This window comes from Camellia sinensis, chromosome 15 (genome assembly GCF_055761805.1).
Source record: "Camellia sinensis isolate YWXY chromosome 15, ASM5576180v1, whole genome shotgun sequence".
Lineage (NCBI taxonomy): Eukaryota > Viridiplantae > Streptophyta > Magnoliopsida > Ericales > Theaceae > Camellia > Camellia sinensis.
Window position 1 is genome coordinate 20,618,348 of NC_138975.1, and position 69,415 is coordinate 20,687,762.

General features: G+C 36.8%; 1 protein-coding gene and 1 pseudogene across 7 annotated transcripts; both read right to left on the minus strand.

The window, feature by feature from the left end:
• Positions 1–26,679: 26,679 nt before the first annotated feature.
• Positions 26,680–53,270, minus strand: LOC114305664 (aquaporin TIP2-1-like; annotated as a pseudogene).
• A 1,720-nt stretch (positions 53,271–54,990) lies between these two features.
• Positions 54,991–59,571, minus strand: LOC114301388 (kinesin-like protein KIN-7E). Of its 7 annotated transcripts, none has more exons than XR_014357268.1 (6): positions 59,071–59,571; positions 57,465–57,745; positions 57,228–57,341; positions 56,962–57,094; positions 56,312–56,503; positions 54,991–55,236 (listed from the first exon to the last, which is right to left on the minus strand). XR_014357268.1 is itself a non-coding variant. In XM_082910112.1 (2 exons), exons 1-2 carry the CDS (start codon positions 58,303–58,305, stop codon positions 57,624–57,626), a joined length of 348 nt encoding a protein of 115 aa, XP_082766238.1. In that variant the 5' UTR covers positions 58,306–59,060; the 3' UTR covers positions 57,489–57,623. The 7 variants fall into 7 exon arrangements, 1 of the variants encoding a protein (XP_082766238.1); XR_014357271.1 differs by lacking the exon at positions 59,071–59,571 and adding an exon at positions 58,080–59,055 and having other exon boundaries at positions 56,356–56,503; XR_014357269.1 differs by lacking the exon at positions 59,071–59,571 and adding an exon at positions 58,080–59,058 and having other exon boundaries at positions 57,228–57,745.
• Positions 59,572–69,415: the final 9,844 nt, after the last annotated feature.

Genomic DNA, 69,415 nt, shown 5'->3' on the forward strand with positions numbered 1-69,415 from the left:
ATGGAGGATATGCACTCTTGTTAGCTTCCTCAAGAAGCTTTGCACTTGGTTTTGGCTCTATAAAGGAAGCCCTCTTCTTCCTTATGCTAGGTTAGAGGAAAAACCAGCTGAGGCACCATTATACATACAAACCTATATCTATACATTCAACCCTCCTCTTCCAAGCTCAAAAAAGTCCATTATCCTTGGCCATTTACACACCAACTCATAGCACAAGGCTTCCATCATCCATTCCAGAAGCTTGAGGCTGATTTTCAGAGCTAGGAGTGCTGCAACTCAAGCCAAGAGGCTGTCAAGACTTGGTCTACAAGGGTGAGCTCCTTTTTTTTCTCTTTTCTAGCCTTTTCTTGATCAATACATAAGCCATAGTTTCTTGCATCTTTGGGCTCCGACCCAAACTTCAAACCATCATATTTTGAGGTCCTCTTCATGTTTGATTGAGGACCTCTTGCTGTTTGAGGACAGTAGCTTGCACTTGCTTCAATATCCTCCTTGAATGCCATAATCTTGCATAGAATTTTTGGCTTGTGTGTGATCTGTTTTAGAGCCTAATGTAAACTGAAAATAGGCTTATTTTGAGCCCTTCTTCAACATTGAAGAAGGGCTCAACACTGTTTGAGACTTCCATGTTATACTTCCCTTTATATCCTCCTTTTGGTCCCATTTTTGTATGTCTTGGCAGCCCCTGATGTTGCTGTTTTTGGACCTTGCTCCGAACTAAAAGTGGCTTTATTTTGACCTCCTGAACATGTTTTATTTAGGGTCTTTGGCTGTTTGATGAATATTTTGTGTACTTCATGTTATAGCCCTTTTGTGGCCTTAATCTTGCATAAATTGTTTGCCATGCTTGTATCTGTTTTTGAGCCTTGCCATGAACTGTAAATGTGCATATTTTGGGCCCCTCTTCAATGTTGTTGAAGGGCCCTAACCCATTTGGGGTTAGTAGCTGTGAGTTGCTTCATAATCGCATGTTTAGGGCCGTTTTTGTATGCCATTTTAGCCCCATCTTTGCTTGCTGATTGGCCATGTCATAAACTGTAAAAATGCTTGTCTCAGAGCTGTCTTGCTTCTGTCTTCATGCTCCATGTCCATATTATGCATGCTTTGTATAGCTGTAAGCCATTTCGGGTGCCTAATTTCGCATTTCGGGAGGAATTCCATGCATCTGGCGTACTTTCGCCTCATTTCGGGGCTGTTTTGCCCCTCATTTTGCTGCTGAAATCCCATTGGCATGTTTGCATATCATTTCCATGCCATTGCATTGCGTATGCCATTGCCTCGGTTTGCGTGCCCGTGTGCACGCATTTCGAGGCACTCCATTTTCATTCATCGGCCTCTTATGTGAGTGTGGCTGAGGTTCTCTCATGTTAGTATAAGCCCATGTTGCATTCTATATGCCGTTTTAGCCATTGCATTGCGTATGCCATTGCCTCGGTTTGCGTGCCCGTGTGCACGCGTTTCGAGGCACTTCATTTTCATATTATGGCCACTGTTTTAGGCCTATTTGGGGCTGCCTAATTCATGTTTAAGTCCATCTTCTATTTGGTTTGCATGCTTACCTTGCATGTTTGCTTGTAAGCTTTGCATGATTACATTGCATTGTTCATGTTGCATGATAGCTAACATGCTTAGGTTGCATTGCATCTTGCATGCATTCCTTGTCCCTTGACTTGGGTGATAGGGATTGGGAGTTTTGTTTGATTGGTTTGCATACATTTGAAATCAAAGTTGCATACTTGGTTCTTTGGGCCATCATGCATGGAAATGCGTGATTGGTGGTCCGAGAATCGAGGCACATGTCCCTTTGAGTCATTACAATGATAAGAGACATGGTTGGTGCATATATGCCTTGAAATGTGCTGCCATGCTTTGCCTTGTCCTCTGTTGCTGTGGGTTGCAGGTTCTGCAGGAATATTCTGCCGACCGGCAGTGTAAGGTGCCGGCCGGCAATCTTTTCTCTGCCGACAGCTTCAATTTTGTGCCGGTGGCAACATCTCAGTGCCGGTGGCAATTTCACCCAGCCGGTGGTGTCTCCCAGCATCCAAGGAAGCAGTCCTGAAATTTTGGCAGCCTCCAGAGGAGCACAGGAAAGAAAACAGAGGCAGCCTACGCATGGCGGCGCGCTTCCCGAGGCGGTTTACTGTTTTCTTAGAATAATTAATTTGTTAATTAATTTGTAATATTTAATTAGCTTGCGTAGTTAATTAATTTGTAATATTTATTTGGTCCCTCCGAGCGAGGGCAAACTTGTAATAAGTGTGGGTGTGTGTGTGCATGTCTTCCAACCCCCACTTCTTTCTCCCTTTTATTTACCTGCTTATGATGGTAGATTAGGGCACATTTATTTTAGCATACCTGATGCTATGCATGCGTGCATTCATGCATTTGTTGACATGCATCAAGCTCGGAACATCACGCTAACTGCATTTGTATTTCAAATTCTAAACCGAATATGTGATAATTGTGCATTTTCACATGCCATGTTTAGGGTTAGCCGAGCCCGCCTAGATTGCATTTTTGCATGTGATGCATTAGCCATTTTTAACATGAACTAGGGCATGCATGTTTGCTAACTAGTTTATTATTTTGGCACGGAGTACGATGTAAGTGTTTATGCTTTAGCATCTCGCATGCGTGTGAGTGTTGCCATGACAGTATGATTACCATGAGGCTAGCTGCTTATGTGATATAACTGCTTGAATGCCTGTGGGTGGAGGTCAAATTGCTTAAATTGGAATAATGCATTAAAACTGTGAGTTTTAAGCCCACTAGATAGTGGCAAAACCATCTTTTCCAAAAGCCCACTTGAAGGTGGCAAAACCTGCATTTTAGCCTACTTACGAGTAGCAAACCATTTTCAAAACAAACATGAAATGTTTTGTTCTAATTTGGGCGATTTGGTCTATACTTGTTTGCTGCGCGCATAACATAGTAATTCTAGGCTAATAACCGGTTTAAGAACACATAAAGTTTTCAAAAACGGATATCACGGTTAGTAGAGGCCGGTCTTCGGACCGGGCGAAAGGGGGTGCTCATAGCTGACCTTCCCCGATCGTACCCAAGCTCCCGAGCCGAGACAACTCCGGTGATGACGGACATGTGGCCTTCGGCACCGAGTCAGGGTTTCCTAAATTTCCCCATTTTAAAAATATTTAGGTGGCGACTCTGTATCTGGCAAAGCAGTCCATGTTTGGCACTACTTTTTCAAAAATCTGTTTCTCAAAACGATTTGCCAGATTTGGACTCTTTGGTTCAGATTAAGAACCGTGACACAAATCGAGTCCGAACTGTAGCACGAGGTCCCACGCGGGCGCGTCTACAGCGTGTCTCCCCAGTCGCCAACCCTACACAGTTAACAGATTGAACACACACTAAGCTACCTAATTGGGAACGGTAATAACTTAATTCCTAATGCCTCGGTGTGTTCTACATCTATATCCTCAACAAGATGCCTTAAACTAGGCCTAAGAATGCCTAGAATGGGATGAGGATGCAAAGATGTACATTAAAAGCATTTTCAGAAAAACAGAGTCCCGCTCGAGCGCAAGTTTCCCCGCTCGAGCGGTCATGCAACAAAGGTACACGCTCGAGCGTAAACTTACCCGCTCGAGCGTACTGTAAAAGTACTGGATGGGTGAAATCTCCGCTCGACGCCCGCTCGAGCTTGAGACAAGACTCCGCTCGAGTGCCCAATCCTCCGCTCGAGCGGACTGTAAAACAGTGCAAAGAGATGCTGGATGCTCGGATTCCACGCTCGAGCGGCATTTCCCCCGCTCGAGCGGAAGTGCGAAATCTGGAAAACCCAGATTGCACCTCCAAGCTCAAAACCAAGTTCAAAAGCATCAAAACTCGACCTCTTGGGCTAAATTTCCAGAAAACACATGTAAACTCATAGTTAAACATGATTCAAAACTCAATTTGAGAAATCAAAGCCCAAGGGTGTTTTATTCAAACCCAATTTCAAGAACAATATGAACATGCAACATGCATGATCTCAAATCATTTTCAAAGCTTTAATGCTGTTTCAAAAGAGCTCAAACCTTCAAAAACAAGATGAACTCATGGAGTATGACAAAATTATGAACATGCATGCACCATTATACCGTGAATTCAACTCAAAACTCATTAATTCAAACATGCATGCATGAAATGAGCTTCAATTCACCATTAATGAACCAATTCATGACTTAGCTCTACAACTAGACATGAACCATGCAAGAACCAGTTCAAACACAAGAATGAGAAGATAAAATCCTCACCTAGAGCTTGTATTCAAGGTTTAGGAGTCCAATTAGGCAAATCTCCTATGATCTCTTCAAGCCTTTCAAGCCAATTCTCTAGAACAATTCCACTCTCTCACTTCCTCTCTCTCTAGTTCGGTGGTGTGCTCAAAATATGGCTGAAGAAATGTTTTGATAAAGCATACACAAGGCTCAAATATGAGTAAACAAAGGCCCCACTAGATGGCAAATGTGTAATCACGTCAAACTCTTTAATTGGATTATTTTAATCTAATTTAATCATACCTAATCGGTTTTTCAGATAATTATACCATAAAATTACATTAATTATGAGGATCATAAAACACTGACCAATTCCGGATTCGGTCGCCGATAAGGCCTTCAATTAGCAGTTTAAACATATAAGCATGAACAGATAATCATACAGTCAAACAGATAGAATGCAATTCAAACAGATGTATTCATTTAATTCAGTTTAAATTTCGGTCAGTCAGTTCAGTACTTTAATCAGTTCAATTATCAGTCAGTTATCAGTCATTATCAGTTCCGTTTAGCAGTAATCGGTGATTATCGGTAATCAATCAGTCATTAATCAGTAAACAGCATGAGGGTTGTTACAGTCTCCCTTCCTTATAAAGAGTTTAGTCCTCTAAACTCGAGTTACCTTCATTCTGGAAGAAAACAGGATTCAGTGGAAACAGTTCAGGATATCTTTTGGCCATGTCATCTTCCCTTTCCCAAGTGGCATACACGCCACCGTGGTTCTGCCAGTCAACTTTTACTAGCGGGATCTCTTTGTTCCTCAGTTTCTTGATCCGTCAGTTTACAATCTGTATAGGCCGTTCCTCGTAAGTGTAGTCATCACTCAACACTATCCGAGTAGGCTCAATCACATGGAAGGGATCCCGGAGGTAGTCTCTCAACATGGAAATGTGGAAGACGTTATGCATATGCTCCATTTCAGGAGGGAGCGCAACTTGATAATCCACCGGATTAATTTTCTCAATAATCTCATACGGTCCGACGTATCTTGGTGCTAACTTGCCTTTGACTCCAAAACGAGTCTGGCCTTTCGTTGGTGTCACTTTCACAAACACGTGATCACCCACTTCATACTCTTTGTCTCGTCTTCTAACATCTGCATAGCTTTTCTGTCTACTCTGTGCAGTTTTCAGTCTCTGTTGTATCAGTTTCACTTTTTCAGTTGTTTCATACACAATCTCAGGCCCAAGCAAAGGCCCATCTCCGACTTCTGCCCAGCAAATCGGAGATCTACATTTTCTGCCATACAATGCCTCGAAAGGCGCCATACCAATACTCGAATGGTAGCTATTGTTGTAGGCGAATTCAACTAATGGCAGATGACTTTCCCAATCTCCCTGAAAATCAAGGACACACATTCTCAGTAAATCCTCCAGAGTTTGGATGGTCCTTTCTGATTGGCCATCTGTCTGAGGATGATAGGCACTACTCAGTCTCAGTTCAGTACCCAGTGCCGTCTGTAGGCTTTGCCAAAACCTCGATGTAAACTTCGAATCCCTGTCAGAAACAATAGACACAGGCACTCCATGCAGTCTAACAATTTCATCAATATAGATGACAGCCAATTTGTCCGCATTATAAATCGTCTTGACAGGTAAGAAGTGAGCAGATTTGGTTAGTCTATCAACAATAACCCAAATTGAATCCATACCTTTTCTGGAGCGAGGTAATCCCACAATAAAATCCATGGTGATATGCTCCCATTTCCACTCTGGTATGGATAAAGGCTGCAATAAGCCTGCGGGTCGTTGATGTTCAGCTTTGACTTGTTGGCAATGAAGACATTTGGACACAAAGTCAGCAATTTCTTTCTTCATTCCCGGCCACCAGAAATTCGGTTTCAGATCTTGGTACATTTTCGTATTTCCCGGGTGAATAGAAAATCTTGAGTTGTGGCCCTCTTGCAGAACTCTTCTTTTCAGTTCAGTATCATTCGGTACACACAGTCTTTCATGAAATTTCAGTACATTGTTCTCAAATTTGAATCCCGGTCTCGGTTTAGATTCTCTTTCTTCGATGATCTTCTTCAAGAAGTCATCCAGTTGCTGTTTCTCTTTAATTTCTTCAATCAGTGCCGGTTGAGCAGAAATAGCAGCTAAGGTTCCACATTGTTCTCGTAAAACAATTTCAATTTCAGATTTTTCAAGGTCACAAAGCAACTCTTTCTGTCCGGTGAGCAAACATGCTAGATTTCCAATCGATTTCCGGCTCAATGCATCGGCAACGGTATTGGCTTTTCCCGGATGGTACAGTATCTGTAGGTCATAATCTTTAATCAGTTCTAGCCATCTCCGCTGTCTCATGTTCAGTTCTTTCTGTGTGAAGAAATACTTTAAACTCTTATGGTCGATGTATAGTTCACATGTCACCCTGTACAGATAGTGACGCCAGATTTTCAGTGCAAATACTACTGCAGCAAGTTCCAGATCATGGGTCGGGTAGTTCTTTTCGTGCGGTCTCAGTTGTCGGGAAGCATAAGCAATAACCTTCTCATTCTGCATTAAAACACATCCCAAACCCTTATGAGAAGCATCACTAAATACAGTATAACCATCCGTACCTGAGGGTAAAGTCAAAACTGGTGCAGTCACAAGTCGAGTTTTCAACTCCTGGAAAACAGATTCGCTTTGGTCAGTCCAGTCAAATGGTATCCCCTTCTGAGTCAGTTGAGTCAACGGTAAAGCAATTTTGGAGAAATCTTTGACAAATCTTCTGTAATATCCAGCCAATCCCAAAAAGCTTCGGACCTCAGTCACATTTGTTGGTCTAGGCCAGTTCACTACAGCTTCAATTTTCTGCGGATCAACAGAAATCCCATCTTTGCTAACAACATGCCCCAAAAACATAACATGGTCAAGCCAAAATTCACATTTAGACAGTTTAGCATACAGTTTCTGTTCTCTTAAGGTTTGTAGGGCAAGTCTCAGATGATGTTCATGTTCTTCTTTACTCTTGGAGTAAATCAATATGTCATCAATAAACACTACAATGAAGTCATCAAGGTACGGTTTAAAGATTCTGTTCATAAGGTCCATAAATGCAGCAGGGGCATTCGTGACTCCAAAAGGCATAACTAAAAATTCATAATGGCCATACCTCGTTCTAAAAGCAGTTTTATCAATGTCTTCAGTTGATGATACCCTGATCTGAGATCAATCTTAGAAAACACTTGTGCACCCTGTAACTGATCAAATAAATCATCAATGCGCGGTAATGGGTATTTATTCTTTACAGTTACCTTATTCAGTTCACGATAGTCTATACACAGTCTCAGTGAGCCGTCTTTCTTCTTTACGAACAAGACAGGTGCACCCCATGGTGAAGTACTGGGCCTGATAAACTTCTTATCCAGCAGTTCCTGCAGTTGTACTTTCAGTTCTTTCAGTTCAGTTGGAGCCATTCGGTAAGGAGCTTTAGAAACCGGCTGTGTTCCGGGAATCACATCAACAGTAAATTCAATCTCCCTGTCAGTCAAATCCCCTGGCAGATCATCTGGAAAAACATCTGGGAATTCTCTGACTATAGGAATACAGTTCACATTAACATTATCATCAGTAGATACAGTCAGTACAGAACACAAATATCCCTTACAGCCCTTTCTAATCAGTTTAACAGCCTTCACAGATGAAATCAGATACGGGGGAGGTACTACTCCAACCCCATTAAACACAAATTCAGGCAGACCAGGTGGACGGAAAACAACTTGCTTGGTCACACAGTCAATAGTGGCATGATATTTTGTTAACCAGTCCATTCCCAATATAACATCAAAATGATCAATGTTCAATGGCAGTAAATCAATAAACAGATGCATATCCCCAACAATAATTTCACATGCGGGGTACATATAAGCACATGTCATGGATCCCCCTACGGGTGATGATACGGCTAGCAGATAGTTCATGGGTTCTAAGGGTCTATTCAATTTCCGTGAGAAAGCATGCGATACATAAGAATGCGTAGACCCCGAATCAATCAATACATATGTATTTTGTGTACAAATAGAGAGAATACCTGACACAACGGTCTCGGTATTCTGCACATCTCCCGGTACTAGTGCGAACACTCGGCCTTGCCTCACAGGCTCTTTCCCGGTAGCCTTAGGGTTCGGTTTTGGTGGAGCGTTTGATGCTGCGCCGCTGGCTGCAGCTTTGCTATTGCCTTGAGGAGCAGAAGGACAATCTTTAACCATGTGGCCCACCTTGCCACACCTGTAACAGGCTCCAGATAATTTGTGACAAACCCCCTTGTGCTTGTTGCCACATACAGAGCAGGGCGGTATGAATCCACTCCTTTGGCTGGGGCTAATCGTTGATCCCGTGTTTTGTTTCTTGTTAGCCGGGTTGTGCTTGCCTTTCTTGAATTTGAAACCCTGCCTTTTACCATGCCATTCAGTTGTTGGTGTTTCAGATTGTTTCACTGCTGCAATGTTCGACTCGGCCATCAATGCCCGGTCGAGAACACCCACAAAAGTCGGTAGTTTCAAAACATTTATCCGGTCAAGTATTGCCACATTAAGGCCACCTTCAAATTTTCTGGCCTTCTTATATTCAGTATCCACCATGTGCGGTGCATAACGGGCAAGTTCAGTAAATTTGGTTTCATACTCTGCAACGGACATTGTGCCCTGCTTCAGCTGTTCAAATTCAGTCACTTTTCTATCCCTGACACACTGAGGGAAGTACTTTTCAAAGAAGGACTCCTTGAACTGAGCCCAAGTCATAACAGTGCTTGTATCGCGGATCAACATCCACCACCTTCTAGCTTCTTCTTGTAGGGTGAAGGTAGCTAGCAATACCTTATTCGCTTCCGAGCACGGGAACACTTCAAATAATTTTTCTGTTTCAAGCACCCAAGCTTCAGCCTTTAACGGTTCGAGGCCTCCCTGAAAGGATGGCGGTTTCATCTTGCTGAATTTATGGGTGAGAGCAATAATATCCCCATCATACACATTCACATTAGGTTCCGGTTGTACCGGAGGAGGAGGAGGTGGGGGCTGTTGGTTCTGTTGATCAAGTCTAGCAGTTATCAGTTCCATCATTCTTTCCATTCTTTCCATTCTTGCCTCAGTAGATGAGGATTCAGGTTCATTTGCAGTGTTTGCGTTATCCATTTTCACTATAAGCAGTTATAACAGTTTTAAACACAAGCAGTCATTGTTTCACAGTTTAACACATTAGCATGTATTCAGTCAAAACTCAGTCACAACATAACCACACACTTATCATGCTCGTGAGATGCCCTAATTACGTTTCTAGGACACCCTATAGCTCATCTGGACACGTGTGTGCGGTATAACTCGTGGTAAGTATCGCTCTGATACCACTCTGTCACGACCCAAACCCGGCCCTATGGGTTTAGCACCGTAACCGGCCAGTAATCCGAGATTACCGAAGGCCTGCTTAACAGTAATACAGTAAAACAGAGTACAGGGCCTGGCGGAAGCCAATACAGTAATTAAACAATGTCCAATGAGCTGTGACAGTCTGTATGCCAAAAAGATTTTTCATGCATTCATACATACACAAACAGTACAGTCTATACAGAATTTACAATCACACAGTACAGGGACCTAATCCCTTGATAACAGTACGGTAAACATTCAGTCTATACAGAACAGTTAGACAGTATGAAGACAGGCGGGGGAAAACAAAACAAAACACCCCCAAGCCATAGCATGGCAACTCGAAACCTCGCAGTGAGGCACAAAGGCTGGCTTGACAAAACTGGAGTTACCCTGACGCTCCTAGCTCCGATCTGGTGCCTGTACACCTACATATATATATGAGCAGTGAGCTAAAGCCCAGTGAATAACATAAAGCGTAAAGGGGTTTAGAATGAATGTCCTTACAGTAATGAAAACAGTTCAATTCAATAAGTATTTCAGTTGTTCAGTACAGCAAACAGTCATATGTGGTACATCCATTAGCATAACAGTAACAGTAGGTCTTGAAAGACCGAACAGTAATGATGGCCATCAGTCAGTAAACAGTAGTGGTTTCACGAGGGAACCGACAGAGATCTCAGTAACAGTAAACAGTAGGTACTAAGGATGCCACAGTACAGTTCAGAAATAAAGGACATACATTCATTCAGTAATACCAGTTCAGTAAACAGTTCAGTTCAGTATTCAAAAGATATCAGTTGAACATATCTTTACACAATTGTTACTCACAGAGTTTGGGCTACAGTATGCTAGAGCGTGTCTCCCCAGTCGCCAACCCTACACAGTTAACAGATTGAACACACACTAAGCTACCTAATTGGGAACGGTAATAACTTAATTCCTAATGCCTCGGTGTGTTCTACATCTATATCCTCAACAAGATGCCTTAAACTAGGCCTAAGAATGCCTAGAATGGGATGAGGATGCAAAGATGTACATTAAAAGCATTTTCAGAAAAACAGAGTCCCGCTCGAGCGCAAGTTTCCCCGCTCGAGCGGTCATGCAACAAAGGTACACGCTCGAGCGTAAACTTACCCGCTCGAGCGTACTGTAAAAGTACTGGATGGGTGAAATCTCCGCTCGACGCCCGCTCGAGCTTGAGACAAGACTCCGCTCGAGCGCCCAATCCTCCGCTCGAGCGGACTGTAAAACAGTGCAAAGAGATGCTGGATGCTCGGATTCCACGCTCGAGCGGCATTTCCCCCGCTCGAGCGGAAGTGCGAAATCTGGAAAACCCAGATTGCACCTCCAAGCTCAAAACCAAGTTCAAAAGCATCAAAACTCGACCTCTTGGGCTAAATTTCCAGAAAACACATGTAAACTCATAGTTAAACATGATTCAAAACTCAATTTGAGAAATCAAAGCCCAAAGGTGTTTTATTCAAACCCAATTTCAAGAACAATATGAACATGCAACATGCATGATCTCAAATCATTTTCAAAGCTTTAATGCTGTTTCAAAAGAGCTCAAACCTTCAAAAACAAGATGAACTCATGGAGTATGACAAAATTATGAACATGCATGCACCATTATACCGTGAATTCAACTCAAAACTCATTAATTCAAACATGCATGCATGAAATGAGCTTCAATTCACCATTAATGAACCAATTCATGACTTAGCTCTACAACTAGACATGAACCATGCAAGAACCAGTTCAAACACAAGAATGAGAAGATAAAATCCTCACCTAGAGCTTGTATTCAAGGTTTAGGAGTCCAATTAGGCAAATCTCCTATGATCTCTTCAAGCCTTTCAAGCCAATTCTCTAGAACAATTCCACTCTCTCACTTCCTCTCTCTCTAGTTCGGTGGTGTGCTCAAAATATGGCTGAAGAAATGTTTTGATGAAGCATACACAAGGCTCAAATATGAGTAAACAAAGGCCCCACTAGATGGCAAATGTGTAATCACGTCAAACTCTTTAATTGGCTTATTTTAATCTAATTTAATCATACCTAATCGGTTTTTCAGATAATTATACCATAAAATTACATTAATTATGAGGATCATAAAACACTGACCAATTCCGGATTCGGTCGCCGATAAGGCCTTCAATTAGCAGTTTAAACATATAAGCATGAACAGATAATCATACAGTCAAACAGATAGAATGCAATTCAAACAGATGTATTCATTTAATTCAGTTTAAATTTCGGTCAGTCAGTTCAGTACTTTAATCAGTTCAATTATCAGTCAGTTATCAGTCATTATCAGTTCCGTTTAGCAGTAATCGGTGATTATCGGTAATCAATCAGTCATTAATCAGTAAACAGCATGAGGGTTGTTACAGTCTCCCTTCCTTATAAAGAGTTTAGTCCTCTAAACTCGAGTTACCTTCATTCTGGAAGAAAACAGGATTCAGTGGAAACAGTTCAGGATATCTTTTGGCCATGTCATCTTCCCTTTCCCAAGTGGCATACACGCCACCGTGGTTCTGCCAGTCAACTTTTACTAGCGGGATCTCTTTGTTCCTCAGTTTCTTGATCCGTCAGTTTACAATCTGTATAGGCCGTTCCTCGTAAGTGTAGTCATCACTCAACACTATCCGAGTAGGCTCAATCACATGGAAGGGATCCCGGAGGTAGTCTCTCAACATGGAAATGTGGAAGACGTTATGCATATGCTCCATTTCAGGAGGGAGCGCAACTTGATAATCCACCGGATTAATTTTCTCAATAATCTCATACGGTCCGACGTATCTTGGTGCTAACTTGCCTTTGACTCCAAAACGAGTCTGGCCTTTCGTTGGTGTCACTTTCACAAACACGTGATCACCCACTTCATACTCTTTGTCTCGTCTTCTAACATCTGCATAGCTTTTCTGTCTACTCTGTGCAGTTTTCAGTCTCTGTTGTATCAGTTTCACTTTTTCAGTTGTTTCATACACAATCTCAGGCCCAAGCAAAGGCCCATCTCCGACTTCTGCCCAGCAAATCGGAGATCTACATTTTCTGCCATACAATGCCTCGAAAGGCGCCATACCAATACTCGAATGGTAGCTATTGTTGTAGGCGAATTCAACTAATGGCAGATGACTTTCCCAATCTCCCTGAAAATCAAGGACACACATTCTCAGTAAATCCTCCAGAGTTTGGATGGTCCTTTCTGATTGGCCATCTGTCTGAGGATGATAGGCACTACTCAGTCTCAGTTCAGTACCCAGTGCCGTCTGTAGGCTTTGCCAAAACCTCGATGTAAACTTCGAATCCCTGTCAGAAACAATAGACACAGGCACTCCATGCAGTCTAACAATTTCATCAATATAGATGACAGCCAATTTGTCCGCATTATAAATCGTCTTGACAGGTAAGAAGTGAGCAGATTTGGTTAGTCTATCAACAATAACCCAAATTGAATCCATACCTTTTCTGGAGCGAGGTAATCCCACAATAAAATCCATGGTGATATGCTCCCATTTCCACTCTGGTATGGATAAAGGCTGCAATAAGCCTGCGGGTCGTTGATGTTCAGCTTTGACTTGTTGGCAATGAAGACATTTGGACACAAAGTCAGCAATTTCTTTCTTCATTCCCGGCCACCAGAAATTCGGTTTCAGATCTTGGTACATTTTCGTATTTCCCGGGTGAATAGAAAATCTTGAGTTGTGGCCCTCTTGCAGAACTCTTCTTTTCAGTTCAGTATCATTCGGTACACACAGTCTTTCATGAAATTTCAGTACATTGTTCTCAAATTTGAATCCCGGTCTCGGTTTAGATTCTCTTTCTTCGATGATCTTCTTCAAGAAGTCATCCAGTTGCTGTTTCTCTTTAATTTCTTCAATCAGTGCCGGTTGAGCAGAAATAGCAGCTAAGGTTCCACATTGTTCTCGTAAAACAATTTCAATTTCAGATTTTTCAAGGTCACAAAGCAACTCTTTCTGTCCGGTGAGCAAACATGCTAGATTTCCAATCGATTTCCGGCTCAATGCATCGGCAACGGTATTGGCTTTTCCCGGATGGTACAGTATCTGTAGGTCATAATCTTTAATCAGTTCTAGCCATCTCCGCTGTCTCATGTTCAGTTCTTTCTGTGTGAAGAAATACTTTAAACTCTTATGGTCGATGTATAGTTCACATGTCACCCTGTACAGATAGTGACGCCAGATTTTCAGTGCAAATACTACTGCAGCAAGTTCCAGATCATGGGTCGGGTAGTTCTTTTCGTGCGGTCTCAGTTGTCGGGAAGCATAAGCAATAACCTTCTCATTCTGCATTAAAACACATCCCAAACCCTTATGAGAAGCATCACTAAATACAGTATAACCATCCGTACCTGAGGGTAAAGTCAAAACTGGTGCAGTCACAAGTCGAGTTTTCAACTCCTGGAAAACAGATTCGCTTTGGTCAGTCCAGTCAAATGGTATCCCCTTCTGAGTCAGTTGAGTCAACGGTAAAGCAATTTTGGAGAAATCTTTGACAAATCTTCTGTAATATCCAGCCAATCCCAAAAAGCTTCGGACCTCAGTCACATTTGTTGGTCTAGGCCAGTTCACTACAGCTTCAATTTTCTGCGGATCAACAGAAATCCCATCTTTGCTAACAACATGCCCCAAAAACATAACATGGTCAAGCCAAAATTCACATTTAGACAGTTTAGCATACAGTTTCTGTTCTCTTAAGGTTTGTAGGGCAAGTCTCAGATGATGTTCATGTTCTTCTTTACTCTTGGAGTAAATCAATATGTCATCAATAAACACTACAATGAAGTCATCAAGGTACGGTTTAAAGATTCTGTTCATAAGGTCCATAAATGCAGCAGGGGCATTCGTGACTCCAAAAGGCATAACTAAAAATTCATAATGGCCATACCTCGTTCTAAAAGCAGTTTTATCAATGTCTTCAGTTGATGATACCCTGATCTGAGATCAATCTTAGAAAACACTTGTGCACCCTGTAACTGATCAAATAAATCATCAATGCGCGGTAATGGGTATTTATTCTTTACAGTTACCTTATTCAGTTCACGATAGTCTATACACAGTCTCAGTGAGCCGTCTTTCTTCTTTACGAACAAGACAGGTGCACCCCATGGTGAAGTACTGGGCCTGATAAACTTCTTATCCAGCAGTTCCTGCAGTTGTACTTTCAGTTCTTTCAGTTCAGTTGGAGCCATTCGGTAAGGAGCTTTAGAAACCGGCTGTGTTCCGGGAATCACATCAACAGTAAATTCAATCTCCCTGTCAGTCAAATCCCCTGGCAGATCATCTGGAAAAACATCTGGGAATTCTCTGACTATAGGAATACAGTTCACATTAACATTATCATCAGTAGATACAGTCAGTACAGAACACAAATATCCCTTACAGCCCTTTCTAATCAGTTTAACAGCCTTCACAGATGAAATCAGATACGGGGGAGGTACTACTCCAACCCCATTAAACACAAATTCAGGCAGACCAGGTGGACGGAAAACAACTTGCTTGGTCACACAGTCAATAGTGGCATGATATTTTGTTAACCAGTCCATTCCCAATATAACATCAAAATGATCAATGTTCAATGGCAGTAAATCAATAAACAGATGCATATCCCCAACAATAATTTCACATGCGGGGTACATATAAGCACATGTCATGGATCCCCCTACGGGTGATGATACGGCTAGCAGATAGTTCATGGGTTCTAAGGGTCTATTCAATTTCCGTGAGAAAGCATGCGATACATAAGAATGCGTAGACCCCGAATCAATCAATACATATGTATTTTGTGTACAAATAGAGAGAATACCTGACACAACGGTCTCGGTATTCTGCACATCTCCCGGTACTAGTGCGAACACTCGGCCTTGCCTCACAGGCTCTTTCCCGGTAGCCTTAGGGTTCGGTTTTGGTGGAGCGTTTGATGCTGCGCCGCTGGCTGCAGCTTTGCTATTGCCTTGAGGAGCAGAAGGACAATCTTTAACCATGTGGCCCACCTTGCCACACCTGTAACAGGCTCCAGATAATTTGTGACAAACCCCCTTGTGCTTGTTGCCACATACAGAGCAGGGCGGTATGAATCCACTCCTTTGGCTGGGGCTAATCGTTGATCCCGTGTTTTGTTTCTTGTTAGCCGGGTTGTGCTTGCCTTTCTTGAATTTGAAACCCTGCCTTTTACCATGCCATTCAGTTGTTGGTGTTTCAGATTGTTTCACTGCTGCAATGTTCGACTCGGCCATCAATGCCCGGTCGAGAACACCCACAAAAGTCGGTAGTTTCAAAACATTTATCCGGTCAAGTATTGCCACATTAAGGCCACCTTCAAATTTTCTGGCCTTCTTATATTCAGTATCCACCATGTGCGGTGCATAACGGGCAAGTTCAGTAAATTTGGTTTCATACTCTGCAACGGACATTGTGCCCTGCTTCAGCTGTTCAAATTCAGTCACTTTTCTATCCCTGACACACTGAGGGAAGTACTTTTCAAAGAAGGACTCCTTGAACTGAGCCCAAGTCATAACAGTGCTTGTATCGCGGATCAACATCCACCACCTTCTAGCTTCTTCTTGTAGGGTGAAGGTAGCTAGCAATACCTTATTCGCTTCCGAGCACGGGAACACTTCAAATAATTTTTCTGTTTCAAGCACCCAAGCTTCAGCCTTTAACGGTTCGAGGCCTCCCTGAAAGGATGGCGGTTTCATCTTGCTGAATTTATGGGTGAGAGCAATAATATCCCCATCATACACATTCACATTAGGTTCCGGTTGTACCGGAGGAGGAGGAGGTGGGGGCTGTTGGTTCTGTTGATCAAGTCTAGCAGTTATCAGTTCCATCATTCTTTCCATTCTTTCCATTCTTGCCTCAGTAGATGAGGATTCAGGTTCATTTGCAGTGTTTGCGTTATCCATTTTCACTATAAGCAGTTATAACAGTTTTAAACACAAGCAGTCATTGTTTCACAGTTTAACACATTAGCATGTATTCAGTCAAAACTCAGTCACAACATAACCACACACTTATCATGCTCGTGAGATGCCCTAATTACGTTTCTAGGACACCCTATAGCTCATTTGGACACGTGTGTGCGGTATAACTCGTGGTAAGTATCGCTCTGATACCACTCTGTCACGACCCAAACCCGGCCCTATGGGTTTAGCACCGTAACCGGCCAGTAATCCGAGATTACCGAAGGCCTGCTTAACAGTAATACAGTAAAACAGAGTACAGGGCCTGGCGGAAGCCAATACAGTAATTAAACAATGTCCAATGAGCTGTGACAGTCTGTATGCCAAAAAGATTTTTCATGCATTCATACATACACAAACAGTACAGTCTATACAGAATTTACAATCACACAGTACAGGGACCTAATCCCTTGATAACAGTACGGTAAACATTCAGTCTATACAGAACAGTTAGACAGTATGAAGACAGGCGGGGGAAAACAAAACAAAACACCCCCAAGCCATAGCATGGCAACTCGAAACCTCGCAGTGAGGCACAAAGGCTGGCTTGACAAAACTGGAGTTACCCTGACGCTCCTAGCTCCGATCTGGTGCCTGTACACCTACATATATATATGAGCAGTGAGCTAAAGCCCAGTGAATAACATAAAGCGTAAAGGGGTTTAGAATGAATGTCCTTACAGTAATGAAAACAGTTCAATTCAATAAGTATTTCAGTTGTTCAGTACAGCAAACAGTCATATGTGGTACATCCATTAGCATAACAGTAACAGTAGGTCTTGAAAGACCGAACAGTAATGATGGCCATCAGTCAGTAAACAGTAGTGGTTTCACGAGGGAACCGACAGAGATCTCAGTAACAGTAAACAGTAGGTACTAAGGATGCCACAGTACAGTTCAGAAATAAAGGACATACATTCATTCAGTAATACCAGTTCAGTAAACAGTTCAGTTCAGTATTCAAAAGATATCAGTTGAACATATCTTTACACAATTGTTACTCACAGAGTTTGGGCTACAGTATGCTAGAGCGTGTCTCCCCAGTCGCCAACCCTACACAGTTAACAGATTGAACACACACTAAGCTACCTAATTGGGAACGGTAATAACTTAATTCCTAATGCCTCGGTGTGTTCTACATCTATATCCTCAACAAGATGCCTTAAACTAGGCCTAAGAATGCCTAGAATGGGATGAGGATGCAAAGATGTACATTAAAAGCATTTTCAGAAAAACAGAGTCCCGCTCGAGCGCAAGTTTCCCCGCTCGAGCGGTCATGCAACAAAGGTACACGCTCGAGCGTAAACTTACCCGCTCGAGCGTACTGTAAAAGTACTGGATGGGTGAAATCTCCGCTCGACGCCCGCTCGAGCTTGAGACAAGACTCCGCTCAAGCGCCCAATCCTCCGCTCGAGCGGACTGTAAAACAGTGCAAAGAGATGCTGGATGCTCGGATTCCACGCTCGAGCGGCATTTCCCCCGCTCGAGCGGAAGTGCGAAATCTGGAAAACCCAGATTGCACCTCCAAGCTCAAAACCAAGTTCAAAAGCATCAAAACTCGACCTCTTGGGCTAAATTTCCAGAAAACACATGTAAACTCATAGTTAAACATGATTCAAAACTCAATTTGAGAAATCAAAGCCCAAGGGTGTTTTATTCAAACCCAATTTCAAGAACAATATGAACATGCAACATGCATGATCTCAAATCATTTTCAAAGCTTTAATGCTGTTTCAAAAGAGCTCAAACCTTCAAAAACAAGATGAACTCATGGAGTATGACAAAATTATGAACATGCATGCACCATTATACCGTGAATTCAACTCAAAACTCATTAATTCAAACATGCATGCATGAAATGAGCTTCAATTCACCATTAATGAACCAATTCATGACTTAGCTCTACAACTAGACATGAACCATGCAAGAACCAGTTCAAACACAAGAATGAGAAGATAAAATCCTCACCTAGAGCTTGTATTCAAGGTTTAGGAGTCCAATTAGGCAAATCTCCTATGATCTCTTCAAGCCTTTTAAGCCAATTCTCTAGAACAATTCCACTCTCTCACTTCCTCTCTCTCTAGTTCGGTGGTGTGCTCAAAATATGGCTGAAGAAATGTTTTGATAAAGCATACACAAGGCTCAAATATGAGTAAACAAAGGCCCCACTAGATGGCAAATGTGTAATCACGTCAAACTCTTTAATTGGCTTATTTTAATCTAATTTAATCATACCTAATCGGTTTTTCAGATAATTATACCATAAAATTACATTAATTATGAGGATCATAAAACACTGACCAATTCCGGATTCGGTCGCCGATAAGGCCTTCAATTAGCAGTTTAAACATATAAGCATGAACAGATAATCATACAGTCAAACAGATAGAATGCAATTCAAACAGATGTATTCATTTAATTCAGTTTAAATTTCGGTCAGTCAGTTCAGTACTTTAATCAGTTCAATTATCAGTCAGTTATCAGTCATTATCAGTTCCGTTTAGCAGTAATCGGTGATTATCGGTAATCAATCAGTCATTAATCAGTAAACAGCATGAGGGTTGTTACATCCATGCCACATTTCATAAGGTGTTTGATTTACTTTCTTTCGGGGTAGTTTATTAAGTATATGATTAGCAGAAAGTATTGCTTCCCCTCACAAGTTCTGAGGTAATCTAGAACTGATTAATATGGCATTCATCATTTCTTTTAAAGTCCTATTTTTTCTTTCAGCAATTATATTTTGCTGAGGTGAGTAAGGAGCAGTGGTTTGATGAATTATTCCATGTTCTTTACAAAATTCACCAAAAGATGATTCATATTCTCCACCTCTATCACTTCTAAGTTTCTTAATTTTCTTACCAAGTTGATTTTCAACTTCATTCTGGTATTGAATGAAAGTTTCCAAAGCTTCATCCTTGGTTCGAATTAAATAAACATAACTATATCTAGTATAGTCATCTATGAAAGTGATAAAATATTTTTTCTCACCTCTAATTTGAATTGATTTAAAATCACAAATGTCACTATGAATTAATTCAAGTGGTTTCGTACTTCTTTCAATTGAATGAAAATGAGTTTGGGATAATTTTGCCTCAACACAAATTTCACATTTATGATTTAAATCAATGTCAAATTAAGGTAAACATTCCATATTAATTAATCTATGCAAAGATCCATAATTAACATGTCCAAGTCTACCATGCTATAAATTTGAAGACTCAAGTAAATAAGAAGAAGATGTATTTTTATTAATAACAGAAGGTACAACAGTTATAACATTTAGTTTGAAAAGGCCATCAGACATGTAACATTTTCCAACATACATCCCGTTTTTGGTGAGTACAAACTTATCACTCTCAAAAACTAGTCTAAACCCATTTTTACTCAACAAAGATCTGGAAACAAGATTCTTGCAAATGTCTGATACATGCAGCACATTATTAAGAGTGAGTTCCTTTCCAGATCTCATCTTCAAAATAACATTTCCTTGTCCTTCAACTTTGGAAGTCGAGGAGTTGCCTATAAAAAGTTATTCACCGTTGTCTACTACAGAATAGGATGTGAACATCTTTTTGTCGATACAGATGTGGCTAGTATCACCAGTGTCCACCCCCCATTCTTTAGAATTTCTAACAAGGTTTGCTTCGGAAACAACTGCAGAAAGATTTATGTCATCAACACTATTGGAAATTTTGTCCACTTCGGTCATATTGGCTTGATCAGACTTCTTGTTTGATCTTCCTTTGCCTTCGCACTTGCTACGGCAATCTTTGGCCTGATGTCCCTATTTGTCACAGATGTCATATTTGCTATTAAACTTGTACTTTTTGGTTTCTCCTCTTTTAGAGTCTTGTGAGGAACTTTCTCCTGAAAACTTCCATTTCTTGGCTTTTGGAGCATGTTCCACTATATTTGTCTTTGACCTCATTGGATGCTTACCAGCCCGCTTCTCCGAATTGCGGTTGTCCTCCTCAATCCTCAAATGCACAATTAATTCCTCCAAAGTCATTTATTTGTGCTTGTGTTTAAGACAGTTTTTGAATTCCTTTCAGCCTTGTGATAATTTTTCAATTAATGCAGCAACTTGGAAGGATTCACTGAGAGACATGTCTTCTACATGAATGTCATGCAGAATGAGTTGGAGATCTTGAACTGTAACGTCCCCAAAATAATACAATAAATACACCTAAAAGCACATATAAATGACAGCATAAATCAGAGTATCAATCCTTTCATTACATAAAGTTGATGAATACAAAGAATTTGACATAAATAAATACCCTTTAGGCTTGCACCTTTCCAAGCCTTGGCTTGGTTACAACAAAAGTAAGCTTCTCTCAATACATTCTAAGCCCTAGGCTTTATATAAAAATTATAATCAAAAGTAAAGAAGCTCTTGCTCCCGAAAAACCCTTTTAACGCTATTGCCTTGGTGGAGGTATTCTATCATTACCTGAAAATGTTTTTCCCAAATAAGGTGAGCCATAGCCCAGTAGGAATAATCTAACACAATATATGAGATTTAACAAAGATATAAGTGCAATGTGCATACAATGCCCGAGATAAAATATTCACATCTTTATATAGTCATAGAATACAAAGTTCACATTTCATTTCATTTTCCTTTAATCTATTTCATTACATGAGCCAATGTCATTATTTTTTAATAATGCAAATGAGATTACAATTCAATGGTTCAACAATTACATAATCAACACACAAACACTTCAAACTGCTATTTTACAAATATTTTGTTCGTATGATCGACACCCATGTATAATTTCAATTTGCCATTTTACAGATATTTCGTCCGCGGGATCGACACCCATGTATAATTTCGAGACATTCACCTAGGACACTATAGCCAACTTAATTATAACGGTGTCCATTCCCTGTCTTCTCCCAAACAATGAGGTCCATCTCCTTTCTCCTCCCAAACAATCATACATATACAATATATTTAAACATAGTCATATTCAATGACAACCAACAAGAGATTAGTTTCAATTTACCTAATCCTCATGCAATTTCTACAATAATCATGGCTATCTCTACTGATAGCCCAATACAGTTATTTCTAAATAGATATTCAATCCTATGACAGATAGTTTATTCAAAACTTTCAAAGGTGTGATATAATACATATCCAATCCCACTATTTGTATAAAAAATCATCTAATTTCACATTCTCAATGTCAATTTCAATTATTTATACAAAACAACAATTTGTTTCAATTAGAGTAAAAACCCCTTTATTTTAAATATCAACGAAAACATCAAAATCAACCATTTTGACACAACATGAGCTCATTTTCAAATCTCATACTGATTTATTTCATATTACCCAAACCCCTCCTTCCATTTTATACCTAAACCCTAGGTTTGTTCACATCACTCCCAAATCCCACCATTGTTACACAATCAACAAATAACTAAGTTAAAAACCATAACAAGCTCAAGAAGAGAAGACAAGCAAAGCAAGGTTGAAACTCCAAAGACACCGAAATCCAAGTTTGTTCGGATCAAAATGAAGATCTTGAAACATTCTACCTTTTTCTCAAAGGCACTAGGGTAAAGAGATCAACGGATCTAGATGAAATAGAAGAGAGAATGTGAGTTTTAGAGAGAGAAACTCAAGATCCAGGTTTTTGAAAAGTTTTAGAGAGAGAGGGAAATGAAAAAGTGAACAAAAAGATCATCTTCACGGACTGTTGTATACGCAGTCTACTCGAGTTTCAGACACAAAGTTCCGCTCAAGCATGGAAAGTTACACTCGAGTATGGAATACACATTTCCAGAAGTTCTACACATGAAGGACTCCGCTCGAGCGCAAGACTGGATGCTTGAGTGTTTACCTGCTCGAGCGTAGAAAATGCCACTCGGGCGTAGAACACACTCTTCTAGTATTTGCAGGTCTGCGAAAATACTGAGAGTTGGCAAATCCCGCTCAAGCGCAAGAATGGTTGCTCGAGTGGAGGAGTAAAATTTGTGAAGCCCGCTTGAGCACAAGAATGCCGGCTTGAGCAGAAGAGCCAAAATCTAAGCAACAAGTTTGGAAAAACAAGTAACCAACCTGTTCCCAATGCACAACTACAACCTGATAACCAAAATAAGGAGAAGATAAGGGAAACAAGATATGAATAACCATTTTAAACCATACCAACCCGAGTCCAGAATACAATAGGTAACGGGTCAAGACCGGAATCGCTATATGAACTTGGCTGATCACAGTCTTAGAATCAACCATCACAAAATCCAAGAATTTGTCAGCCACAAATTTCTTTGAGCTAGTATCTTCTATTTTGTACTTTTTCTCCAAAGACTTCCAAAGTTCCTTTGCCGTTTTGATAGGCTTGTAGACGTTGTATAATGTGTTGTCAAGTCCGTTCAAGATGTAGTTCTGGCAAAGGAGATCAACATGTTTCCAGGCATTGACCACAACAACCACTTATTGGTTAGTTTCATTCTTTTTCAGATTGGGAGCATCCTCATGGAGAAAACGTGCTGAGTTTAGAGTAGTAAGATAAAATAGTATTTTCTGTTGCCATCTCTTAAAATCAGTTCTTGAGAACTTCTATGGCTTCTCACCGTGATTAACTGGTACTGTCATGACCCGAACCCGCCCCTATAGATTAAGGTCATAACCGGCCAGTAATCATGAGATTACCTACGGCCTCAAATCAGATTAGAATATACTCCATCAGAGTTAAGGGGCCAAACGGAAGCAGACTTAAAAATTTTGTCCAATGAGCTATACTTACATGGCATATCAAAACATTTCATATGTACTTAATAATAACTCACACCACATATCAGTAGTTAACATCTTGTATACCCAGAATCATTCAAACACGTAGTCAGCTATGCCAAAAGCTTATATACATAAATGGTCCATCATGACCAATAGAAGTAGCAAAAGAAATACAAAAGATCATAAACAAAACCTCTTGCGTGAGGCACCTGGGCTGACTTCACAAAACTCGGGTTCCTTTCTTAAATTCCACTAAGGTTGGGGTTGAACGTCCCTTTGCTCACCTACATACATATAAATGAGAGTGAGCTAACGACCAATAAATAATTTCAAAATAAAGAGGTTAATGAATGAGATTCATTCATAAATGAATCATACTTATGATGTACATATTTGAACCACTATTCTCATTCACACTAGATTTACAAATCTCAACAAAGCAAAACGACCTTAGGTCCAACACATCATGTCCATATGCAAAACGACCTCAGGTCCAATTCTTATATAAAACAATACGACCTCAGGTCCATCTATACGAAACAACCTTTGGTCCAACCAACTCTCTATTTAGAACGACCTTTGGTCCAATTCGAACACATTAAACGGCCTCGGCCCAATTTAACATATCAGGCGTATCAAACGGCCTCGGGTCCATTCTCTTTATATTCATATCCATGCGTATTTCAACATATCAAATGACATTTTCAAACGGCCTCTGGCCCATCTTTGCATTCATGTCTAACGGCCTTTGGCCCGATTGTTCATATCCGACGGCATTTGGCCCAATCATTCATGTCCGACGGCCTTTGGCCCAATTCAGATATATCAAACATAGCAACGGCAAACGGCAAATGGCAAACGGCAAATGGTAAACGGCAGACGGCCTTAGGCCCAATTCAAATATATCAAACGTATCAAACGACTTTATACAAATTAGGCATATAGAATACTCATTCATATTTCAAATCAACAAATCCACGGAGCTTATACAGAAGTAGTATTTGAAAAGTAGCATACTTGAAAATATCTTTACTAAGATATTACTCATAGTGTTCTGCTGGTGGATTTTCCCTTGAGCTCGACCCTACATATTACATAACACATATGGGTCACAAACGATTCAATCCGTTTTTAATTCATACATCCCTCTCAGGCTTCTTTTTTATTCTTTTAACTTATTTACAATGCTTAACACATGTCTAAGAGTACTTAGAAATGAAAGAGAACGGAAAACGAAACACAAAACATCTTTACAAAATTTCTGAAACAGGGGTCCCCGCTCAAGCGTGGCTTTAGCCGCTCGAGTGGACCCATTGGGTCTGCAAAAATACTGGTTGCCTCATTTTTACGCTCGAGCGCGACTTTGGACGCTCGAGCTGAAAGTCGAACTACATGGCTCCCCGCTCGAGCGGACGTCCATGTCTGCAAAAGTTCTGGGAACTAGCATTTCACGCTCGAGCGGCCCTTTCCCTGCTCGAGCGGACATGCCAAATTCTGGGTTTTCCAGAATTCCCTTTGAGCTTTAATCATGCATTCAAGTTGATATTTCTTGCATTTTACAGCCCATATTTCTCATATATACATACTAACATGATACAAACACCAAATTACAACATTATGAAGCTCAAATCCCATGAATCAAATATATGCATGCTCCAAATTACACCAAACTCCTTTCCAACATAACAAATTCATGCATTCAAAACTCATACTCTTATGAATTGTACATGCATGTGAGATATAGCTCTCATTCTCAATTTAAATGATGAAGAGATGATCAAAAGCATGAATTTCAATCAAAATTCAACATGGATCATGTATTTCGTGCTCAAACATACAAATTTATGGTAATTCTTACATGCATGTGTATATAGACCTCAAATTCATCAAAACCAACTCAATTCATGTTCTTGATTACCATCTAACTTGGGCTCACAAATTCACAACCTCAAACTCATGAATTTACTCACCTAGGAGCTCTAATCTTTACAAATTATGGTTAATTCTTGAGTGTAACTTCCAAACTTGCAAACTTTGAGCCAAAATACATGATTCTTCCTCTTCCTCTCTCTGGAACCGGACCTCTCTCTCTCTAGAGTGTGATTTCAGATTTTGAGTTCAAGGCCAATGAATATAAGTGTAATGGGGCCTTTATATATGCTTGCCTTAATCAAATTGATCAAGGTTAAGTAATGGTGTTTAATTAATCGTTCTGAATCTAATTATTTTGATCCAAATCAATTTCTAATTAAATTTCACCATAGGCTCTAAAAATTACGCCAATCACAATGGCATAGTCAATTTCGATTTCTGTGGCCGATAAGGCCTTCAATTTTCAGTTCAAAGCACAGATTGTAACAGATTTTCCTACGGTAAACAGATACAAAGCCAAAATCACATATAATCATGCAATTAACACTCAAATTCAAATTAAGCACATAATTACAAACATAATCATGATTAATTAACATAATATAGGACACGGTTATTACAGGTACAGTCACAACATAAGGAGGGGTTGGAGCAATTGCAGCCACCATACCAGTACTCGTTTGAGCATTAGTTTGACCAATTTCAGTAGCCATGAATTTTAAATTATAAAACAAAATTATAATTAGAATTTTATACTGCACAAAAAATTTAAACCAAAACCACAGAATTAAATTCTGTAAAAATAAAAGAAATAAGAATTATAACTTTTATTTTCAATTAATTTGAAAATAAAATAAAATTTTATTTAAAAAAATTAATTCCACACAAAAAAATATTTCTGTAACACTTCAAAAATTAAAATACTGAAAACAAAATTTTAATTAATGAACACTCAGACATTATTTCTGAAAACCAAAATTAATTTCTGACCAACTTCACAAATAAATATTCTGAATTGTTAATGACACAAGTATATTACTACTAGTTGTCAAAGAAAATAAACAATATATATTACTACTATTTGTCAAATAGTATATTACTACTATTTACTTTTCCAACCAGAATATTATTTGTAAAACCACAGAAAATAATTTTTGTAAGAATAAAAAAGAAAAAAGGAAACAAATGAAAAATTCTATTTAAACAGAATAATTCTAATCTGTCTTAAGATTGTTCCAACACCAACTCCTTGCATATCTTTTAGAAGAAAAAGTGAACAATATTTTCCAACAACATTGATTTACACCAACAAACCCAAATGATAATTGAGAGAAAAAAACAAAAAACTAAAGTCAAAGGTACCTTGAAGATCCCTCCTTTTATTACAAAGAGAAGTTGGAGAAGTGGATTAAGAACACTAGAAAGATGCAAACTTATGTTACATGAACATATTTGAATAGATGATTCCGGCCAACCCGCCGCCAATGAGGGGTTCGACCTAGTAGATCCAGTTATTGTGGAAGTCTTTGTTAACAACTGCGGGCCCAATAGAGCGGGTCGGGTTCATCCACTCACCAGAGAATGGGCCGGTAACCAAAATGTTGGCTCCAACAATGAAACCAATGGCAATGGATGCATTTGTGCCCAATTTATCTGCAGTTGTGCCCAATGTGTCCCTCTTAGGGCCAATTACTGCGGTGGCATACACTGAGTGTACCAAAGCAGAGGTGATAGTAATCTCCATAATCACACCTTCAGCAATTCCAACACTGTCAGCCAATTCCGTAAGAAAAAAAACATCACATTGAGATGTCTTCAATTATTAAAATCATACTGTCCCATCATTTTAATAAAAAAAGTTATATAAAAATTTTGGTAGAGTATATATATATATATATATATTTGGTTATAAAATGCAAAAGATGATATTAAAAAGGCCATTAAATTTATCCTCGCACCAATTAATGTGAATTAAACTCAACTAAGGTTTCCCTTGCCTGACTTATAAATTGATTTTTTTTCATCTTTACTAAAAAACATAAAATAATGTTAATTTTTTGTAAAGATTTATTTTGGAAAAAATTAGTCTAAGGTCCCTCTCTCATTTTTTATGATAGAAGAGATCCACAATCTTATTTTGTGATGTCTAAGGTCCCTTAACCCTACATCCATATATCATAGAGAAAATTCACTCACTCTTCCTCTTTCTCTTTCTATCCAACAATTTCTTCTTTCCTCTCTCCGATTCACTGACCTGACCTCCGTTTATCCATCTCTTTCTCTCTCTCTGTGTGTGTGTGTGTGTGTGTGTGTGTGATTCGATCAACCATGAACCGTTTCAACACCGATTTAGAGGGTTGTTCAGCACTGATTCGGTTCCGAATCCTACTTGCAGAGTCATCTGATCATGATTTCAGTATTGAGAAATCGACAACGATGACCTTGTCCGGTGTACTGAACTTCATGGATGGACTTGTGAGTTCGTGTTGCAGAGATGAGAGAGCGATGGTGTTCACACTGAACAATAAAGAACATATCGATTCATCGATACTCAGACCAGGACGAATCGATGTTCATATTCATTTTCTCCTTTGTGATTTCAATTTCTTCAAGAGTTTAGCAAATAACTATCTAGGGCTCAAGGATCACAAGTTGTTTCCATAAGTTGAGGAGGTGTTTGAGGGCGTAGCGACGCTGAGCGCAGCGGAGATCAGCGAAATCATGATAGCCAACAGGAACTCATCGAGCAGGGCGTTGAGGTCGATGATCGGAGGAGCATCTTCACCTTTTTCCTTAATCGATGTTCACAGCCTTTGATTTTGTGTTTGTTTTGTGTGTTTGGTTCTCTGAAATCACTGTATGTGTAGAGTTGAGAGGTCTGTAATTAAGGATTTACTTCGATTTGTTGCGTTTAAGATTTGGAAATTGAATTGTGTTCTGTTTGATATTGTTTCACATATGCATTTTAAGAGGTTTATGGAAAGTTCAAGGAAGGCTAGAGAATTTTCAAAATTTCTTTAGAGAGGTAATTTTGTGGGAAGTCCAAGGAAGGCAGGAGAAGGCCGGAGAAATTTTGAAATTTCTCTAGAAAGTGGGATGTCTAGGGAAGGCCAGAGAAGGGAGAGAAAGGAAGGCCAGAGAAATTTTAAAGAAATTTCCAAAATTTCTCTAGAGAGTGGGATGTCTAAGGAAGGCTAGAGAAGAGAAATTTCTCTGAAGAGAAGGGAAGGCCAGAGAAATTTCAAATTTCTCTAGAGAGTGGAAAGTCTAGGAAAGGTCAGAGAAATTGGAAAGTTCAGAGAAATTCTTTCCAGAATTTATCTGGTGAGATTTTCTTTAGATCAATAATATCATGGGTAATCATTATTATTGTTTTTTTACTATCTAAGCAAATAAATTGAGAGTGTCTGGTTCTTTTGTTGGGATAGTTTTTTTGTAAACCTAGTCCTTAGCAAGATGTATATGATACTAAGATTCTCCTCTAAATCTCTGTGAAAAGTGTCTGAATTTTTGTTTTTTTCCATCACATAGATATCATAGTATTTATATTCATATTCTCTGTTCAATGATTTCAAGACTTTGATTTCTGTTGTTTTTCCCTCACATTGAAAGGTACTGTTTAAGGAGGTTTGTGAATTTCTCTGGGTTGGAAGGAAGTTTTCTCTGAGTTTTTGTGAATTTCTCTGAGTTAAAGTGAATTTCTCTGGACTGAGAGAATTTCTCTGGGTTGAAGTGAGTCTAGAGAAGTTCTGGTAAGATTTTCTCTGTGAAGTCGAATTTTTTCTGGATCAATTTGAGGGATCTTAAACATCATTAAAATATTGAATGTCCTTTTTACTATAAAGTCTTAATATTAGGGACTCTAAAAAAAAAAAAACCCCTTTATTTTGACTAGACAACTGTAAATAATAATAATAATAATAAAATTAGCTAAAATGTGGCCCTCTCAAAATAGGCAACCATAAATAATATATATTTTTAGCTAAAACGTAGCCTTCTCAAAACAGGTTGTGTAACAATTATTTATGTTTCTCTTAGGAGAAAGACTATGGTATACATCACTCAAAAGATGTGTATCATATATACCTTATAATTGTAGAAAAAAATGATTTAATTTTATACTTTGTGAGTTAAAACTGACCAAACATAAAAAAGTTATAACTAAATATCTTAAAATAATGCTATAGCTAAAGAAAAAATTTAATCATAATTAAAAACAAATAAAATAATTAAAAATATATATAATATGAAATGTGTATAATAAAATCCTCCCTCTCTTTAATACCTGACCAATAAAAGCATTAGTCATTAGGGGGCATTGGCTGACAAATGCAAGTACTAGCAACGCCTAGTTTGGAATTTGTTTGTATAGTAATTTTTAAATTTTTGATTTTTTAAAAAAAGTTAATGTGATTAGAAAGTCACAATAGTTATTATCATTATCATTATTATTATTTTTTTTTTGAGTGAAAAAATTAATGGGACTTTTCAATTTTATATTTTTGTTGTTTTAATAATTTTAAAAAAAAATTATCCCAAGTCCGAATGTATCCAACTTGTCCAAAAATAGTGAGAGTGGCACAACCAATGAAAAAAGAACTTTAAATAGGCCCGTTCAAAGAGAGGATAAAATAATAAAAAAATAATTATTTTTAATTTTTTTACACGTTTTATATAAAGTTTCTAAGTGAGTGGTGTTTTGAAAAGTTAATAAAAAGTTAATTTTTTAACTTTTTTAGTCAATTTTGTCTTTTTGTGAGTAAAAAATATAAAAAGTGATACGATCAAAAATGATTAAAAAGTCAAAAGCTCGCTTTTTACTGAGTATTAAGGCTTGGTTTGACATCTCTTAAAAAAGTTAAAAAATCACTATCTTATTTAAGTCATATCATCCTATTTAAGTCATATCACCTCTCTACTACACACTTTAAACTCAACTCATATTTTATAAAAAATTAAAAAATATACTTATTTAGAACATTTCAAATAATACAAAGAATTATCAAGCCTCGCTGACATATTTAAGTAGGTAACATGCCGCAATGGAGCTAACAAGTTGTGCAATACAGTCAAAAATGGCAGTTACGACAGTGATCTGGCCGCCAAGAGCCAATCCGAAGGTGACAGCTAGTTTACGTGGCCACGGGAAATTTTGGCCCCCTCAGAAACTGCAACAAAGAGAGCACATCCATGGCATATAGCAATGGCTAATAGCCCTGATGGATCAAGGGCTGCATTTGGTGTCACATTGTCTGCATAACATAAAATTTATCAAAAACAAATGTTTGTTCTGTTTTCGAAATTTATTTTTGAGTTTTTTGTTTTTATATTTTTATTTTTTTTAAAAAAATTTAAATGTACTTACAAACTAAAATATTTATGAAGAAATTTAAAAAAGTTCACTAAAAATAAAAATTTATGAAAATTTGTCTCTCTTTTTTTTAATAATTTTTCTTTTAAAATTTATTCACAAATGTTTTAGTTTTTAGGTGCAGTTAAAAATTTAAATTTTTTTTACTAAAATATGAAATTTTTCACTAAAGCAAAAAATTCAAAAACTCAAAAATTATATTTAAAAAATGAAAACTAGAAAACTGTATTTGAAAATTAAAAAAATAAATAAATAATTCTTTGCATGGGATCAAGGAAGGACATAACTAGAGGGATACTTCTCTAATGATTTCAAAAAGAGTGCTATTAAATGTCATTACTTATTTACTTTGGATCCTCCACCTCTCTAAATCCATACTCACATAATTGAAACCCTTCTATCTTATCTTTGAACCCTCACCTTAATACCAGCTATGCCCCAGTTCTTTGGATTCCAAACTCTTCTTTTTCCACCGTCAACGGCCTTTCAACGTCAGTGACCTTCTCTCCGGCGACGCCACTACTCCTGCCCACTACAGGTCTAACGGGTATCCCCAACTTATTCTCGATATCACCTGCCTTTCCTCAACCTCTCTCTATTCCTTCTCCACCTCGCTATCCCTCAACCTATCTCCAACCGCCACTACCACCGCCCAGTCCGACTCCTACCTCTACCTTTACATTTACTTCATCTCTCTCTCTCTCTCGTGTCATGATCAAGATTGTGACTACTAGGTCATCCGCGTCTCTCTTTCGGAATCATGGTGGCTAGGGTTTGTAATTGTAAAGAGTAGCGACGACTAGGGTTTTGCAAAGAAAAAAGTTGTGGGGTGGCTATAGGAAGAGGGCGACACTGTTGGTCGTCGTTTACTTGTCTTTTTTGCTATCACAATGGCTTGGGTTTGCAATTACAGAGAGCAGTGACAGGGTGGCAATGAGAGGAGGGAGGCGGAGTTGTGAATCACAGGTGAAGGGCGCCGTTAGAGATAATTGGGAGGGTACAACGATGGTCGGAGGTGATAAAATGGCTAGCAGGATTAGGGGTAGGCTTTGAGAAATCAGGGTTAAAAGATTAGGGATGAGGGTAAAAATAGAACTTCATGTTTAGACAAAATTGAAATTAAAAAAAATAAAAAAAATAAGGGGAAATTCTATTTCCACACACCACATTGTCTTTGTGTATATCCTTTCTTACTCCACTCGCTTAGTAATTTGATTCTTAGGCATTTATCTCAATCCACACACCCCACATTCCAAATATACTCATTTAATAAAAAATGTGTGTACACCCTCATATTAGCCTACACAAATATTTATGGTCGTCGTGTTGCACCGGCAGGGCCTGCCATGATTGATGACAATCAAATTGAACCTTATAAATTGAACGTTATAATCAGATTAATTACAATTTATATCAATTCCAATGATATATTCATCTGAGTTCTGTATTTCAATTCGTTTCATGTTTGTTTGTTTATGTTTTTGGTGTAAAATTGTATCTAGGTTTGAAATTTTCTTTTTGATTTGGAATTTGGATCGATTGAATTTTAATAGTTTGTTATTTTATGCAATTTGAGTCTTTTGAAATCTGCAGTTTCACTCACATGTAACCATGTATTTCGCAAGTAAGTTCTTGTGATTCAACTTCATGCCATGGGCTTTACATGTTTGTTTATTTATTTATTTATTTTCATTAATGTACAAATCTATGTATGGCATTTGATAATGTGGAAGCAGAAGCCTAATACTTTGTGTTGTTTCTATTGTTTTCAGTTTATGTATTGAGAAATCTATTAAATCAGATTCTAGTTGTCCAGTTTGTAAGGTTAAATCTGATTGTGTAAAATGTGTGGATGAATGTCTATTTTGGTCATTTTATTTAAAGGTAAATTTATAATAAAAAAAAAGTCATTAAATATGTGGATAGAGACAAATGTGATGTGTGGAATAGAATTTTTCCAAAATAAGGGGTCCTAAGAAAAAAAAGTAAGGGTAAATAGCACTACTCTTTTAAAAATACCCTTTATTACAATAATTATCTTTAAATTATCAACAATGATAGAGACCACTAATTTTGGAGCTCTAAAAAGATCACTAATGACATGATACTCAATAAAAAAAGAAAAAAAATACAACACCAAGGCCAAAACATCAAATCATTCATGGTGAGACCCACTGCCACATCATTAGTGATAGCACTAATTAGTGCTCTCACTCATTTTCCTTAAATTATATAGACCTTTACGTGTATTTGTTTTTTCTAATAACTTTTAAGTGGCCACCTTTCTCTAAGTTTTTGAAAAAAAAAAAAAATAATAAGTAGCCAATCCTTTATAGGTATGATACATGGGTGTACAAATATAAAATTAAAAATTTTGGACAACATGTAACAAAAAAAAATATTTTCTCATATTTAAAGCCAACTACAAGCATTAAGGGGTTGTTTGTCGTACATTATTTTAACACATCTTTTTATATTTTTATTTTATTTAGGTCACATTATTTTTTATTTGGACCACATTATCTCTTTATAATATCGCATATTTTTTCATAAAAAATCAAAAAATATATTTAGTTAGATTATTCCAAACAACCCCTAAGGAAAGAAGATGGCCTAGGATTCAATACGTTATTGGATCATATTTATTTATAAACATATTGTTTAGAATTTTAATTTAATTTCATTATAGATGTTTTAATAATATAAAACATTATTGAACACAACTCAAGATATTTGCTTTAGTTGCCGTGTAGTAATTGCCTTGGCTTTTTGATTATTTCAGCTTGGATTAAAAGTTTGTTTGGTTTGGCTCTTTTGATTTTTGTAAGAGAAAAAATAAAATGATTATAATTTGAATGTGACATTTTATCTTATTGGCTTACTTGTATATACCCGTGCTTGAAGGCACAATGTTAGGATTAAAATATAATTGTAATTCTAACATTATTTAAATTTATTTTTTAATTTGATAAAATCATAAATTTATTATAAAATTTTGGAGTTCTGTACAAAACTTCTCACGAAAACTTACTTTTGCTTATATAACATATAGTTAGATAGATAGATGTGTCTGACATACATATAATTTCCACCGACATACATACAATATTGCTTTTGCTTATATAATTACTAGTCTATCACCCGTGCTATGCACGGGATAATTATAGATATTTATATTTGTTTTAATTTTTTTTAATATATAAATTATGTTTTTAAAGATTTTTTATAAAAATAATTTAACAATCTTATCACTAATCATAGTGTACAAGAGAAATTAAAAAAGCTACTGCAGTAACTATGCACGGGCTATATCTATAATTATTTGTATGAAAGGATTTTAAATGCTAATCAGAGAATTTGACCAAATCAATAAATGCAAGTATGTGGATTTGAAAAAGTTAATAAATGCTGATCAGGGAACTTTGACCAAATCAATAAATGCTGAGTTTTTTTTTTTTTTTAAATCAAAAATTTAGAAAATTAAGATTGAGAGATTGGAACTCCCACAAGGTTTGGGGTTTAGAAACTCCCTTTTCTTTAATATATTTACAATTATTTATATATGTGAATTGCGATTTTTAAATGTCTTTTTTTTTCCTTTTTTATATTATATTAAAGTTTAATATTTTGATAATAATCATATGTGTTGGACTTTTTAAGGAATTAAATGTCTTCTTTTTTTTATTATATTATATTAAAGTTTAATATTTTAATAGTAATCATGTGTTGGACTTTTCAAGAAATTTTTTTTATACTTGTTCTTAGGATGCATTAAAGTGTTATTATGAGGGATAATAATCATATGTGTTGGGATTTTTCATGGAATTCATATGTGTTGGATTTTAAAGAATTTTTTTTATGCTTGTTCTTAATGCATTAAAGTGTTATTATGAGGGTAAGACTTGGGGGTTGTGAGAAGTTAATAAATGTTAAGGTTTTTTTTTTTTAAATCAAAAAATCAGGAAATTTAGATTGGGAGATTAGAGCTCCCACAAGACTTGGGGTTAAAAACCCTCTTTTGCTTAATATATAGTACTAGCTTATCACCCGTGCTATGCACGGAATAATTATAGATATTTATATTTGTTTTAAATTTTTTTAAATATAAAAATTATGTTTTTTAAGATTTTTTATAAAAATAATTTAACAATCTTATCACTAATCATAGTGTATGAGAGAAGTTGAAAAAGATACTGCAGTAACTATACACAGATTGTATCTATAATTATTTGTATGGGGGATTTTAAATGTTGATCAAGAGATTTTGACCAAATCAATAAATGCAGGTATGTGAAAAAGACATGTGAATTGAAAAAAGTTAATAAATGCTGATTAGAGGATTTTAACAAAATCAATAAATGCTGAGTTTTTTTTTAATAAAAAATTTTAAAAATTCAGATTGGGATATTGAGCCTCCGTTTGGGAAGTGGGTTGGCTTTTTGGCTTTTTGGCTTTTTTGGCTATTTTAGCCTGGGCTTAAAAGCTTGGTTTGGGAAGGGCTTTTTGGCTTTTTGGCTTTTTTGAGTTTTTTTGTGAGAGAAAAATGTAATGATTATGGGTTGGATGTGATGTTTTGTTTGTTATGGCTAAAATAACCTATTTTGTCTTTTGTAGCTAAAATAGCCAAAAAAGCCCAAGAACCAACTTGCCAAACAGAGGCGAAGCTCCCACAGGCCTTGAGGGTTAAAAAATTCCCTTTTGCTTAATATATAGTACTAGCGGTAACCCGTGCGATGCACGGAAAAATAAACTATATACATTTTGTGTGATATATAAATTATTCTAATCTTGAATTATATTTTAATAGCAGCAAGCCATGATGTTAGGCCATCTTGGTTGATGTTAACAATAATTAATCTACAAAATTTCACAATAAAAATTTGATATACATAAAAAATTATTAATTATAAAGATTGTTAGGATAATAGTATTACAATCACTTGCTAACATAAATAATTTGTATCAGACTATAGTGTTATGCACAAAAAAAAAAACAAAAAACAAAAAACAAAAAACAAAACAAAAACAAAAACAAAGCATTAAAAGAAATAAATTGTATAAGTTATCATAAATTTACTTATTTTAAATCAATGATTTATATTATTATTGTGGGACCAAATTATGAATAAATCTCAACTTTTAATTATAATTTGTAAGTAATCATTCTCCATAACTTGAATAATACTTGCATAGTTTCTACAACATTTAAAAAAAAAAAAATCAAGATAAGAATTTCGTAGGATTATAAAAATTATATAAGAAAATAGTTTAATCCATTTTATTTATAAAAAAAAAATGATGACAAATTATTTGAATTGTATTTGAAGAAATATAACAAATGATAGCTTTAATCATTATATATCAAAAAAAAAAAAATTATATAGGTTACTCAACAACAAAATGGTCGAACATAACTAAAGTCATGGACATTGAATTAAATCATATGGGCTCTAAATTGATAATATAATCTCAACAAAGCAAATTTGATAAGAAATTAGTTCTAAACTTTATTATTAAAAAAATAGAAATTTCAAAGAGAAAATTTAGAGATGAGATTGAAAAAAATACTATAACAAATGACAATCTTATAAAAAAAATAAAAAGAAAGAAAAAGAAAAAACACATAGCAATGATCTAATGTAAACTATTTTTAAAAATTAAAAGAAAGAATATCAAATTATTACCTTGGACAAATATAGTGACGGAAAATAATTTTGTGAGATTTTTGTATTGCCTTCTTCCATACAGCTTTCATTATTTAATTATTAATATTCTTCTTATTCATAGCCAACCATTCTTTTTTTATATATATCTTTATCACTTGGTAGATAATAACAAATAATAAAAATTATGAGGAGTAGGTTAAGAAGAGATAAGAAGTTATAGATAAGAGTATTTCACAAGATAAAAAATTCAAAATAAAAAAAAGATAATATGTGATAAAAGGAGAAAAAAAATATAAGTAAACCAAAATAAAGATTTAGATAGATATGGATTAACAAATCATATATTTATCTAAATTTTATTATTTTAATTTTTTTTTGTAAATCAATTAGTTAATCTTTATCTTTATCTGTAGACCATGGAATTAATTTTTATAGATTATTTATCAATTCTTATATGTTTATTTATCTATAAGTCATGAAATTATTATTTTTCAAATAATTTTTAAATTTTTTATCTTTATCTAAATGTCATGAAATAAATTTCCATAAATTATTTATGATTTTTTTATATGTTTATTTATAATGAAATTAATTAAAGTACAAAATGAAGGGCAAAAAACATGAGTAATTTTTTTTTAAATCAATTTTTTAACCTTTATTTTTATCAGTAGGCCATGAAATTAATTTTTATAAATTATTTATCAATTTTTATATGCTTATTTATGGGAAGAAATTTTAAATTATCTATAAGTTATGAAATTAAGTATTTAATTTTTATCTTTATCTGTATACCATGAAATTAATTTTCATAAATTATTTATCAGTTTTTATATGTTTATCTATATGGAGGAATTTTAAAATTCAAATCTTTATCCATAAGCCATGAAATTAATTTTCATTTTAATTAATCAAACAAATAGAAAATGGAGGAAAATAGAAAACACGAAAGACAATAAAAAAGGGTTGCCACGTAGGAAAGAGATAATTTTAAAATTATGAGAATTTAGGAATGAATATTTACAAATTTTTGACAAAACCACTACATTTGATTATATATATAGTATAGATAGATAGATGTTTTTTTTTTTTTTTAAATGTCTTCTTTTTTTTTTCTTTTTATATTATATTAAAGTTTAATATTTTGATAATAATCATATGTGTTTGACTTTTCAATGAATTAAATATCTTTTTTTTATTATATTATATTAAAGTATAATATTTTGATAATAGTCATATGTGACTTTTTAAGAATTTTTTTATGCTTGTTTTTAATGCATTAAAGTGTTATTATGAGAGATAATAATCATATGTGTTGGGACTTTTTATGGGGATTCATATGTGTTGGATTTCAAAAAAAAAAAAATTAATACTTGTTCTAAATGTATTAAAGTGTTATTATGAGGATAAGACTTGGGAGTTAAAAGAGATTAATAAATGCTAAGATTTTTTATTTTTTTTAAATCAAAAAATCAAGAAATTTAGATTGGGAGATTAGAGCTTCCACAAGGCTTGAGGTTAAAAAACCCCTTTTGCTTAATATATAGTATAGATTAGCCTATCATCCGTGATATGCACGGGATAATTATATATATTTATATTTGTTTTAGATTTTTTTAATATATAAATTATGTTTTTTAAGATTTTTTTCTTATCACTAACCATAGTGTATGGGGGAAGTTGAAAAGGGTACTGTAGTAACTATACACGAATTGTATCTATAATTATTTGTATGAGGGGATTTTAAATGATGATCAGGGGATTTTGACCAAATCAATAAATGCTGATTTTTTTTAAAATAAAAAATTAAAAAAATTTAAATTGGAATATTGAAACTCCCATAGGCCTTGGGGGTTAAAAACTTCCTTTTGCTAGATATAGATAGATAGATATATATATATATATATATATATATATATATATATATCTTTTTATTTTTATTTTTATTTTTGGGTGGTTTCTATTCGGATATTTTTTTTTTCAATTTATTTAAAATATAGTTGTGGGTATCTTTTTTTTTTTAAATTTAATTTATCTGTGGTTTCCACTTGTTTTTAATTATTATTATTTAGGTAAGTTATGATGTGAGTTAGATATGTGATAGACATGTGAGTTTTATTGATTTAAAGTTTATTGAGATAAACTTTAAATATTTTTTTTAGTTTTTTAGTTTTTTTTTGTTATGTTATAATATAATATATAAAATATAGATAGGTATCTACAACTTTAATAGAAAATATTATCTAATTTTTTAGGGAAAAAAAAATTTGTGAGAGAGATTAGGAGGGAGAGATTATGAAATATTTTTGTTATTAAATAAATAAATATGTGATAGACATGTGAGTTTTATTGATTTAAAGTTTATTTAGATAAACTTTAAAGATTTTTTTTTTAGTTTTTTTTGTTATGTTATAATATAATATATAAAATATAGATAGATATCTACAACTTTAATAGAAAATATTATCTAATTTTTTTAGGGAAAAGAAAATTTGTGAGAGAGATTAGGAGGGAGAGATTATGAAATATTTTTGTTATTAAATAAATAAATCAGTCAATAGTTTTTTTTAATCTATTTTGTAAATTAAAAATCAATAATTTTGAAAAATTGATTAATTTGTCCCATTAAGTGATTTAAAATTTTGAATTATGATTTAATAATATAATTAAAAAAATACATGATTATATTATTAAATCATAATTCAAATTTAGATGTTATATCTTTTTAATTATGAGAGAAGTTAAAAGGGATTGTGGGTTGAGAGAAGTCAATAAATGCTGAGATTGGGTTGGGAGAAGTTAATAACTACTGAGGTTTTTTTTTTTAAATCAAAAAATTAGAAATTAGGATTAGGAGATTGGAGCTCCCACAGGCCTTGGGGTTAAAAACCCCCTTTTGCTTAATATATAGTATAGATATGGAAATTTTATAGATGTCCTTAATGTCCTAGTGTATTACGGGCATACATACATTGTATGGAAATATGTGTAAAATATATTGAACAAAAAAGAGAAAATTAAAAAGAATAAATAAATAGAGAGAAAAATAAAAAAATAAAAAGAAAAGAGAGATGAATGTGGGATCACGAGATCATGGAAGGATGTGTGAGAAAAGGAAAAAGTAAGAGAGAGAGAGAGAGAGAGAGAGAGAGAGGAAAGTAAAAAATGTATATGTAGGATATTTTTTTGAAAAATATATCTCAGCCATTGTTTTATAATTTGAATAGATCTAAGCCATCCAAATGTCCTAAAAAGACAAAAATCTGTTGAAGATTCAAAAACCGTCCCGCTTTATTAAAATATGTTGAAGATTCATATGAGGTCTAAATTTATGAAGTCTATCAAGTATTTAATATATTTAAAAATAATAATTAATTGTTCAAATTCATTTAATTTGTGCACTATAAAATTCATTAATTTAATCTCCACTACACACAGTAAAATCTAGCTCATAATTCTGGGATTGCAGACTCTTCCATATAATATGAATAAAAATAAGTGAACAAAAAGGAGAAAATAAAAAAAAAAACAAACAGAGAGAAAAATAAAAAGAAAAGAGAGAGGAATGTGAGATCATGGAAGAATGGGTGAGAAAAGAAAAAAGTTAGAGAGAGAAGTGGAAAAATAGAAAATTTACGTGTATGATATTTTTTGAAAAATATATCTCAACCGTTGTTTTATAATTTAAATAGATTTAAGTCGTCCAAATGTCCTAGTAGGACAAATGTGTGTAGGAAAAATTTAAAAATCATCCTACTTTATTATATAGATGTTGAAGATTCATATAAGGTCTAAATTTATGAAATCTATCAGGTATTCAATATATTTAAAAATAATAATTAATTGTTCAAATTCATTTAATTTGTGGACTATAAAATTCATTAATTTAATCTTCACTACACAGTAAAAATTGGCACCTACTTCGGGGATTGTAGATTTTTCCATATAATATGAATAAAAATAAGTGAACAAAATGGAGAAAATAAAAAAATAAACAAATAGAGAGAAAAGTAAAAATTGGAGAAAATAAAAAAAATAAAAAGAAAAGAGAGAGGAAGGTGGGATCATGAAAGGATGGGTGAGAAAAGGAAAAGTAAAGAGAGAGAAGCGGGAAAATAAACAATGTATATGTAGGATATTTTTTGAAAAATATATCTCAGCCGTTGTTTTATAATTTGAATATATCTAAGTCGTCCAAATGTCTTAGTAGGACAAATGTGTGTAAGACAAATTCAAAAACCATCATATTTTATTATATAGATTTAACCTATTTTATCTTTTGTATTTTTTTTAGCCAAAAAACTAAAGCCAAACAAACCCTTAATATATAAGTTATCTTACCGTTGCTATATTTTGTAATACAACATGAATACGAGAAAATGGACTTATTTTTATCTTGTTATTTTTTTCCTTTCTTTTCTGTAAAAGTTAGTGGTTTTTTAAAATAAAATTATTCATATGCTTTGAAATGGGATTTTTTAGTCTGACTTTTTGGTTATTTGACTATTTTAGCATGACTAAAAAATTTATATTTTGAATGATTTTTGGATTTTTTTTTTTTTTTGGTAGTTGATTTGATATTTTGAGAAAAAAACTGAAATGATTATGATTTAGATGTAAAATTTTGTCTTATTAACTATATTAACCTGCTTCTTTTTTTTAAATATATTTTTATCGACTATTTTAACCCAAAATTTACATCCCAAATGAGGCCATACATGTTACTCTTTATGGCAAAATTTTAGGTTCATCTCTATATGAAATGACTTGATATTAAGTTATCGTTCGTTAACAACTTTTTTGTTTAAATAAGCATAAAAAGATAAAATAGACTAAATAAGTCAATAAGATAAAATATCATATCCAAATCATAATCATGTCCCTTTTTTTCTTACAACAATAACATCCAAATAAAAAAAAGTCAAAAATTATTCTCAAACAGAATTAATTTAACAAAGCTAAATTAATCAAAAATAAAAAATAAAAAATAAAAAATCATTAACTTTTCCCAAACGAACTACTTCATTAAACATAACTTGTGTCTCCTACAATTGGATTATGTTTTAAAAAAAAATTGTCTCGATATTTCACAAAATTTAAAGGTTGAAATTATATTGAGATATAAGCACTGAGGGATTTGAAACATAAGATTGATCTTTATTTTCTTTGGAAGTGTAAGTGTAGCCTTCTATAGTTCATAAATAAATAAATAATTTTTTTTAAAAAAAGGGCTTATTTCTAAATTCCTTTGTTCTTTTTATTATTAAAGCATTTTTAACTACTGAATCATATTAAATATAAAAATCTTGAGACATGATTATCAATCCGTCTATTTGGATGAAAAAAATATTTTTCTAAGAGAATATTTTTTTATATTTAGTAGTGTGGGGATATATTTTCTGAATACCAGCACGTGGCATGGTGACGCCGACGTGTCAACCGAGGTGCCACGTGCCCTGGTAGTTAAGCCGAGGTAATCTCGGAGAAGCCGAGGTCATCTCCGAAGATATCAGAATCCGAGATAAGGGGCAAGAGTCCTAAGACGAAGAAGGGACTTAACCAAGATAAGGATAAAGCTCTTGGGGAGTTTATCTTTATCTTTTGAAGAGTCCAGAGTAAACAGTAAATTGGAGTTCATAGAAGTCATACTTCTAGTGGGACTTGGATTGAGTATATTATAAAAGAAAGGCACCCCCATGGGTCTAAGGTATGTAATTTATACTTTGAGTATACTGTTTAATACTTGATTATCTTTGAGAGATATACTGACTTGATCGTCGGAGTGCCCCCGGGTGGAAGAACCACCGCCGGAGCTTTTTCTTTCTGTTTCAGGTTACTTAAGCCACCTATTCTGCTTGTGCTCTCCAGCTGAATTACTAAACGGGCAGTGTGGTCAGATTTTCACCCACACAATTTGGCGCCGTCTGTGGGAACGAAGGAAGAATAGATGGCCAGTAACGGACAGCAGGAAAATATTGGGGATGACGCTCCCACTGAGAGTGGCAGACCAATTGACCTTGACATCGAAGGAGATAACCACAATGCAGAAGCCCGTGACCAGGGTCACAGAGAGAACGACGTCATCCCAGAAGGCGACACGTCAAAAAGAGCAAACCAAGGAAAATACTACAATGAAGATAACCTCAAGGTATGGAGGGACAGGTGCCTAAGGAGGGATGAGGAAGTAAAAGAACTAGCAAACAAGTTGGCGGACCTCCAGTCAGTCGTCAACTTCATGATGCAGAATAATGTTATGCAGCCACCTTACCCGCTGCAAGATACGCCGATGCCGGCGAACAACACCCAGAAGGATGGAAGAAAAACAATCCCCGAGGTCCCTCAGCATACCAGAAGCGGAAGGCATTCTCACCGGCCTTCCAGGGAAGTCGGACGGGAAAACCCGAGGCAAGAAGAGTCCCGAAGGACACACCACATGAAAAATCCAGACCCCAAAGAACATCGACATGTTCAGGGGCAAGTACTCCATTTTGACACAACCCATGAAGAAAGATCCAAACGACCCCACCACGAGGCCGAAAGCAGTGTACCAAAAAGACTAAAATCCAAAGACAGCCGAGCTCCAGGGAGGAGCAAAGAAGACTTAAGGGACTACCTCAAGAGGAGGCAGCAGAATGCAGAAGCCGAGGTAAATTCCCCAGTGAAACCGAGGACAGCCTTCTCGGTGGAACTGGACAAATTCGAACCACCCAAAAGATTCAGTATGCCGAGGTTTCAAATCTATGATGGTAAGTCAGATCCAAACTTTCATGTTGGGCTATACCTAAATTCAATGGCGTTGTATAGCGGGAACGAGCCGTTGCTCTGCAAAGTATTCCCCTCATCCTTTGGGGAAATTGCATCTGATTGGTTCCATAAGTTACCAAAAGGAAGCGTAAAGACATGGGAAGGCTTGGCCGAGATGTTTGTGGCCAGATTCGTGACCAACAAGCTGCAACCCCTGAGGGTTGATGCTTTGATGGCTCTACGAATCACCAAAGAAGAAGGCCTCAGGGCCTATGCGAAGAGGTATTACGAGGTGTTCAACCGAATACCTGAATGCAACCAGGAAGTAGCAGTCGTATCCTTCAAGAACGGCCTGAAGGATGACTGCCCACTACAGAAATCTTTGGCAAAAACATTACCAAAAAGCATGGAAGAACTCATGGCAAGAATTGAGAAATACGCCAGGGCCGAGGAAGATACATCGGGAAACAAGGAGGTGAAACAAGAAAAGGGAAACGGCTCGCCAAAGCGAGGCCGAGTCAACAATGGACCGACCAAACAAGAAATAGAATTGAGAAATAAACAGGCGGTAACAACGGTATTCCGGATCCCAATCCATAAAATCTTAGATCGGATTCGAAATCAACCTTATTTCAGGGCTCCAGCAAGAACACCGGGGGAATTCATGGGAAGGAACGTTGGTAGACGTTGTGCCTACCACAATGAAGAAGGGCATCCAACTCAAGGTTGCAAAGCCTTAAAAGCACACTTGGAAGACCTAGTAAGACAAGGCCTTTTGAGGGACCTGGTCGATGAGGCCAGAACGAGGGAAGAACAGGCAAGGTTGCCTCAAGCACCAGCGGCACCCCCTCCCCCAGCACAGCTACCACAAGCAGGAGAACCGAGGGTGGTTAATGTGATCCACTCAAGGGTCAACGAAAACGAAGTCAGAGGATAAACCCAGAGGGTAAGACATTTACAGCATATCTATCAAGTCGGGGAAAAGAGACATCGGCCAGAAGAATGCCAAGGGCCGATGATAGCCTTTACTGAAGCCGACCTAGAACTGGTCCAACATCCACATAATGATGCCTTGGTAGTATCCCTCCAGGTTGGGGAGTGCCAAGTAAAACGCATCCTAATAGACCAAGGCAGCTCCTGTGACATCATGTACGTCAGATGTTACAAAGAGCTAGGCCTTCACCTCGATGACCTAGAACAATCCAGCGGCCCGATGGTCGGCTTTAATGGAACGCCGACATGGCCACTGGGCACAACAAGCTTGGAGGTTCAAGCCGGCACTAAGAAGATCAGGACGGAATTCCTAGTAATTGACACACCCTCACCATACAACATCATCCTGGGAAGACCGTGGTTGCATGCAATGGGGGCAGTTCCCTCGACGTTGCATCAACTACTCCGGTTCCCAACAGAGCATGGGATTGAAGAAGTCAGAGGGGATCAACTACAAGCCAAAAATTGCTTTATGGCAGCAATAAAGTCCACCTGTAGTATACGGGAGCCAAAGAAAGCAGAAGTTGAGGATGAGGACATGGAAGTCCTAGAAGACGTCGGGAAAGAACTAGCCGAGAAAAGCGAAGAGGCGTTAAAGAAAATCCTCGTCCAGGAGGGCGACGAAGAACGATTTTTTCTTCTCGGCTCAGGCTTAGCTAGAGAAGAAGAAAAAGAACTGGAAGATTTTTTAAAGACAAACATAGAGGCATTCGCCTGGACACCTTATGAAATGCCTGGCATTGACCCCGAGGTCACTTGCCACAGTCTGAATGTCGACAGATCGGCAAAACCTGTGATTCAACGAGCCAGAAGGCCGACGTTAATACACGTCGAAGCAGTCGAGGAAGAGGTAGACAGACTCCTTGAAGCCAGGGCCATCCGAGAAGTCCAGTACCCAACGTGGCTGTCCAACACAGTAGTAGTAAAAAAGAAGAATGGCAAGTGGAGGGTTTGTGTAGACTTCACCAGCCTCAACAAAGCTTGCCCGAAAGACAGCTTTCCTCTGCCCAAAATCGACCAACTGGTAGACGCCACCTCGGGACATGAAAGGATGAGTTTTTTAGATGCATACAGAGGGTACCACCAGATTGCTATGTACCCTCCAGATGAGGAGAAGACCGCGTTCATCACCCCGAAAGGCCTGTACTGTTACAGGGTAATGCCTTTTGGGCTGAAAAACGCAGGAGCAACCTATCAGAGGTTAGTGACAAAGATGTTTAAACACCTGATTGGCAAAACGGTGGAAGTTTACATCGATGATATGGTCGTAAAGACCAAGGAATCAAAAGGTCATCTAGCCGACCTAAAAGAGGTCTTTGACATACTCAAAAGATATCGGCTCCGACTCAACGCCTCAAAGTGCGCCTTCGGAGTTGGGTCAGGTAAATTTCTAGGATATCTGGTAACAAGAAAGGGCATTGAAGCCAGCCCAGACCAAATCAAGGCCATCCTGGAACTACAGAGTCCAACATCGGCAAAGCAAGTTCAAGTGCTCACTGGAAGGGCCGCAGCCCTAAACCGATTCATCAGCAGAAGCTCAGACAAGTGCAGACCCTGCTTTAACCTGGTGAAAAAAGCCACAGACTTCCTGTGGACGGAAGAATGTGAAGCTGCCTTAGCCGACCTAAAAAAGTACTTGACCACAACCCCGGTCCTTTCTAACCCAATCCCAGGGGAGGAATTGTTTTTGTACTTAGCAGTCTCTGAACACGCAGTCAGTGTAGTGCTAATCCGAGAGGAAAAAGGGGAGCAGAAGGCTGTCTATTATGTAAGCAAGACTCTGGCTAACGCGGAAACAAGGTACCTACCACTGGAAAAATTAATGCTAGCCTTGGTAATGGCCTCAAAGAAATTGAGCCATTACTTTCAGGCACACAAGATTGTGGTTCTAACAGAGCACCCACTGAAGTCCTTATTACATCAAGGAGACTTAACAGGAAGAATAGCAAAATGGGCAGTAACACTAGGCCAGTTTGACCTAGAATTTAGGCCAAGAACAGCAATAAATGGCCAAGTTTTGGCCGACTTCGTCGCAGAACTCACACCTGAAGCCATCATACCTCGGGCTCCGTCGAGCCAAGATGAGCATCGGCCCGACAAACAAAAAGAATCCCAGTCAAAGACAAGAAAGCAAGAGAAAGAAAAGCTCAGACCATGCAGCATCTACATCGGCGACTCATTCAGACTATTCGTCGATGGAAGTTCAAACCGCCAGGGAGTAGGAGCAGGAGTACTGCTGATATCTCCAGATGGAGAAATTGTAGAACAGTCCATCCGTCTGGGGTTCAAAGCCTCCAATAATGAAGCAGAATATGAAGCATTAATTGCAGGGCTAAAGCTAGTAGCAGCAGCAGAGGCAGACGAGGTAATTGTTTTTTGTGATTCACAATTGATTGTTAACCAGTCAACAGGAGAATTTGCAGCCAGAGACGAAAGAATGTCGGCATATGCAAAGGAAGTCATCCGACTGGCAGCCCTATTCCAGAACTGCAGATTACTCCAAGTAAGCCGAGATGACAACACCCACGCCGACGCGTTAGCCAACTTGGCCAGCTCAATTCAAACTGGAAAAACAAGGACAATTATGATCGACTACATGTCGGCCCCGAGCATATATAAACAGAGCATTGAACAAGAAGCAATGTGCGTGGGCCTTGGACCAAATTGGATGGATGCAATCATTACATTCCTAAAAGAGGGGAAGCTGCCAGAAGACCATAAAGAAGCACACAAAATTAGGCTAAAATCGGCCAGATTCAGTCTATCAGCGGAAGGCCATCTCTACAGGAGGTCCTTCACTGGACCACTTTTAAGGTGCGTACACCCTTTGCAGGTTGAAGATTTCCTTTATGAGATTCATGAAGGAATTTGTGGAAGCCATGCAGGGGGCAGATCGTTAGCCCACAGGGCCATTACCCAGGGGTATTGGTGGCCCTACATGCAAAAGGACGCCGAAGCCTATGTAAAGAAATGTGAACAATGTCAAAGGTTTGCACCTTTGATACATCAACCAGCTGCCGACCTAAACCCAGTATCCAGCCCTTGGCCGTTTGCCCAATGGGGCATGGATCTGGTTGGACAACTTCCCCAAGCAACTGGGCAAAGAAAATACTTGCTGGTAGCAACAGACTACTTCACAAAATGGATAGAGGCAGAACCTCTTGCCAAAATCCGAGATGTAGATGTCAAGAATTTTATTTGGAGAAACATAATCACCAGATTTGGGATTCCAAGAGCAATTGTTGCCGACAACGGGACACAGTTCGACAGCAAACTCATCAAAAACTTTTGTGCAAAATTCAAGATCAAGAATTATTTCTCAACACCAAGTTTTCCTCAAAGCAATGGGCAAGCAGAAGCATCCAACAAAGTAATCCTGGATGGAATAAAGAAGAGGCTGCAGGCAGCAAAAGGAAAGTGGGTGGACGAATTGCCCAACGTACTTTGGGCATATCGGACTACGCCGAGAAGATTAACAGGAGAATCCCCCTTTGCCATGGCCTATGGCACAGAAGCAGTCATCCCATTAGAGATCGGCATCCCAGGGATCAGAACCCAGGGAGTAGAGAATGGCACCAACGACATACACTTAGCCCGAGACCTGGATTTATTAGAAGAACGAAGAGAGAAAGCTGCAATTCAGCTCGCAGTATACCAGCAACAGCTTGCCAGAGCTTACAACAAGAAGGTTAATCCAAGAGATTTTCAAGTTGGCGACCTAGTCCTAAGAAAAGTCGTCGGGAACAAGAAGGATCCCAGGGAAGGCAAGCTTGGCCCAAACTGGGAAGGACCCTACAGAGTCACTTCAGTATTAGGCAATGGAGCATATCGGCTTGAGGACAATGAGGGCAAAGCATTGCCCAGACCTTGGAATACTTGTAATTTGAAATTTTTCTATCATTAGATAAACATCATTGTTTGGCCGATATTATCAATAAAGTATTTTCAGAATCCTTTCAACATGATCGATTGATAAAGTTATGCATGGATGTTTTTGAAGACATATCAAACTCAGTCAAAGTTAAGCCGATGTTATTCCTTAATTCACTTGTTGAAATTTGTAGCAATTTACAAGTTGGAATTAAGCTGATTCCTTATCTTCACTTGTTGAAATTTGTAGCAATTTACAAGTTGAAGTTAAGCCGATGTTATTCCTTAATCCACTTGTTGAAATTTGTAGCAATTTACAAGTTGGAATTAAGCTGATTCCTTATCTTCACTTGTTGAAATTTGTAGCAATTTACAAGTTGAAGTTAAGCCGATGTTATTCCTTAATCCACTTGTTGAAATTTGTAGCAATTTACAAGTTGGAATTAAGCTGATTCCTCATCTTCACTTGTTGAAATTTGTAGCAATTTACAAGTTGAAGATAGGCCGAGGTTATTGCTTAAGTTCTCATAGCAATATGTGGGTTGTTTAAACCCAAGGGAAGATGCTTAACACTTGTTGAAATTTGTAGCAATTTACAAGTTTATGTTAAACCGACATACGATCACCCGTTGAGGTACACAGAAAGTTACAGGTTAAAATAAAGGCTAAGTATATTGTTCATTACTTGTTGAAATTTGTAGCAATTTACAAGTAGGTAAGATTAAGATAACCGTTTAAAACTTGTTGAAATTTATGAAAGGATTGCAGGACAGTATCTGGCCGAAGTAAAAGTTTTATGGTTCTACCCGAGGTATATAACCCCGAGAAGATTGCACAAAGGAAGCAACATGCAAAGGATTTTTTTTTTCTAAGTACAAGACTATGCAGAAGCAGTCAACAGAATATCACAAGATCAAAACATCAAGAGAAAGAACTGTTGCAGTTACATATTGAAAAAACCACATCGGCCAAAAGAAGGAGTTTTGCATTATCCAGAAAATAAAAAAGTACAAAGTACAAATTATAGAAAAAGAAGGAAGAAGGGTACAAAAAGACATGTTCAAGATTCTTCAGTATTAACCACTGCAGGAACAGGGACCTCGGACGACTCAGGTGGAATCTCCTCGGCCACTTTCTCCGCTTGTAATTCGGCATCTATCTCTGCCAATGTTGTGTCAAGACTTCTTTCAGTCAGAAGGAGGTCAGATGATAGATACCCTTGAACAGACTCCCTGAGCACTTCCTCAGCATCATCACCCCCCTCATCTTGAGTTAAGTCCATAACCTGCTCAGCAGGAGGAGGGGACTTGGCTTCGGCAGCATTCTTGGGTTTTCTCACCAAGGCCTCACCATCATCTTTTTCTTCATCTTCATCCACGGCCTCGGCCTCAGACTCTGATCCACCTTCAGGAGGAGGTGGAGGAAATGGTAAAGGAATAGCGTCGGCCTGGCGCAATGGCGAGTCAGCAGGAAGGTCAAGCTTCTTTATCAAGGACATCCAACCAAGGGAAAATCCCCTGTTGCATGCCTGCCTGACTTGAAGCTTGTAGTCTTCGGCGACATCAGCCATACCTTGAGCATAGGCCTTTTCATCGGCCTCTTTGATTTCGGCCTCTTTGGTGGCCAGAGCTTGCTGGAGTTCTTTCTCCGCTTGGGCCTTCTGAACCTCGGCCTCTCTTTTCTCGGCCTCTGCAACTTTTCTAACGGCCTCAGCAGCTTCGGCCTTCTCAAGAGCTAAAGTTTGAACTTTCGTTGCAGCCTCGGCCTGATCTTCAAGTTTTTTCATTTTTGCTTCAAGGGCCCTTATCTCTCTCTTCATTGAAGATGCTTCCCTCTTCATATCAACCAATCTTTGACGATTTTCAAAGGATTGCATTGAAAATGAATGGGCATGTTGGATAGCCTGAATGAAAACAGAAGTGTCAGAAGATTTTCTCAAAAAAAAGAACAGAAAAGAAAATCACAAGTACCAACAGAAATACTTACTTGAGCAGAGTGTTGGAGCATAAGAGCGTAATTTTCATACTCACTAAGCTTGCCATTTCGCTCCAAGTCATTTGGTAGAAGAAGAGCAGTGCTAAGGGCGACAGCGACATTAATGTCATCAGCACTTTCACTAGCCATGATGGGCCTATCCTCCAGGGATAGATCAGGGGCCCAGGGGACGTCGGGCTTCTTTGAAGCCGAGGTCGTCGCAGACGATGACCTTGGCCGCTTTGATTGAGTAGACCCAGAGGGTTGGCCCTCAGCAGACCTCTTTGTTGAAGTAGAGGCTGATTTTTTGCTTTCAGCTAGCTTCGAGATCAGCAAAGCATCCTCAGCCTCGGCATCTGTAGCCTTGGCCTTAGGCTGAGCCTTTTTAACTCTCTTTGGTTTGGGTGGAAGCATTGATTGCGTTGGTGTGGCCTCGGCGTCAGTTGGGAGATCGGCGAGAAGGTCTTGGACGACGGGCCTAGGACGAACCATTTCGGCAGTCTTTACAAGCTTTCTTCGACGTTTACGTTCAGGAATTGGTATTAAGTAGGGGGCCGAAGTTGATGGAAGATCGGCTGGGTCAGATGTGGACTCTTGATCTGTTCGGGATGTAGAAGCAGTTAAGGTTGTAGCTGTGGGTGGAGAAAGACTCTTCTTTCTTTTACTTGGGACGTCGGGTAGGGTGGATTTGTATGTAGGGATGAAGTTTAGTAATACTGGGGCTTTTCGTTTATGGATTGGGAGGCCAAGAAGTGTTTTCAGATCTGTTCCTGGGAAGAAGGATTGGCGAAAATTTTTCGGTGGCTGATGAAGATCTGCAAAGAAACAGACGTCAGAAACAAAGTATTAAAGTCTTAAATAAAAACAACTAAAGTATTGACTCAGGGCTCTTACTCTTGCCCTCTGTGAGTGTTCGAGGAAGAGGGTAGAGGTGGACATCTTCATCTGGGCCAAATTCCCAATTTCCAGAAGCAATGAGAAAATCATCTCCAGCCCCCTTGTTGGAGTCTGGGAGGTCGGCTATAATTTTGTACTGAGTGGATCTCGGCTTAAGGTAATAGACAAAACCCCTATCCTTCAGATCAAGAGGGCACATGGTATAACAATATTGAAGGTCGGCTAGGGTGATTCTAAGGTTTTCTTGCCTAGCTAGGGCTATAATACCGTTAATTACCCTATAGGAATTGATAGTAAGTTGCATGGGGTTCAGCTTATAGAAATGGAGAACTTGACGAAAAAGGGGATCAAGTGGAAGCCGAAGTCCACATTCGGTAAAAGCAACTATTGGAAAAGGCATTGTATGGTCTGTGGGCACGATGGTATCACTGTCCCCAGCCAGTTTAAGATGAACATCGGCTGGGATAGAGAATTCTTGCCTAAAGTATTCAAGTTTTGTTGGGGTATTTACCCTATGCCTCCACATACCCATTATGTCGACTTAAACTAAGAGAAATATGTTTCAGGAAATGGGCGTTTTTCAGGTTTCCCTAAAGACTAAGGGTTCTACAGACAAATCCCAAATCTATGAAGTATGAAGGTAAAAATCGAGGGCACAAATCTGGGGCAGATACAAAAAAGAGAAAGCAAAGACGAAGTTTCAGATTCAAGAATGGAAGTATAGTTCTCAGAAACAATAGAGATACAGAAACAAATCAAGAACAGCGGTAAAGAGAATAATGAAAAAGCATAGAAGTCCAAGGCATAGCCACAAATTCAAGATACGAATAAATCCAAGACCTCGAATAAGGTCAGTAATGGCAACAGACAGACAAAAGCACATAAAGAGAATGGAAGAATTAAAGGAAAGGGTCTTACCAGGACAAATGAAGCTAAGGCAATGCTCGCCAAACCCAGAAATTGGTTGCAGCAGCAAATGAAGGCTTTGCAAGAGTAAAGGATTAAGAGTAAATTCCAGAAGAGAGATTGAAGCGATGGCAGATTCAAGGAAGAATGAGCTTTCAGAGAGAGAAAGAGTAAGAAGACGGAATGAAAAAGTGAAGAAGAGATAGAGGCAAAAGGAAAGTTTTGTCAAAAATATGAAACGGCGGCAAAATTAGGGTAATCATTACGCCTAGGGTAACACACGCGTCAGACGGCGCAGACGAAATGAACAGACAGCTTCAGGCGCGTCACTGACACGCTCCAATAAAGACGAAACACGTAAAAGAAACAGTTAGATATGCATGACAGCTCATGCGCGTGGAAGAGTACGACCGAAACCTTGTTCTCCGAAGAGAACACATCGGCTGAAAGAAGATGATCTTGGCTAAATAGTTTTTTGGGCCATTACTTAGAAAAGAAGTGACAAAATTTCGGAATAGGTTCCATCACCTCAGAATGCTGAGGTAATAGAACCTAGGGGGCAGTTGTGGGGATATATTTTCTGAATACCAGCACGTGGCATGGTGACGCTGACGTGTCAGCCGAGGTGCCACGTGCCCTAGTAGTTAAGCCGAGGTAATCTCGGAGAAGCCGAGGTCATCTCCGAAGATATCGGAATCCGAGATAAGGGGCAAGAGTCCTAAGACGAAGAAGGGACTTAACCAAGATAAGGATAAAGCTCTTGGGGAGTTTATCTTTATCTCTTGAAGAGTCCAGAGTAAACAGTAAATTGGAGTTCATAGAAGTCATACTTCTAGTGGGACTTGGATTGAGTATATTATAAAAGAAAGGCACCCCCATGGGTCTAAGGTATGTAATTTATACTTTGAGTATACTGTTTAATACTTGATTATCTTTGAGAGATATACTGACTTGATCGTCGGAGTGCCCCCGGGTGGAAGAACCACCGCCGGAGCTTTTTCTTTCTGTTTCAGGTTACTTAAGCCACCTATTCTGCTTGTGCTCTCCAGCTGAATTACTAAACGGGCAGTGTGGTCAGATTTTCACCCACACAAGTAGTGACTTGATACTAATGTGCTCGTAGTTATAATTGTAATAATTTTGGTAGTGGTAGAGGGGTGGAAGTGTTGGTGAATGTGGCGTGTGGTGAGTTGACGGAGGCAAATGAAAAAATAATTTTTTTTTTTTTTTTTTTTTTACAACCAAAAACATTTTTAGTCATATCACATATTAAAAATGTTAAAAATATTTCTTAATTTTTGTTTTTTGGTGTAAACGAACGGAGTGTAGAACTGGACTGAAAGATAAAATCTAGAAGAAATTACTATTTAGTGACAGTTTCTAATAAGAGATTCATGAAAAAATTTATTATTTTAATTATAAATTTTTATAATATTAGTGTGATTATTTGATAGAACCATTAATAATTAAGAAATATGAATTACCAAAAGCGATAGCAGAACCAACTCCAGCGAAGACAAAGATGAAGGTTGAGATGAGCTCATCAAGATAGGCCTTCAAAGACCCCAACCCAAATGAATCATAAAAGATCTGTAAAGCTATGGCTGGCATTTCTGTAATTAAGATGAGGATCTCAAATAAAACACTTGGGGGGAGAGAGAGAGTCAAAAGTGCCTTTCAATATTTGTCGAGTTTAATAGAAAAAATATATCTCTTTTTAATATTTTTATGTAATAATAATATTATTAATTAAAATATACTTTTTATATTATTAAAAATTATTAATTGATTTAATAGTTGATTAATGAAATAATTCATTTGTTATGCGATTAAAAATTAAAAGGGATATGATATAAAATTTCAAAATCACATAAGGTAATTTATATTTTAAGCAAATCTCAAAAAGTATAATTGTAATTTACTGAAAAGTTTTTTTTTTTTTTAAATACACAAATCCCTTATAGAATCAAATTCAATCCTTTCATGTATGAATTGCATGTACTCATGTGAAAGTGTTGTGTTCGGTTCTATGATTAATTTTAAACACTCATGTGAAAGAGTTCCGTTTGGTTCTATGATTGGTGTTCTTACAATCATGTTAGAGTGTTGCGTCCGATTTATGAAGTAGTTTTGACTTTCAAAAAAAAAGAAAAAATGAATACACTGCATGCAATATGTGTGAAAATGAATGTGTGACACATTTCTATGAGTGTGTGAATAAAATATAAATTGTGATTGATTAAACAATGTTGACTCCAATTAAAATTGTGAATTCACTATTTTAAATTAATGAAAAATTGTATTTTATTTTAACAAGTCTAAAGTGTATGAACAAAATTATGGGAATAAAATTGAACTCAATACATATTTATATACAGTAATACTATAAACTTAATTATTATTTTTAAAAATATTTTATATATGCATGTACAATCAGATATGTTTGACGATCCTAGCTATCTCAGACTTTATTTATTTATTTGATTGTCGCAAAGTTCATCAGAGTGACATAGACACAGAGACATAATTATAAATAAAGATTGGAGGGATGTGATCACTACAAGAAATTACACTTTTGACGACTAAATTTTTAGTCGCCAAAAGGTTTTCCCGACTAAATAGTTTGGTCGCCAGCTTGGTCGTTGAAAGACGGTCGGTGAAGGTATTGGCGACCAAAAAAAATTTAGTCGCCAAAAGTCTTAAATTGGCTACTAAACAAGTAGTCGCCAAAAGTAAAAACTATTGGCGACAAAAAAACCTTTAGTCGCTGAAAGGGTAAATTGGCGACTAATTTTTTAGTCGCCAAAAGCTTACAATTAAACTTAACATCACATTTTCAGCTACTAAAATTTTTGTCGCCAAAACTTTTTTTTTTTTTCGCTACTAAATTATTAGTCGCCTAAAGTCTTTTTTTTAAATGGCTACTAAGTGTTTAGTCACCAAAAGGTTTGTTTCCATTTAATTCTTTTTTTAGCTACTACCTATTTAGTCACTAAAAGTATTTAACTTCATTTTTGGCTACAAATTGTTTAGTAGCCAAAAAAATCATTTTATATATTTTTTTTATTTTAATTAATTTGTCCACAACCTGTATGTATCCCACACAACCTGTAAGAGATATACAAACAAAACAATACATACATATTATCACCCATTCCACAACACGCATTTCACTTACAACCATCCAAAAAAGAGAATAACTTTTTTTTTTTTATTAGCAAAATGAAAATATATTGATGATAAAGCAATATACAATCAACAAAACAACAACAAATCCCGCCGGGGGGGGGGGGGGGGGGGGGGGGGGGGAGCTTCCTGCAATAAATGAGAATTAGCACAACAACAATCCTAACATCAATCCAAACATCAACACCCGCTGAAGGCCTGAGAATCAGCATTAGTAGTTGCATACATGACATCAACAACAATCCAAACTCCATGCCAAAACCAATTTCCTAACAAGCATATACCAAACAGAGCAACTCTGCAATTCTGGAGCTTCCTGCACAACAATTTTCTGGGCCTGAGAATCTGCACTAGTAGCTGCGAGTTCCTTCTTAACCTCTTCAGTCTTAGGCTGTTAAAAAAATTCACAAAATAGTGAGATTCACATAAAATTACAGTTTTCACCCACTTTATAATATGGCATTCACTAAAATAATATTCCAAAAATTAATACCCACTTTGAAGTGAAAGTGACTAACTGAAATAAGAACTTGGTATTCTACAGCTCAAATGAACCGATAGTTATGATTTTCCTCAAATGTTCCGCACTAACAATGACCAAATTTAAACTAAGGAATATGCATGACATTTTTCTTCAGAAAATATGTACACACATAAAAACTGGAGAGCATTTATGTACACATATTTGTTTGTACCTTATAATATGTTTGTCAGTGTGTCAATTTAGCTTGTGTCAATTTGTATCTTCATGTTGGATAGGGGGTCACAAATAAAGGGAGGGTGTGAGAGCTTAAAAATGTGTTGGGCTTATTTCCAAATAGGTTAAGCTTTTAGAGCAACTAGTTACATTACAAAAATGTGTTGGGCTTATCTCCCTATATATATTTTAATTTTTTTTATTATTTATATATTTATAATAGAATTGGGATGTTCCGATTAGTACATTGCTAAGGTCAAGGAAAATTCATAATGTCAGAACAAAGGGACGAGTTTCAGACAGCAAGAAAACATTAATTATTATAATTATATTATCATTATTGCTATTATTTTTATTATTAGTGTATGATAATTGTATTGTATTCAATGTTGGAATGTGTTTAATGGAAATAAATAATTAAGAAAAAATGTAGTATTTTTAAAAAAAAGACTTTTTTAGTTTGAATGTTTGCTCACAGATAATTAGAAGGTAATATAATGCTTTATATAATAAAAATAATGTGTTTGTCAAAATTATGTAGATAAGTCATAGAACTCAAAAATGCAGTATTGGCATGTTGCCTCATAACACACAGAATACAGTATTGCCAGCATTGCAATATATACACTTTTCGTGAAGGATTTCTGTTTGTAATATTTTTTGGTAAGTTGATGGATGTGTTGGTTTGTGTAGTAAGTTGTGCTAATCATATTGGTGCAGCAACAACAACAACAACAACAGTATGACTGATGAGTTTTGTTAGTAGTACCTTTGAGACGTATCATGTACGTTTTGTTAATGTCTGTTATGTACCTCTTCATGGCCATGGATGACAACAAGCTCGTGGCCAGGTGATGGGGTAGGGCTCTGCTAGTCCTGCACCCACTCGAAACTCTTCGCCTGAAACTGTATCCCATGACCATGCCCCCAGTTGAACTTTGATGTCTGTTCTGGCACTAGCCTTGTTTTACCATTTTGGGAGAGGAGTGAAGAGAGGTTAGTCATAGGAGGAAAGAAAAGAACATTCTTTTATTTTATATATAAAATAAGAAGGATTTTAAATGTTGTCACTTTCTAAATCTTCTGAACTTTTGTAGAATTAACTGTAAAGTAAGTGCTGAGATGATTTTTATACTACGCAATCAAAGTGCAAGGGAAAGGGGGTATTAATTGAAAAAATATCAAATCAAACCGACTTTTGAAAAAATATTTACATATTAATGAAAAACTTTATACATATTAAAACATTAAACTATCAACTTCTAAATAAATATGTAAGTACTTTTCAAAAAGACCACTGATGTGTAATATCCCTTTTCAATTTGGGATTCTTTTAATCAATATGATTTATGGTACACATCGTTATTCTATCTAGGTGAACCAATATAAAATTTCTTCATAAAGAATCTTGATTCGTACTTGGTCTACCAAGGAGATGGAGATGAGGTAAGTTTCTGTTGAGATTTTATAGCACCATGGAATTGTCATCAAGAGAAAGTCCAGCTGTTTCATAGTTGAAACACCAAGAAGGGGACCCATTTTTATGTGATGCCTGCGATATGAGAACAATTATTTGTGTGTAGAATTGGCACAGACCAATTTCACATCACATGACACAAGTAATGTGTATATATAAGTATATATTCAGTGGATGAAACTGAATAAATAAATAAATAGACATTTACCTCTGGATCATCTACGACCCTGAGTGGAAGACTATCCGCGCTAAGGAGATCTCTTACAACTTCGTTGTAGATTTCCATAGCAAAAAACTTCAAAACAAATGCTCTATCTTCATGCTGGAGATCGTAGAGGGTGGAAAAAGAAACAATATTACAGTTATAAATGTTTAAGAACAAAGAACATAATGGAATATAAAAATGAAACAGAAAACGACACCAAATAAACATTTTATTTGTTACCCTATGTATATAGTCATAAATGCCTGCGACTGTGTACTCTGTTATTCCAATCATGGTATATGTCTTTCCACTGCTTGTTTGCCCATATGCAAAAATACTTGGTGAAAGGAAAAATTGTAGAGGTGAAAAACTTTCACTTCATTCAAACAATCAGTAAGATTATGACAAGAAGAAACCAGAACATGAAATTATACTAATACCACTGCCCACTGAAAGAGCAATTTCCTTGGTTCCTTGCTCATAAACCTGCCTAGTCGAGCAGTCACCACTAAATACGCCATCTAACCAACATAAAACAACAATTTAAGAAGGTTAAATAAAAATAAGAAGAAAAAAAATGTACATCTTCAAATAGAAATCCTATGAAATTCTCAAATTGTAACAGAAACATCTATTTCCAAAAGTTGTAAGTAAATTATGAATACACATGCCATCATATAGTACCTAAATGTCCTAACCCAAGTCACTAAATATTTTCTAACAGGTAGAGTGAATTTTTTTTTTTATACTTGACTACCCGATATGCTCTAGATCAAACTTAAACACCATGAATGCAAAGAAATATTTGAATCCAGAATGAGAACAAATTAAATAGGTAGATGGCCATTTCCTTACCAAATGTATGAGCAGTTGGAAACATGGACTGCTCTTGAAGGCTGTTCCGGAACAAAATGGTAGTCTCGTTGATGCATTCCCAATCTGAGACTTCATTCCTCGCAATCTCCTTCTCACTCAGAGGCCTCAATCTAACCAATACAAGAATCTTCTGCTCACTACCACCACTCACCACTCCTTGCATCTCCTCCCACTTAGTCAACTCTTCCCCACCAATTGCCCCCATTTCTCACCCTCCCTCTTTTTTTTCACAAACCCACCTCCATTAATCCAAAAACTTAATAACCCATTATTCAAATAATTAGCACCATTTCACTCACTCTATTGCCTGCTTTCCAATCATGGAAGACAGTTAAGATGTTAACACAAGGTTGCTGGGCTAGCCTTAATAAACATATCTGAACTTCCCATAATCAAATTTTAATCAGTGGCGGTGTGACAGAAGGGCTACACTGATACTCGGGTTGAAGCCCAAGAAATTTTGTAATTGAAACCAAGTGAATTCAAGGGAAGTCAGAGGGTCAAACTGTAATTCACCCAAAATTAAATAAGACTCTTTCTCTCCCCCCACTATCAGTGTAAACAGGGTTTATGGCAAGGACAATGACTTCAAACAGTATACAAATTTTGTTTATGCACTTTGAAAATGGCCCAGCTTGCTTTCTTCTAAACTTTACTGTAAAGTCCCAGAAACACTCAATACAGGTCCAAAGTAGTAAGAATGGCAAAGCAGATAAAAAAAACATTCAAATCTTCAAGCACAGGGCTTTAACAAAGATACAAAAAAACCCAATTTTTTTTATAAAAAAAAACATACAAGGGAAAGGGAAAAAAACAGAGATAATCAACAGAGAACCAAACATTTGTGTGTGTGTGTACCTATCTATCAATGAGAAGAGAGTACAGAGACAGATACCCAGATGGAATAGGATCAAACCCTGAAGAATAAAGAAATAATAGAAGCAAATAGGAGAAAGAGAAAAGAGCTCACATTCACCAGAAGAAGTAGTAAAGACTGATAAAAGAAGAAGAAGCAGCAATAGACCCATTGATTTTTAGACTTTCTTCTTAGCTCCAAACTTTCAATCTTCGAAAACCATAGAAACCCACTGATGTGAAATCTCAAAGAAACGAAAAAACGAATCTGTGAAGATCGGCGGAGGAGGAGGAGGCGGCGGCGTGAACAGATCAGCGGTACTCACGATGACGATGGCGATGGCGATGGCGATGGCGATGGCGATGGCGAAGGAGGTGGAGGGGCACCGGTTTTCGTCGAAGGCTAAGAAGTGCGGCAGTGAGAGAGGGAGGGGAGAGGAGTAACGTAGACGGGGAGGGAGAGGGACGCCGAAAATAGAGAGAGAGAGAGAGAGAGGCGCAGATTATATTAGGGTTTGGTTTGGTACAAAATATATATATATACCATTTTATACAATTAACGACTAAAATACCTCATGGTCGCCAATTACTGATACGTTACACTATTAACGACTAAAAACTTTAGTCGCCAATTACTCTTACTTTTTTTTAAATTTTACATTTGGCGACTAAATATTTTAGTAGCCAATACCTAATATTTTGGCGACTAAATTAATTTTTGGTCATTGAAAATATGTTTTGGCGACCAAACTTTTGGTCGCCAAAAGATAAAAAATAAATTTTTAATTTTACATTCAGCGACTAAATATTTTAGTAGCCAAAACTCAATATACGGCGACTAAAATTTTTTTTTGTCGCCAATTCTAGTATTTTTAGCGACTAAATTATCTTTTAGTCGCCAATAATCAATAAATCCCGACTAAAAAAATTTAGTAGCTAAATTTTATACTTTTGGCGACCAAAAAAACGTTTTAGTCGCCAATTCCAAAACTTTTGGCGACTAAATTTGTTTTAGTCGCCAATTTTAGTCGCCAAAGATGTATTTTGTTGTAGTGGATTGAGACCCCTCCAATCACCACCCCCACCATCCCTCACACACGCGTGGTGGATGGTGATTGGAGAAGGGGCAAAAAAAAAAAAAAAAAAACTAGGCAATCAGAAAGAGAGGGGATCAAGGAGGTAGGGGGGAAAGGAGGTCCGAATCCTTTTTCTTGGAAAAAATTATACGGCCAAGAACACATAATCGTCTCAGTTCAATTATTATTAATTAATATAATAGATTTATTTAAAAAATTAATTCAGTGTAAGTTTAAAAAAAAATTATAGATAAGTAATAAACTTTATACACATTAATAATTAGAGTCACAAATTGTTTTATGTATATGATTACCACTTATTGATAATTTTTCCATTTTATTACTTTTACACTTTTTTTGTTAAGAGACAACATCATAAATATTTAACTAAAATATTCAATGTGAAGCAATACTTTAAAATTATCAAACAACTTCTCAAAAGAATGAGGTCTTGTTGTGTGGTTAAGATTAGATCAGGTTTAAATTTAGGTCGCAACGTCTCTCCAGTCTAAATTAGACTGGAGGGTATTGTTAAGCTTCTGTGGGTCAACTATAGAGCTCGCATCGATAATTCGAACCGTTCAATGTGTAAGTTTCGTTGAGTATTTCATCATTACAAAAAAATATGTTAATCGAATATTGATAGCCATTTAATAGTACATTTGTGTTAACGGTACGTATGACTTTTAAAATAAATTATTTATACAAATATGATTTGATCGAGTGGCTATCAATATCTGATTAATATGAATTTTTGCAAGAATGAAGTACTCAACGAGTCTTACATATTGAACCATTCGGATTATTGATGCGGGCTCCGTGATGGGCCCACGAAGGCCCAACAACACCCTCCAATTGGGATACTCAATTGGAGAGGAGCCTCTCCCTTAAATTAAACTTGAGACAACTTGACGAGGCTGTGTGACGAGGCTATGTGGTTCATTACGAGTCTCATTTGATCATTCAAATCGTTCATTTTGTAAAGTCATCTATATATGTCATTCATAAAAAAAAATAGTTTGATTTGATGACCGTAATATTTTTATTTTATTGAGATCGTCTCCAAAAAATAAATGACAATTATGCTTAAAAAAAGAAATCATCCATTTCTTTGAAGACAAATATGATAGAATGAAAATATTATGATTATTAAATTAATCTAATTTTTTTAATGAATAATATATAGAAAATACTTTACAAAATGAACGATTTGAATAATCAAAACAAGACCCGTAGTGAGTCTCACAAATCACACAAATTCACTCAGATTCAAATTTAAACCTTAAAACTAGTAGGGTAATTTTTGTTTATTAATATATGGGTTAAATAGGGTTAGTAGCTGGCTTGATGGGGATGGATAGATAAATAGAGGAATCTTTGAGACCTTTATTTTTTATTTTTTATGGAGGCCCCTTGTTGACATCAAAAAATAAATATATGTCGATTATGACTTTTTGATTATGACCAAATCTCGTTTAATTGATTATGGCTTGTCAATTATGATCAAATCTAATCTCATTGGTTGTGTAACCAGTCAATTTTGATCTGTCGATTCAGACTATAAATTATTTTAACATAAAATTATAGCCACAAATATTTATATTTTATGTTATTATTATTATTATTAAGTTTGTTAGTGTTTGTGCAGACAGAGAGTAGGTGGTTACAAATTGAAGTGGTGCCATGTTGGACTATGGTATAGCTAATATATTGGGGTAACTTTCCATGTTTGCTGATACATAGGGGTGGTTTTCAAGATGATGCTTCTGTCAACCCTATGTCTACTTCTACAACCTCAATAGAGATGGAAAATTTTCAAAACTCCCTTACCTCCCCAAACCATAACCAACTAGCAAATGGCCTAAACTTCAATCCCTCTAATCTCACCCAACATCATTACTCTCATTTATCTCCAGTTCAATCTAATCTTAAAGAAAGACCCCTGATACCTCAATTCGTTATGGATCCAACGGAACCGACCCACCATTGCATGAAATACAACAATGTGAGTTTGTTCATCGAGCTAGAGACCGAAGCAACTCACCTAGTCGTCGTAGAATGGCGGGTAGAACAAGCAAGGATGAGTATCGAACCAAGATGGAAATGCCTCTCAAACCATATTCAACACTTGGTGAAACTAGCATCAATGAAGTCCACTCTGGACGATTACAAGAGAGTTAATCACATCATGGGTCAACCAGACTTCACCACCCCCCCAGAACTTCCCAATAAGGGATCAATGAATTTGTTTATCTAGAACTACAAGGGGGCGGGCAATGACACCTTTAAGAGAAACATGCGGGATCTCATCCGAAATCACAAACCTAATATGATAATTCTCATGGAAACCAAAGTCACACTTAGTTCTATGGGCACGTTCTTCAACAACTTGGGCTTTACTGCCTCATCGAGTGTTGATACGAATGGTAGAGCGGAGGAATTTGGCTCTTATAGGAGCCCTCACAGGTCAGTATTAATGTATTCGAAGCCAACAACCAAGTAATACATGCCACAATCAACAGAGTGGATTACGAGGAATGGGTTCTTTCAGCCGTGTATGCTAGTCCTAATCCCAAAAATAGAGATGCTTTATGGGAAGGCATTGAAGCTATCTTTGAAGACATTCAAAGCCCATGGCTAGTGGCAGGCAACTTTAATGATTTTGCTAATCAAGGGGAAAGAAGAAGTTTCACCCCCAACACTAATACGAGTAGGAATTCGAAATTTCTTGAAAGACTCAGCAACTTCAACCTCATGGGCATGGGCTATTCCGGTCCAAAACTCACTTGGACCAATAACCGTCAAGGATTAGCCAATACCAAAGAAAAACTTGATCGCGCTCTTTTCAACACTCAATGGATGAACGCATTCCCTGAAAGTTGTGTCTGGAATCTTCCCCAAACATACTCAAACCATGCTTCGTTGGTGGTCTACATTTAAGGTATGAACTCTACCGTTACTCCAGTAAATAAACTTTTTAGATTTGAAGCTTCTTGGATTACTCATCCTAATTTTAAAGAAGTTATTCAAAATGCTTGGAATGAATGTGACTCTTCCTTGATTGATAAAACTAACTTCATGATGTCTAAAGCTACAATCTGGAACAAAGACGTTTTTCGCAACATTTTTCATAAAAAAAAGAGACTTTTATCTCGCATTGAAGGCATTCAAAAAGCCCAAGACTCTATGTTTACTCACAACATGTTTCTCCTTGAAAAAGACCTCATAAAAGAATTCAATCTTGTTCTTCGCCAAGAGGAAATCCTTTGGTATCAAAAATCTAGAGTTAAGTGGCTCACCCAATGAGAGAGAAATACCAAATATTTTCACATGGCTACCATCACTAGAAGAAGAAAACTTAGAAGCTGCATGCTTTGTGATGATAATGGTATCTGGATTAACAACCCCAATGACTTGAAATCCCTTGTTATTAATTATTTTCGCAATCTCTTTAGTCATGAAGATGTCCTAACTCTCAAGCATTACAATAACTTTGCCAAAGTTAAAATCAGCGAAGAATAGAATCATCATCTTAAGCAACCTGTTAGTCATAAAGAGATCTGGGAAACTGTTAAGAGCATTGGGCCTTTAAAGCCCCTGGCCCTGATGGTGTTCAAGGCATCTTTTATCATAAATTTTGGGACATTGTTGGTCCATTTGTTTGTATGTTTATTAAAAACTATTTTGCCAATAAGGAAATTCCTATTAAGGCTAATGAAACCTTGATCACTTTGATTCCCAAAATTGATAACCCTGAGAACATCAAGCAATTTAGGCCTGTCAGCCTTTGCAATGTTAGTTACAAAATAATCACTAAAATTATTGTTAACAGAATTAGACGTCTCCTTGATCAGATTATTAGCCCCAATCAAAGTAACTTTATTTCATGTAGATCAACCATTGATAACATCATCATAACCCAAGAAATTCTGCACACTTTGAGACATAAAAAGGCAAACTTGGCGGTATGATTCTTAAAATTGACCTTGAAAAAGCTTTTGATAGGATCTCTTGGGACTTTATTTTTAATACCCTTGTTGAGTTTAATTTTAATAAAGACTTGATTGATCTTATTATGAGTTGTATCTCTTCTATGAACACTACTATTTTATGGAATGGTGAAGCCTTGCCAACTTTTCACACTAGCAGAGACATCAAACAGGGCGATCCCTTTTCTCCCTATATTTTTGTCCTTTGCATTGAAAGGTTCTCTAACATGATCAATCTTAAGGTTGATTCTGGTGATTGGAGAGGAATTAAAGCCTCCAATAACTGCCTTTCTCTAACTCACATTTTCTTTGCTGATGACCTCATTCGTTTTGCTCAAGCGAATATGGTAAATTGTAATATAGTGATGGAAGTTTTGAATGATTTTTGTGATATTTCTAGCCAAAAAATCAATTTTCACAAGTCCAAGCTTTTTATCTCTTCTAATGTCTCTAGGAATATGAGGCTCATAATCTTAGCCACCATTGTGGTATTTCTCTCACTCAAGATCTTGGTAAATACCTTGGCACTCCTCTTCTTCACAACCGTGTCAATAGAGCTCAATTCCAATTCATCATTGAAAAAATGCACAAAAAACTCTCTTGTTGGAAAACCAATACACTCTCCTTGGCTGGGAGAGCAACCTTTATCCAATTTGTCACCTCAGCCATGCCCTCATATGCTATGCAAACCATTGAGCTCCCCAAAAACCTTTGTACTAACATTGACAAATTAAACAGAAACTTTTTTTGGGGCGACTTTACTTTCAAGAAAAGAGTTCACTTCATTAATTGGGACCAAGTTTGCTTACCTAAAAATAAAGGGGGGCTTGGCATTAGAAAGGCTAGCCACCATAATCATGCCCTCGTTGCCAAACTAGGTTAGAAGATCCTTAATGATGATCATAGCTTGTGGACTAATATCTTGAAAAAGAAGTACCTCCATAAACACTCCCTTTTTGGCTGGCCTTTGGGTAAAAGAGGCTCTCCCTTGTGGAAAAGCATTGTCAAAACTAAAGATACTCTTAGACTAGGTTCCAAATGGACTATTGGGCATGGCAATAAAGCTTCTTTTTGGAGTGACTTGTGGTGCGGAACCCAACCTTTAGCTAATACTTCACCTGGCCCTCACACTAACACTCACAACACTGTCAACACTATCATTAACAAGGAGGGGGACTGGAATTTGAACCCGATTGCTAGTCACCTTTCACCTACTGATATTGTTAACATCCATAAAGTCAAACTTCCCCAATTTGTGACTTTTCCTGATAAACCCCACTGGACAGGTTCACCCCAAGGTAGATTCTCTTCCAAATCTATTTATGACCTCATCATCAATGTTGAAGATCATAACTTTTGTTGGAATTGGATTTGGAAATTAAAAATTCCTCAAAAACTCAAAGGCTTCTTATGGCTTGTTATGAATGGTAGACTCCTCACAAACCAACTCAGAGTTAGTAGAGGTTTTGGCAGCAATGACCTTTGTCCTAGATGTCATTCTAATAAGGAAAGCATGAGCCACCTCCTTAGAGATTGCTATTGCTCGAGGGAGTTGTGGAAAAATTTGAAAAATGATCAATGGATTAGGGATGGCATTGAAAAGCCTCTAGATGCTTGGCTTTCTTTTAATCTTTGCGATAAAACTAAACTTGGAAGTATCAACTAGAACATATGGTTTACTGTCAACCTTTGGTTCATTTGGAAATGTAAGAATAAAATTGTTTTTGATAACTGTGATGTTCACATTAGTGACAGCTTACGCCTAGTGTACGAGTATGCTCAAGAGATCCATGAGGCCTTCCAATGCCCCGTAAGCTCTAATCATCAAAGAATTAAACTAATCAATTGGTTGCCTCCTCCTACAGGTAATATCAAGCTAAATGTTGATGGATGTGCCAAGGAAAGTTAGGGAAAAGTTGGTTTTGGAGGACTCTTTAGAGATGCAAAAAGTTCTTGGATTTTGGGATACTCTGGAAAGTTGGATGTAGCAACAAGCCTCGAAGTAGAAATATGGGCTATTTATCGCGGAACAACCATCATTCATGAAAAAGGTTGGAAACAGACTGTCAAGATGCTGTCAACCTCATCAATGAAGGAGCACATCCAAACTGCCCTTACCGTGCTCTTGTGGAAGACATTAAATTCCTTACCTTTCGTATGACTTGCATTATCAAACACATTTTTCGAGAAGCCAATCAGTGCGCAGATGCCCTTGCTCATATGGGAGAAAACCAAGTGGAAGATTTGAAGATCTATGAAGACCCCCTTATTTTGTTAAGGCCCATTCTAATGGCTGATATGATTGGAATTGTGTATGAGAGGGATTAACCCTTTCTTTTCTTTTTTATTCTATTGTTTAACTTTCCTTATTACCTAAAAAAAAAGGAACAAGAATGTGGCTAGAGGAAGAAACTACCAATCGATCTCTTGCCAAAGAAAACCAACCGTGGGTTTTAAGTATAAATATGCAAAGAAGTTTAAGCAAAATGAATGAATCAAACCCAACACTTAACATGAGTTTAGAATAGCTTTGTAGGAATAGTTTAAATTTAGTGGTTCTGTAATGATTTTCTGATTCTTGTAATCAGTAAACATTTTCTGGTTCTTTTGTGTTTTTGATTTTGTTCTTGTTCAAATCTTTGTAACAAGTAACAATTTCAGTAATACAATATCAGTTTTTAGTTTGTTTCTCTCTGTCGGTAACCTTCAAGAAGTCCTTGAATTTGTCAAGAGATAGAACACCAACCACATTGCCTGATTGAATTATTGTTAGTGAAAATTGGTTTATCTATCGAATCTTCCCTGTCGATTTGACCCAAACCAGATTTTTGCTAATATATTTTGGCACACCCAGTGAGACCTATCTAATTTGGAGTTATGGCGATGAAGAAGCAAACTAATGCTTATGGAACCATGCCTTCAAGTGGCATGTCGAGGTATGCACCCATAGATGCAAACCGCCAATGGAATAACAGTATTCCCACGGGTATAAATTATCAATGGAATGTCTTATCTTCCATGTCTAAAGATTGCCAATATTATGACAATGATTCTAACACCTATTGCCAAAATAATGGCATGATAAATGATATGGAAAGAATGATTCGGTATTGTAAAAATAAAATTTATTGACGTGGGAGTGAAAGTTTGGCTATAAGAAGAGAAATTAATTCTCTTTATCGGCAAAGATTTCAAATAATTTCATCATCTCCATATTATTTGATACAAAGAGCCTTAAATTATTTTGATGAAAAAATTCATCAACTTGAAAGTCAAATTTACCTAATTGATGAAGAAATTGGATATTGGGAGCATAATTTAAAAGGCTTAATGGCCCAGAAAAAATTAAGGTATGAAGATAATGTGGCTTGGGAGCTAATACCCATATTTTTAAGGAGCCAATTATTCATGAAAAGCCAAGGTATGTGGTTCGAAGGGTTAGTACATCAAGTCATGAAGATAACATGATTTTGGAAATTTTTCATAGGTGGCTAAAATAGAAAAACAGTCATTTCTTTCAAAAGATGTTAAAAATCCATTACAAAATAATGGTGAAAATACACTTGGAGGGCATGATTTGTTGTCAAACATGGCAAAGAGTAATAAGCCATTAATGGCTAAAAAAGAAAAACAGTCACTTTTGACAAAAAAAAATGATGAAAATCCATCACAAAATGATGGTGAAGATTTACTTTGAGGGCATAATTTTAAGTCAAAGATGGCTAAAAATTATGAATGTTGGGGGCATGATTTTGGACCTAAAGTGGCTGAAAATTATGAACAATCCACATTTGTTGAATGTAAATTTTTTGACATTATTCAAAGTGTCAAAATTTATGGTTTTTTCATAACATTCAACTATTTGAGTTTTGAAAACTAACATCCCTTGTGGACGTGTGGATTGCACCAAAAGTTAATCTTTATGATATGGTTTGAAAAACAACAATGGTTAAAACATGTCATTTTAGTTGGCTCAAATTTTTGTCATTTATTTCATTTAAGGCAAAATCTACTTTTACTTTAAATGAGGGGACATTGTTGACACCAAAAAATAAATATCTGTCGATTATGGCTTTTTGATTTTGGCCAAATCTCGCCTAATTGATTATGACTTGTCGATTATGGCTAAATCTAATTTCATTGGTTATGACCAATCGATTTTGGTCTATCGATAGTCTATCGATTCAGACCATAAATTATTTTAACATAAAATTATGGCCACAAATATTTATATTTTATGTTATTATTACTAATATTATTATTATTATTATTATCAAGTTTATTGGTGTTTGTGCAGAGAGTATGTGCTTACAAATTGAAGTGGTGCCATGTTGGATTATGATATAGCTAATATATTGGGATAACTTCCCATGTTTGCTGATATATGGGGGTAGTTTTCATGTCGTGACAAAGGACAAAAACATGGCTACAGGAAGAAATTACCAATCAGTCTCTTGCGAAAGGAAACCAACCGTGGGTTTTGAGTATAAATAGACAAAGAAGTTTAAGCAGAAAGGATGAATCAAATCCAACACTCAACATGAGTTTACAATAGTTTTGTAGGAGTAATTTATTCTCTTTAGGAGTAGTTTAAATTTAGTAGTTCTGTAATAATTTTTTGATTCTTGTAATCAGTAAATATTTTCTAGTTCTTTGTGTTTTTGATTTTGTTCTTGCTCAAATCTTTGTAATGAGTAATAATTTCAGTAATACAATATCAATTTTTAGTTTGTTTTTCTCTGTTGGTAACCTCCAAACAAGTCTTTGAATCTGTTAAGGCATAGGATACCAACCACATTACCTGATTTTTTTTTTTTTTTATCAGAAAGGAATGTTCATTACTCAAGCCAAACGACACTTATAAAAGGAAACCATCCAAAAGATTAGCTTACACAACAAAGAAAAATCAGAACAAATAACGCACAGGTATAAAACTATGAAAATCTCAAACGCATAACAAGTGCTCGTGCTCGTACTGCAAGCAGAAGCCAAAAAGATTGGCTATAGAGCATGTCTAAGATCGGTCATAGAATACACCACAGAGTGGGTAAGCCGCAAAATAGCATCGATGGATTCCATATAGCACTCACAAACCAAAAAAAACAAAGAAAGCTGGAGTGTACAACCTCAAACCCGGAGGAAACGCTGGATCGAGAGAGGCAACCAGATCCAAAGCAGATCTGGTTGTGGGAAGGTGATGAAGAGACGGTGAGCAGCGGAAAAGAAGAGCATGGCAGATCCGGCACCGGTGGGAGGAGGAGCAATCTAGCGAACTTCTACCAAGGGGAAAAAATCCTCACAAAGAGGAAAAGGTTGGGAAGAGTGATCTCCCAAGGTTTATTGAGCAGAGAACAAGAAGGAAAAGAAAAATGGGGAAAGAGGAGAGGGGTAGCCG

Excerpts from the sequence above, each read along its gene's own strand:
- LOC114301388 (XM_082910112.1), bottom strand. The coding sequence starts at position 58,305 with ATGGGGGCAATTGGTGGGGAAGAGTTGACTAAGTGGGAGGAGATGCAA. Across the intron at positions 57,746-58,079 it reads TCCAACTGCTCATACATTTG|ATGGCGTATTTAGTGGTGAC; the intron begins GTAAGGAAATGG and ends TATGTTGGTTAG.